The sequence below is a fragment of the Solanum lycopersicum genome, chromosome 2, assembly GCF_036512215.1.
Source record: "Solanum lycopersicum chromosome 2, SLM_r2.1".
Lineage (NCBI taxonomy): Eukaryota > Viridiplantae > Streptophyta > Magnoliopsida > Solanales > Solanaceae > Solanum > Solanum lycopersicum.
Genome location: NC_090801.1, coordinates 71,093,295 through 71,150,024, shown reverse-complemented (window position 1 = coordinate 71,150,024; position 56,730 = coordinate 71,093,295). Strand labels below are relative to the sequence as shown.

Genomic DNA, 56,730 nt, shown 5'->3' with positions numbered 1-56,730 from the left:
TGATCCATAAGAAATTAATTCTAAATATTTTAAGAAAAAAAATTTTCTTTATAATTCATAGAGATAACATAAGGGGAAGAAATGTTATATTATGTACCATCAAACTTCAAATTTAATATTTGATCGAACTAAATGAGTTGGATTATATTATGACTTTTAGTTTATCTCTATCCAACTCAATTAAATTTAAACAATCAATCTTTAGGTGGGTCAATGATCCACACATTATGTACCATCAAAGTTCAAATTTATAATTTTGATACAAACTAAATGAGTTGGATTATTATGATTTTTAGTTTATCTCTGTCAAACTCAATTCAATTTAAACAATCTTTAGGTGGGTCTATGATCCACACATTTTAACATTTTCTAACTCAATGCAACTTGTCAATTTGACAGCTACCTTTAAGCTTAATAAATAGCCAATATTTTAAACATGTTAATTTTTTTTTGTTTTAATTAAGCACCTAAATACATCATATATAGTGTATTAATTAAATTATTTTAATTCATAATATTTGCATATGCTCTCAAAATATATTAGATAGTAAAATTAATCATATAATATCTCATATAATTTAATGACACACATTAGATTTTTTAATCATATGCATTAAGCTCATTTAGAAAACATCTAGTAGATTAATTTAACTACCTTATAGAATATAGTCTCTTGCCAATACACGCCAACGATTTTCATATCTTGAATTGTATTCCTTTTGCATTTAGTTAAATTCAATGTAAATTTAAGGATAAAAATCCAAATAAAGAAGCGTTGCTCTTTTTTTTTTCTTTTTTTTAAAATCTATTTTGCAATATCAATCACGTACCAATCTTTTTTTCCATATTCCAAATAAAAATAAATTAGATCTCAAAGTCTGTGAAAGAAAATGATTTAAAATTTTTATATTGTCTTTATAATATATTTTAATTATGATATATAAGAAAGAAGAAGAAATTATCGAGGTTAATAATTCTAATGAAGTTGATGAAGTATCTACTACGATATATATCAACGCTTTCAATATTTAATGGATGTCTGCATACAATTATTGAAAATACCATTCAACGTACTACCAATTTAAATCAAATCATCTCTTTTTCTCGAATTAGAAGCAATTTCCAATCAAACTGACAAGGACCCAAAATATAGAATATGGCAGTCTTATCCTATCCAGCTAAGGCACAAAGCCGCACATAAGTATTAAAAATTTGATAACAAATTTAATAAGGTGAAGAAATAATATTCTCGTGAATCTCATTGGTCAGGTGGCAGTATATTCTTTTATTTATTTTTCTGTAACAGCTGAAGACAGATAAAAACATACTACTATTAAAGAATGACAGGTAGGAAAATCTGGGAAAAGAGTATATTAATTTTATGTACTGTTTAATAACTTTTTAAATGATTTGATTTTGTTTAAGTGATATGCAGAATTAAAACTCCAAGTATTCGATCATAAGTTGTGAAACAGAAAGTAAGTGAAGAGCCGTAAAGAATTTGTTTTTACAATTGACATTTCTGAATTTGTGTATACGTTGATTTTTCAAGGATGATAGTTTGACGGGGGAACGAGACTTTGCCATCAAATCAATGCATCCATCATTTTCTGCTGGAATTATTATTAATTTAAACTTTGGTACCAATCGCTTTAAAGTAAACAACATAAATTATTATTTATAGAAAAAACGAACAAGTCTTGACACGTCTACAAGCACTTTTATTGCATGATTCAGGAAAACAAACAACATCTCATTTTATCTGCTTGATATTATCTAAAATGATATATTAGAAATGTAGTTTCACGATTTATTTTTAAATTATTATTTTTAGTCTCTATCCTTTCGTTTATTTTGGTCAAAGAAAATCAAGCCCGTTATGAAATTATATAATTAAGAAGAAGAAAATAGGAAGAAGAGAAAATACTTCTTATTCATTTTGAAGTATATTCAGAATTCATAAATCTTATTTACAATGAAGAAAACCCCTTTATTTATAAGAGAAACCTAACTTTGTCTCTAAGTAGGATTCCTAACCATATTCTAAAAAGACTCCACATAATTAGATATTCACTATAATACAAATATGTTTATAACACTCCCCTTTGAATGTCAGTAGATTATGTGCCTCGTTAAATCTTACTAGATAAAACCTAGTGGGAAAAAAATCTAGTGAAAGAAAAAGAGTATACATCACGTATTAACTCCTCCTAATAAAAACATCAATCCACAGAATTGAATCTTCGTTTTTCAAGCTTGAGCATCATCTTCTTAAAAATTTTAGTTGGTAGAGACTTGATGGATAAATCAACTATAGTGTTACTTGAACAAACCTGTTGCATGTTGATATTACCATTCTTGAAAGCTCATGTGTGCAGAAAAGTTTTGACAAAATATGTTTCCTTTTATCTCCTTATATGAATCTTCCCTTCAAAATCAAAGATTTGTGCAAGTTCCTTACTTCAATCATGCAAAAGTAAGACAATATTGGAATTAGTATTAGAATGTGTCTCAATTGCACTAATTACTATCCAATAAAAGTCAAAAGATAAAGTATGAAACTTTTTTATAACATATGTCTGCCCAAATACAATCTTGGTGATGCCACATCTACAATCAAAGATTGCGATCTTTTTCACGCCTAGCATGATGACTTACACCTTATTCACTTTAAAGAATGGATCTATACTTTTACCATTTGTCAAAAGCTCTTGTTCTTCATGAATAGAACACAATCATCTAAGTATATCTTTGATAACTTAGTACCCATTCCATATTCATGTGCATCACTTAATCAATTGTCTTGTTTTAGACATTTATGCACTGTACATTCACTTCGGGAAATGGATCTGCTTCAACGAGATATATTTCATGACTTATTTATATCAAAAACTCATTATTTACCTTAGCCATCATTTTATAATTAATATGGTGCATTGAGACTCAAACCCAACGTCTTATGTCATAAACCAATAGGGGACTTGAACTCAACATCTTTCATCACAGAGCATCAAGACTCATAAAACAATTGTAATTTTATCACTTTGATGATCATTAACATTATCGTACATTATAATTACACACGAAATTGAGATTATTGATTTATTATAATCAACATTAGTGTTTAATAGATATAGCTTAATAGATCATATACCTCATATAAAGGTTGAAAACATAGCTTTCACTAAATTATGTTCATTTAATTATTAAAATAAACTAAGAAATTCCCTTCTCAATCGATTAAAATAAAAGGTATAAAAAGTCGACCGGTCTTTTTAAAAGTTTACTCCAGATCTGTCACATAAACAATTATAACTAACAAAGTAAAGATAAATCATACCTTACAAATATGAGAACCTTATTGCATAACTTACGTAAGATCTCTTTTATACTTTTCCCGTCTTCTATCATAATTCTTTAAGAATAGAACAATCGTGTTGATAACATGTTACGAAACTATATAATTAAGAAGAAGAATAAAGTAGGGAGAAGAGAAAATACTTCTTATTTATCTTGAAGTATATTCAGGATTCATAGATTTTATTTATAATGAAGGAAAACCCCTTTCTTTATAGGAAATCCTAAAATGACTCCATACAATTAGATATTCACTATAATACAAATATATTTATAATAGAGCCATAATTATATATCATTATTTTTTGGGTGTGCATTCTATTTTTAACTTAAAAACTAAAATATTAGAGAAATAAATTTCGCTTCAGTGTAATTATTTGTAATTAAAAAAAAAGAGATAAAACTGTACGAAATAAAACTCAATACAACAAACTCAATCAAAAAACATGTGCAAAAGATTTAGAGAAAGAAATTTCTCATTTAAGAGATTATCTGTTTAATTCGCTCATTAAGTGTAACATTTTTAGAAAAACAAAGTTTAATTAAGGATTCCAAAAGTGTTCGTGGGACAGGTTGGATCCAAGTGGATAGCTGTGGGGTATGGCATCATCAATCTCATATGCCAATAATAATAGCATATGAGATTAAATAAGTTTGTTCCTCTATTTTCTTTAGAGCCTGTCGGCTGCAAGTGGCCTTCTTCCAATTAATTATTCCTTTAACATTTTTTTTGAATGAAAAATATGCATCGGATCCACTTGAACCTTGTTTTTTTTGGGAAACAACAAAAGTTAATTTTGATTATTACAAATTAAGAAATACATGTTCAACCATTTTTGTAAAGGAAGCAGAATTATGACTCTCTAATAAACATGTCCCTGCCTTGGAAGTAAACTCCAAATAAGTTATCAGTCAATTTTTGTTTAGTAATATTAGGTAAAGTTGGGAGGTATTTACGCTACAGATTAAAATTTCAATATTGATAAAATTAATATATCTTTTAGATGAATAATTTTGATCGTTTTTTAGTTAATTGTTAATGTTGACTAATGCTGAAGCAATTCTACGTATATTAACACTAATTTTTATAATAATAATATATACACAAGGAGAAAAGTTTATTATAGGCAAATAAAGTAATCATTGCCGAAGTTGGCAAAGTATATCTATCTGTTGGTGAAATAGACATTTTTAAGAAGCCAACAAAATCCACCTCTCCCGCCGTCACCACTAGTCTTGCCAATGCAATAGTGCCTCTGTGTTTTGTTTCTTTCTCCAACATAGGGAACTGTTTTATGTAAATATTTTGAAAGGTCACCAAAATGATAAAAAATGAGCGACGTTTCAATATTGTCTTCCGTGCTATATTTGCCTTTTATTTTGTGGGCGACCCTTTTCTCTTGATCAAGTTGTTTACTCATTTATTATTTATTACGTACATACATCACGGAATCAAAATATATAGAGAGTAGTTTTTAATATTCATTACGGATGAAAAGGGACAGACAGGTCCTTTGACTTCCCCCAAGAAAGATTTAGAATCTGAATTCCCAAGGCAATTTTGATCTAACAATGGTTCGTTTGAAAGAGAGATTTAGTTTGTTCTTCAATAACAGATGGCTTGTATTCGTAGCTGCAATGTGGATTCAGAGTTTTGCTGGCATTGGGTATTTATTCGGCAGTATTTCTCCCATCATTAAGAGCTCTTTGAATTACAATCAGAGGCAAGTAGCTAGATTGGGTGTTGCTAAGGACTTGGGCGATAGTGTTGGATTTCTGGCTGGGACTTTATCCGAAATCTTGCCTTTATGGGCTGCTCTTCTTGTGGGTGCTGTTCAGAACTTTATTGGTTATGGCTGGGTTTGGCTCATCGTCACCGGCCGATCTCCTACTCTTCCTTTATGGCTTGTGAGTACCTATCTCTTACCCACACCCAATTTCTTTACTGCTGATTCTCAAATCTCTTTGTGTATTAATTTTTAATTACAAATGCTCTGATTTATTATTGGATCAACTACACTTCTTACTTTATTGATTTATCCTCTACATTGGGATTTATAAGTCTATTGATATCTCATTTTATGCCCCTTTCCGAACTACTAATTATATCAATAGTTTTAGTCAAATTTGGTTGTGGTGCTTCTGAATTTTGCAATGTGATCGATCCATTCATAATTATGTATTCAATTTGAACACACGAAGCTCTCATGTATCTGATATTTCTAGTTTGAAGAACTTCGAATATAATTAAATCACTCCAAATTAAGGTTGAAGAGCAAGGGGTCTTAATTGTGCACCTAATAATTATCAACTTGCCTTCTCTTCCTGAGTTTGTCAGCATAAAACCCCATCATCTATCATTTCCAATTAGAGTTTGTCAGCATTAAACCCGATTTTCACCATTTTCCTAGTGTGCAGGAAGGGGGGGAGAAAAATGCTTGTTAACTATTTTGAAATTGAATGCCCTTCTTGCAGTACGTCTTGTCTGACGTTATTTACTACTATTATGTTTTGACGGATCAAAATCGCTTGTTTACTGGGATGATTTGGCGTATACTTCTAATTTGTCCTAGAATTGACTCATTTCATCTATTTCTCTGCAGATGTGCTTTCTTATATTTATAGGAACAAATGGAGAAACCTACTTTAATACAGCCGCACTTGTCTCAGGTGTGCAAAATTTCCCTAAAAGCCGTGGCCCTGTGGTGGGAATACTTAAGGGATTTGCTGGGTTGGGTGGTGCAATTATGACTCAAATATATGCACTGATCCATTCCCCTGATCATGCTTCACTTATATTTATGATTGCTGTGGGACCGGCAATGGTGGCTATCGCCCTCATGTTTATAATTAGGCCTGTTGGTGGCCATAGACAAGTCAGACCATCTGATAGTTTCAGTTTTTCATTAATTTACAGCATTTGCCTCATTTTAGCTTCTTACCTGATGGGCGTCATGCTTGTTCAAGACCTCGTTGATGTTAGCCACACAGTCACTACAATCTTCACTGGGATTTTGTTTGTTTTATTGCTTATTCCTGTGGTGATTCCCATCTCATTGACTTTCTCGCAAGAAACTAGAGTACCATCAGAAGAGGCTCTTTTATCTGAGTCACAAAAACAAGATCCTGGAGTATCTGGACATGATCAGGAAATTATATTTAGTGAGGTTGAAGATGAGAAGCCTAAGGATGTAGACTTGCTTCCAGCATTAGAAAGGCAAAAAAGAATTGCCCAACTGCAAGCAAAACTAGCCCAAGCAGCTGCAGAAGGAGCAGTGAGGGTCAAAAGAAGACGGACCCCTCATAGAGGGGAGGACTTTACCCTAATGCAGGCTTTGATAAAGGCAGACTTTTGGATTATATTCTTCTCACTACTTTTTGGTTCTGGATCTGGTTTAACCGTAATTGATAACTTGGGACAGATGAGCCAATCTTTAGGATATGATAACACACATGTATTTGTTTCCATGATCAGCATATGGAACTTCCTCGGTCGTGTTGGGGGTGGATACTTTTCTGAAATAATTGTGAGGTACATGACATTCACTTCTTACATATTTTGACAATATTAACTGCACATTACTATATCCTTCGTTTCAATGAATATATTTCTCATGCAAGCTTGTCCTATTGACATACAGAGATCATGCCTACCCAAGACATGCAGCCATGGCTATTGCCCAAGTTGTAATGGCTTTCGGGCATTTCTTCTTTGCCATGGGCTGGCCAGGGGCTATGTACATTGGTACTCTTCTGGTAGGGCTCGGTTATGGGGCTCATTGGGCTATTGTGCCAGCTGCTGCTTCCGAATTGTTTGGCTTAAAGAATTTTGGGGCTTTGTACAATTTCCTCACTATTGCAAACCCAGCTGGTTCACTAGTATTCTCAGGTGTTATTGCTAGTAGTATATATGATAGTGAAGCTGAAAAGCAAGCTCAACAGCGTCATCCCGGCCAATGGAATGGGACATCTTTTTTGTCAAGCTTTCTAGCTGTGGATGAACCTTTAAAGTGTGAAGGTGCCATATGCTTCTTCTGGACTTCCTTAATACTTTGTGGACTCTGCATCGTTGCTTCTATTCTAAGCATGATTCTGGTTTACCGAACAAAGACTGTATACACTAGTCTTTACGGAAAATCTCGTACATAATTCATCCGGCAAGTGAAAGCTTGGTTAGAAGTTTTGAGTGATTTGCGCAGATACTCTCAACCAGCTCATGGATCCAAGAGCATTTCGTTGAGGTGATTGTTAGCCATAACCAGAACTTCCTCCAGGATGTGAGCAAGACAATGGAGATGGCGAAGCTGCCTTTTTTTTGCTGTTAGAAGCTTTTCCTATTTATGTGAGATAAATGTTCGTGTTGCGATTGTTGATTGGTGTATATTTCCATTGTCATTCAAACTTGAAATTGTGACATTTTGATTGTCAACCATTTCATTTATTGATTGTTCATTATTTTTTCTTATAATCGTAAATGGCTTTACGCTGCACAATGCAGAGGTTCCAGTCCAGTGACATTGACAACTTGCTATATTTGGAAGATCATAAATTATGATATCTAATGTTATAGGATGGCATCTACCTAAATACAATTACCAGAAAACCCAAGTAGATTTACATGCATAAAAATGACTAAAGTTCATGCTTGTTGATGATGTAAATTATTGCACCAGATGCAACCATGTTGAAGTCAAAACTGAATTCAGTAACACAGGGATTGGATTCATGCAAGTGTCCAATACAAGAATGATCGCAAAATTCGAAAGAAATCCAAGCTCTAGACCTTATACACGTGATTTATTTAAGCCAATTACATCAAATATTGCCAAAAACAAAAATAAACTATTGTAACAGGGATTTACAAAATAGCATCTTTTTTCCTTTTGTTGAAGGTAGAACATGGACCTCATGAGTTAAACCTGGTGCAGTCCAGTCTTATTTCACCTTGGCCACCAGTTTTGACCCCAACCCTTCCGAGTTTTCTCATTGCAGTGACAAAAGCTCCATTGAAGTCGAAAGCATTATTAGCAAAATCACTAACAGTGCCTTGAGAAGATTCATCAGTGAAGAGCACCTGATCTGAGGTGAACAAACCCTTTCCTTTAACCAGATTCTTGTAATACTCATTGTCAAAGGTTCGTGGAGTTGCAGGGTCCATGTTTATAGCGATAGTTGGATCTACATTTTGAGGGCACATATCCTTAAGTTCTTTAGCATATTCTGGATCCAAAGAAGGGTCAACAGGGTTGGATGGGGTAAATGAGTAGAGACGGTTTGCAAAACGGTCACAATGAGAGAAGCCAAGTGTGTGAGCCCCTGAAAGAGCTATCATGTCAAACTGGCTGAGATTGTGTCTGGCAAACATAGTGTTCAGTTGAATGAGATTGAAGTCAGGTTCTGGCAATTTTCCAGCAACCCGAGATGCCTGGGAGATGAGCCCATCACGACGTCCCAATTCTACATTGTATGAAGGGCCTCCTGCCTGAATGTTTTCACCAAAGGAAATGAACTAGTGTCAGTCTACATATTATGGTAAATGAAGAAAAAGCCAAAAAAAAGGGGTATATGGTTTCTGTGTCCTCGATTACCAGCACCACAACATCTCTAGTGGCGATAGCTAAGATATCTGCACATGATACTACTCCAGGGCACTGAGCCTCTACTGCTTGTTTTGCCTTTACCACAGTGTCAAAGCCATCTCCTGCAAGGGAAAGGTTATCCTTGGAATCCTTTTCCGCGTCTCCATTTGGTGAAGCTATCATAACAGACGCGTCACACCCCTGAGGAAATGTGCAAAAGAGAATAAGAGATGAACAATTTTAATTTGGGAAGACGAAGAATGCCAATTTTTTGCTGCCAACCAGAACAGGACCCAGAATATTGGTGGTAGCAGCTATTTTTAAAGTATAGAGTTAGAAGTCTCTTGATCTCTTTTATGTTAACAAAAATGGAGTAATTATTCTTGCTTGTTCTAAAACTTATACCATAATTCAACGAACTAATGTGGGACACTGCGATATGAGTAACAGCTTAATTCTAGAGAGAAATTGTAGCAGAAGATTACCTCAACAAAGCAATCATGGAAAAAGAGACGCAAAGTCGCTGGAATAGTGACAAAAGTCTGGCTGAACTTTAGAGACACAGCTTGCTGAACTATAAATTCCACATTAGGACAAGTAAAACCATAGAAGTTCTCTACTAGCTCCCCTTCAGCTCCGCCGAGGATCAATATGATTGCCAAGATCAACACATACAAGCCCCTCAATCTCTCCATTTTTTACTTTGTCGATGAAAAGTATTGATCCTTCTTTTCTCTCTCTTCTACTTTTCTCCCTCTACCATCCAATGACTTGTAGTAGCAGAATAAATAAACATATATATACTAAAAGTAATCAGGAAGGTAAATGAAGGCTGATACTTTTTTCACTGATTTGTTACAGGTCGTTATACTTGTTCCAAGTCCCAAAGGTTGTACTAGCTGGATGAGTGGAAAAACTTCCCAAGTAGAGTGTTTTTATCGAATAAATTAATATAGTTTGATGTGAACACTGAGTAATGAATAATTTGTTTTTTATTTGATGAGCTTGGTGGGTGGACGGTGCACCATCTATTATATTGCAGCTTACCCAATTAACTACTTCCACGTGACTATTTTCCTCTTCATACTTCATGTACGTTGCCTTAGTCTCTCAAGTATAAGAGATATAATTCTAATTTTCTTATCATTTATATTAAACCTGTGTACTGATGGAAAACGTAAAGCAATTATGGATGGTCGAACACACAAAAGAATGCGTCCAGGTCAGATCTGACGGCTGAGGGAAAAGTAAATTTCAACTACATATTAAATCAAATTCTAAATCTTAAAAAATTGGAGAATTTTAGAATTAATTGTTGAATAATTGTTTACGTGATTGCGTGTTAATACTGTGTTTAAAATATAATCACTCTTATTAGCAATATTCAACGCTGTTGTTTGGTGTTGTATTCTTCTAGTTGCAATCCAATTTGATCTACTCCCACCTAGCAAGTTATTGAGACTTACAGAAAATGACACATTAACTAATCAAATTAAAATAATTTAAAATGATCCATATTTGGAAAAAGACAATTACGAGATAAAATAACAAGCTAGATATGTATAAATACTAGTAGTATATTTTTCTTCTGTATCTAAATCACTAAATGCATACGTAATTAAATTGACTTGGGCATCTCCAACATAACAAATCAACTAATTTATCCAACCTCAAGCCACACTGTTTCAAGTAAATGACTTTTGTTTTTCAAATAAACAATTGTGCAGCGTAGCTGGGGGCCGGGAGAGACAAAAATGTGGGAGCTATTAATTTATCCTCCCTTCGCCATAGCAACTCATATAATATTAAAAAATATATGGGGTTGTTTGTATCGATTGACAAAATCTTGAGAACCCAGCTGCCATGCACCTTCGTTGTGTACTTTGTCATGCTATACACATTGACGATATATTATCACGCAAATTTTAACTCAAACTTGAAAAAACAAAATGAAATTAAATTGTGTTAATAATGTAAAAACTTGTTAGGCGCTATATATGATTATCAATGGCTTGTTAGAGTGGAAAAATGTTGATTAGTTGCATCTTCTTGCAATTTCACTTGCCAATTATATTTCCCCTTATCCAGCAACTCTATTTATAGATATAACTTAGATTTCCTTTTATTACGTGTATCAGGCTGTCAAATTAGTGTCCATAATATTAACACTTTATTTGTATTATTGTTACTCATTATTTCACAATGTATTGTACTATTTTATATGGTAGATATAATATTTGGGCAGACTGTATTGTTTGTTATTTAATAACATTTTAATTGTTTGGTTTGATCATATTATACTCTATTGTAATTTGTAAATTTACTAAAATATTCTTTATTATTTGACTAGATTTAAAAAATTAAGGTAAATGATAAAATTATAATTTGAAATATTATATAAAAATATAATTGAAAAAAGAAATTAAATAACAATGGGAACACACCAAATTGGTTATTCCATAAAATAAAAATTTTTATTGTTAGATAACAATTAAATTTAACAATATAATATAATATATTTTAAATAGCAATTAAAATAAATATTATGACATAATAATAATATAATATAATAAATAATAATAATCCAAACATAGCGTAATGGAACAATTATTTTGCTTATTGTATATGGGTTTAGACAGGATCCCCTATACGTGAATTAATATCCCAGTCCAAACGGAGAAAAAAATGAAGAGAAGGGACATAACAAAAGATCACATACTTTGCAAAATCAACTTTACATTATTTTTTATTTTTTAAATTTTAGGACTTTCGAGAAAGGAAAAAACGTCGCAAAACGGCAAAAGCATAGGTAGGGAATGAAATTCAAAATTAATGGCGATGGAGTTTGATAGGCAAATCGAATTAGGGTTTCCGTTCTGGAGCCCAACTCGTCGACGTTTTGGTCCTGATGATCCCTTCTTCGCTTACGGTAACATTCAAAGAGAGCTTCTCGCTAAGCAGGTTCGTTCCTTTTCCCTCCTCTCTATCCTCTCCATAATTTGAACTAGCGATCTATCTGTTCACTCCCTTTTTCTTCATTTCCAGGTTGCATTGGATTTGACTGAAGAAGAGAACCAGTTAGTTCAAAATAGTATCACAGATGACGAAATCAGGTATACCTATTGAAGCTCTTCCATAGTTTATCGGATTTATATACTGAGAAACATCAGAAGACAGTGACATTAAACTATAATTTTGAAGGATATTTTAACAGAATTCAGGTTCACGTTCTTAATCAGCTGCTCTTCCCTTTTTGTTGAGATTGAGGAAATATGCACTTATCTATGTGTCTGCTAGTAGCCTCAAGTACAAAAGAGAAGTTGGAATAGTTAGGATATACGTTAGGACGTGGTTGCAAAATTCTAATTAAATATGTTTTGCTGTTTTTTGTGTTGCAAAGTCGAGTGAAAGATCAGAGCCTTGATTATAGATTAAGAATAGGTGAGAATCGTGAGATGTTGATCCTTAGATACTAATATCTTCATGATGTCAGCTGTCTTTACATGCTTTTTAATGCAGTAACCTGCGAAGGTTGCTGCAGTGACGAGTTTAATACTGGGCATTTCTTTATAGTTGAATGTTGTTGGCTTTTTATCAAACACCCTTACATACTCAAGCGAAGGGTATTAAACACTTCTTGGTATACAGATAAGTTGAGAGCTGCATCCGCACAAGGAAGGTTAGGTGCACAAGCAAAAGGAAGATGGTGACAGAACTGAAAGGGAAGAAAAATTCCCCAAAAGAGTGCTTAATGTCAGTATACTGATGAATTTTCTAATAAAAATAAGCTTAGGAAAGCGGGCAACGGCTACCTCTTTTTTTTCAGTTCTGTGGTCAGCCCAAAATCGAGAACGCAGAAGTTAAGGGCTGGATTAAATTGTATCTTTATGTCTAGATATTTACAGGAGCTGAGATAATAAAGAAGAAACTAGAGGCTAACTTTACCATATATCGGTTTCCACTTTCTGGTACTAGTCAGAATATTGATCTGCAGGAAGTTTTGCATAGATTGAATAATGACCTAGTTTTGTGTTTACTATGTGATACAATCACTGTATCACTTTCTCAGATCTTCTTGGCCTAGCCACAATATGCTATAGTGCTCATTTGCACCTGCATTTACTGGTGCTGAGGTCCATTTTTCTTCTTTATTACTGTAAATTATCAAGATCCTAATTATGTATTGTTTAACTTGTTTTTTTTTTTTTTAAATGGATGTCATGTTCTTAACTTGTTATTTTTCTGTCAATCTTGAGGTGATTTCTGGGTTTGTTTACTATAACAAATTTTAGGGGGATGTATTTATACATAACTAATTTCTGATAAAATTGATTAAATGCTTGACAGCAATCTCTTCTGTCCAATCATTGGTTGTGGTGCACAGATGAAAAATCTGGATGACTTTGAAGACCACTATGTTACACGACATACTGCATCTTGTTCTGTATGCTCTCGAGTTTACCCAACATCACGCCTGCTCAGCATACATGTGTCAGAGGCTCATGATTCCTTTTTTCAGGCAAAAGCTGCTCGAGGCTTTCCCATGGTAACATTTTATCTCATAGTTTTCTTTAGGGTGTCCCATAGAAAATGAGGCAAACCCCCTTACACTGTTTAAACGTATTAGGAATATATCTGAGAAGGAAGAAAGTTGAATCAGCAAAATCACACGATTAAACAACTGATGAATTGTTTGTTGTATCATCCAATTCGCGCTCGCTCTAAAAAATGGACTATCCATGCTATAAATAGATAATCATGAAGAACTGTCATTTTCTAGAAAACACTTCTTTCGGTAATAAATCAATCCTTGCACTAAAAAGAGATTTCTAAAACAAACAATGGCTGGAGAATTAAGACTGTACCGACTTTAAATCTGGTATAATTTTTTTCTTCTCTCTATTTCAAAGTAAAGTATAGTCTGAATTCTCCAGCCATTGTCTATTTCCGAAATCATTTTGAGGTAAGGAATTGATTTATTATTGAAAGAAGAGTTCTCTGGTAAATGACAGTTCTTGTTGATTCTCTATTTATATTGCGAATGACTTTTTAAGAGTGAGCATGAATTGGATGATTCAACAAACAGATTTTCAGTTGGTGAATCATGCCTTTTTGTTGATTCAACTTTCTTCCTTCTCATGCATATTCTAAATGTAGCATGCAGTTCCTGTTTGTTAAGGTAATAGCTGAAGGGATTGTGCAGGCACATACGTGAACAGTTTAGGTGCATCGTCTGGGTTAATGTGGGGGTTATACATAACCCATCCTGAATTTGCATCATCTTGCCCTGTCCCTTCCCAAGGAGATAGATGTTTGCATGTCTTTCCAAGTTTATAAGCTGCATGTTATCGGCTTTCTTGATCTTAGTGGTTTACTGGTTGAGGAGTTAACTTCTGACCACTAGGTCAAGTGTCAAGTCTGATAAACAGAACAAAACCAACAGGATAGGTGTTCTAAAATAAAATACTTTTAAAGCTTCTGTAAAATTGTAAATACATAAATAAATTATAAGCTGCATGAATCTTTGTTGCAGAATTGGCTCTCTGATTGTGGTTGGTCATGTATCTTGTATGTGTTTAGTCTGTTCAAAGAGAGTTATGTATGAGTAACAGTCTGTTTCAATCTTTTTTTAAAATGTCTGGATGTAGCTGTTTACTGGAATTCTTGTTGTCCTGTAGTATGAGTGCCTTGTGGAAGGCTGTGATATCAAGTTGAAAAGCTACAAAAGCAGGCAGCAACATCTTGTTGACAAGCATAAATTTCCAGCATCTTATGAGTTCTTCAGAAAAGCTCGTCCATCAAAAAAACAGAGGCTGAAGCCGCATCATAAACAAGCATCTAATAAGACTCAGGAGAAGTCAAGTGCAATGCAAGTTGAGGAAGAAACAATAGACAATCTCGTTTCAGCGGTATCGAAATTAACCACTTCGGATTCTCCTTCAGCAATCAGCTTTGGCCGCAGTAGGGCTCGTGGATTGTCATTTGTGCCTCGTGCAGTTAATCGGCAGAGAGGACCAGTCACCTCAACCGGTGGAACAAAAAACTAGTGGCATGCCAATGGAATCTTGAAGCATCTGAAAATGTCAGGCTCATGTTAAGAAAGATATGATCTGAAGCTGATTGGCTACAACACAATGTGGTGATGGTTCCAACGTGTTAAACCACTGCTCTTTATGGCATGCTCAAATTTTTTTGGATGTCTTGTCAAAGGTTGTCACACCTCTGGTGGCTGCAATTAAGAGAACTAAGTTTTTCTCCTATCATGCCCAAACATGTCTAATTTTTCTTGTTAATGAATTATAGAAAAGATTGTGGTTTTCATACTAAAGCAATTAGCAGATATCAATCCAATTAGTTGGTTATATCTCATTTAAGTTTCTCGTGAAAATATATGCACTCCTGCCAATGGGTGCAGCATTAGCATTTCAATTTGAATTTGATGAATTCGTGTTGCACAGTCAAAGTGCCCAATGACCCATGGATGGGGCATAAATTATACCCCATTTAGTGAAAAGATTCAACATTAGACTGTTTCATGAAAATATTTCAGGGAACATTGGGTAACATGAGCCCAATCATTCACCTCAGAATTTAGCAAACCCAATTTTCTAGGTAGATTTGTTACTTGGTGTGCTGGAACAAAATGAACTTGATTGATTGATTGGTGGGTTTGTTCCTGGAATATTAAATCTGAAATTCAGTTAATAGGAAATGGGTCGGTTTCAACATATCAATTCAGAAAAATTTAACATCCAAAGAAATAAAAAAGTTGGTGGAAGTGCTGTAAAAGCACATTTCATACTGGGACAATGAACAAATATCATAACTAATTATTACAATACTTCTACTGATATATATTATTAAGTACTTATATAACGGAACCTTAAAAGAAGAACATAAAACTAATTTCAAAAAATACAAAAAAGGAGCTAGAGTACTAAATTTAAAAGTCCTCATCCAGCTTGAATTCATGGGTATCACCATTACCATTCAAACTGGACATAACTGAGGCTTTCTGATACTCCCCAACTCTCTTCTCAAAGAAATTAGTCTTCCCTTGTAAACTAATCAGCTCCATCCAATCGAATGGATTCTGAGCATTGTACATCTTGTCATAACCCAAAGCATCCAACAATCTGTCAGCTACAAACTCTATGTATTTACTCATCAAATCTCCATTCATTCCCACCAGAGCACAAGGAAGAGCATCACACACGAACTCCCTTTCTATCTCCACAGCATCTGCAACAATTCCCCTGACTCGCTCCTCAGTTAGCTTCGTCCTTAGCAAACTGTAAAGCAAACACGCAAAATCACAGTGCAAACCTTCGTCTCTTGAAATTAACTCATTTGAGAAGGTTAATCCAGGCATTAACCCCCGTTTTTTCAACCAAAATATCGAACAGAAGCTTCCGCTGAAGAAAATCCCTTCAACACAAGCAAAAGCCACCAAACGCTCCGCGAAAGTTTCGGACCCATCGATCCAACGAAGGGCCCATTTCGCCTTCTTTTCAACACAAGGGATTGTCTCAATTGCACGGAACAATTTGCTCTTTTCGTCAGAATCCTTGATGTACGACTCCAACAGCAAACTGTACATCTCGGAATGGATATTCTCAATGGCGATTTGGAACCCATAGAAAGCACGAGCCTCGGCAACCTGGACATCTTTCATGAACCTTCCAGCGAGGTTCTCTAAAACGATGCCGTCTGAGGCGGCAAAAAAGGCAAGAACATGAGTGATGAAATGCCTTTCACCGGATGTTAGGTTTTCCCAGTGACGAGTATCGGTGGAGAGATCGACTTCTTCTGCCGTCCAGAAAGATGCCATGGCTTTCTTGTACATTTCCCAAATCTGTGGATACTGAATTGGGAACATACAGAATCGATCTGGGTTAGAGGCGAGCAAAGGCTCTTCTGGGATAAGAGGCATATTTTGTTTTGGATAAGAAATTCTAGGGTTTAGTGAGAAGAGATGGCTGCTTGAGAAAAATGATGGGGAATGTGAAGATATTTAAAGACGGCAAAGGCAAAAGGTGTTAGGTTTGAATTAAAAGCAGTAAGCGCGGTATTTGAATTTTTTAGGAGAAGCTTGCGGGAGAATGAATATAATCCAATTGGCTGGGGGACTAAACCACAAAATTTCGACTTTCAAATTTTGCCGCCATTATTAAATATTTCACTTTTACATTTCTCCAAAGCGTGCACCGTACGCATTTGCATTTCGTGCGCTAAATTTTGATGCAATTCATTTGACCAAACAGAAGTAATTCTATTTCTGGGGTTTGATTGAAAAGAAAAATCTTCAAATACTTCTGAAAAAAAAAGCCATTTCAAGTCTATTTGTATCTCAATTGTTATATTACAGTTTAATTGTAACTATTGGCCGTCATTTATCAGCTATGTGTTTCGTTACTCAAACGGATAAAAGATTATTCTATTATATATACAACATATAAACCAATCAAGCTTCCTTCTCCACTTGAAATATACAGGAGTAGTGCCCAAAGTAGGAAAAAGAAGACAGTATATTACTGTTACCTGTAAGAATTACTTTAGGAAAATATTAAATTAATTCCTTTAATCACAACCAACTTGATTGTTAGAAAACATCAAACATGAGTTATTTCAACCTTTGAATTGATCAGGAAGAGTTAAAATAATTGAAACCAATTGATCAGAGACTTCTCTCTTCACTACGGACGAGAAAGAAAATAGAGGCATGGCGCTCTGGCAGGACAAGGCTTCCACGGTTTTCATGAAGGAGCTTGCAGGAGAAACGCAATAGAAATTACCATAGGGCAAGAATAAGAGAGAGTGATCATAACATGCTTTAAAGTTTACACAAGCAAAATATTACATGTGATTCTTGATTTACCACGTTAAGTATTTACAGCAATCTACACTAATGAAGACTAAAAGACTGTTCAAGATCAAGCGAGGGATTCACCATCTTATCTGTGCGCTGTACAAGAGCTCTGGCTTGAGGAAGTGTACATTTTAAGCAGTACTTCTTACTTAAACAGCGGCAACAACGGATTCTATTCATCTACAGGAGAATCATCATCTTCCGCTATCATCCAAGGCTGCTTAGGACCCTGAACAAATGTAAACAAGCAAAACAAAAGAGGATCATCATATAAATGCAGACATTCTAATTCAGAGAATTGACAGGAGAGAAGAGAGAAAAAGTTGATCCATGGTTATTAACTTATTCACCTTACCAGTAAACAAATCAATCATAGATTTATTATAAATACAAAAATGGATCAAAGACAGAAACCAGTCGGCCATGTTCTATTTTCTGATCATTATTTTTAAGCAAATCCCTTTTTAAAGAGCAATATGCCATAAATTTCCAGTCATGTTATTTCTCCTACAATGCATAAACTGGTATCTGGAATCTCCACTTAAGCTTGTCGCAATTGCGTCTATATGATATGTTTCCTAACTGCATTTTAACCGTTTCATGAACCTTGCATCCTTCTGACACAGCAACTCAGTACTAATGCTTGCTGGTACATACTTAAGCAGTTTTCTCCTTTCAACATGATGTATCTCAGGTATTGGGACGCTCTTCTACAATCCAGTTTAATTATTTCTTCACCACACATACCAGTTTAGTATTTAATTTACTTTGAAAATTTTGATGTGGTTGCTTAAGCAAGTCTCTGCATCTGGGAAACAAAATCATGTACAGCAAAAGTCAGCAGCATTCTTCTATTGTCATCTCTTTGGCAACTTTTGTCTAAATTACAGTTTTTACGTACTGCCAGACTCTTATACAATACAGAAAACCAACCCGAGTGCAATTGTCGCTGATGAAGGTGCTTATGCAGCTATAAGAGGCAGCAAGGATTTTTTCATTATAAAGAGCTATCAGGCTATGTGTATTAGACTCTAATTTGACACATAATTCATTGGATATTATGCGTATGCACTCTGAATCAGCTATCAGTCACCATACTTACCTAATTGGAATACCGAATACATAGAAAATTGTTAGCCCGCTTTCACTAATTTAAAACATATGCAATCATGTAGGCAAACAGAATGCTAGACATTAGGTCCCAAAAACACACTACTGATTTACCTTTCCCTGCCGTATAATTCTAGGAGCACTTTCAGTCATATCAACTACAGTAGACGGATCAGCCACTCGAACACCCGCATCAACAACAAAATCAAGTCCCTAACATAACCAAAGAAGAAAAGAGAGAGAAATTCAATCCACCATAATAGGACAGGGCACTGACCAAGCAAAACATGTAGGACACCAAATATACACATATAGATCTGAGACAAAAGAAAAACATGTACAAGAAATGGAGCTGAATTAAAAGAATTAAGCATATCCAATTTACGAGTTGCAGCAATAAGAGATCCATATGTAAGAGACATATAACACAAAGAAAATTACAAAAATTTGTTGATCTCTAAATGCAAAAAACAAGGGGATGGAGTTGCTTGCAAATTGCAAGTGCCAAAAGATCTCTAAAGCAGCCAAACCTTTAGTGGAATAGTACCTCTGGACCATATACATCAGCAATAATGACGGGATCCAGTATCCACTCATCCTCCTTTGGTGACTTGACGCTGAACCAAAGCAAAAACTATCATTAGGTATGTAAGCCCAAAACAGAAGTAAAACTGTGGAAGAATCAGTTTACTCATTTTCCCTATGCTAGGATGTCAGAATACCTTGTGGATATTAGAGGTCTATCCAACTTTTCTAGAATTGCTTGACAGACAGGATCATCAGGTATACGAACACCAACATTTTTCCTTGAAGCATATTTGGAAGTTGCAGACCCGTATCTCGTGCATTGTTTTGGTAGCTGTTTGCTAGCAGTTAAGATGAAAGTGTACTGCCACACAGGTGATTAATAGTTTAGGTACATTATCAGTATCAAGATATCTACAGGACTACTCAGACCTGGGTACCCAAAATGTCAAAGATTTAATGAGTCAAACAATCTTAAAGTCACCTCATGCACCCCCACCCCACCCACCCACCCCGCACGTAAAGAATAAAGGAAAAAATAAGCATGAAGTAAGTCGACAACCAACAAGGAATTTAAGTAGCAAAAGAAACTATCATACCACATAGCGCAAAACCTGATGAAGAAATTCGACTCTAGGGTATCACTAGACTTCCTACACTCCCGACATACGTATACCAGATTTATTAAAAATCTAAATCGGAAAATTTGTTAACAATTTTCAGCACAATAATCGTCTATAGAACACGTTACACATACTTACAGGACCAGGTAGACAGTGCTTGACTGCTCGAAAAATGTCTGTAAGACCTTGGGCATTACCACGGGGAAATCCAGTTGTATATGTATCTATGTCGCGGAAAGATCGACAAATGATACTTAGGGGCTGTAAAATCGTAGAAGATCGTAAAGAAGACAGCATAAAGGACAGTACAAGTGACAAATATGGAGGTACATAGGCAGGGAAGGAAACAAAAAATAAAGGCATTGAATCAGATCCAGCATCAACTGGGTTGCTTTATCTGATGCAATGGTTCAGTTCAGCAACATAAATGCAACTTGCCTTTGAAGGTTCTATCTCTTTTATTCTGGCCAAAAGAACAAACAAAAAAGAAATGGACATTGTCATCAAGGGACCCGAGAAAGAAATGTAAAGCATTAATTTACGCTACCAGAGAGGTTTAGTAGAACTAACCTACGAAGACGTTCAATGGCTGAATGACTGCTCAGATCACAAACTATTGCATACCTGTTTGAAAGATGTCAAATATCAGAATTCAGGCTATAAAAGATTCTGATCGAGGCTTAAAGTACACTTCTTAACCAAATTGATACTCCTCCAATTCATTTTTATATAACACAACTTCATATTGCAAAGAATTAAGATGCTTTATACTTGCAGTGATTGGAACGTGATGATTATCATCCAAATGTCACTGTTTGGGAATGGCTTCCAGCAGTATGTCCATTTTACTATCCATCTGATTGAAAAAATGATGATCACTCATATTCCCTAGCGGACTAAAGTCAACCTCACTCTATCTAATCTCAAAACAACATTGCATTATCGGATGACCATGTTGCAACACTTCCAGCGAAGCTTAAATCCATTAAGTGAAGTAGGTTTGATGCTTAAAGTCTATAATATTTAAAAGCCTAAAATTCAGGCTTTATTGTTGAGGAAAGGAATGAAAAGGTAAAATATGATTACCTAGTTTGACTAATGGAGGTATGAAGGAAAAAAGGGAGTAAGTCCTAACACAAGATATTGATATGCAAGTCCTAGTATCAAGTAATACCGAAATGATTGAATAGTAGAACAGAAAATAAACTTGGAGATACATGGAAGGTTATATTAGCATTTTCATTTTTACATGACTCAATCAGAAGTTGAACCAAAATTGTTAATATGGATAGAGTAATAAGTATAATTAACCATCAAGAGAAGCCGTTCAGGTATAAACACAAACTAATTGATAAAAAAAGAAGAGAAATAAAACATACAGAGTGTCAGTGGGAATGACTCCAACAGCTCCTCCTTTAAGAAGTTCAACAACTGGATCCAACTTCCAAGAATCCGAGCCAAATTGATCAACTTGAACATAGAGCAATCCATCTTCCTACCACGTTTCGAGTATTAGTACATAAGAAAGAGAATAGTAATAAGTCATGCGTAGTTGGAGTACTTGCTAACTATAAGCAAGGAACAGGGCATATTAAAATTGAGAGATTCAAACCTTAGTTAAGCGAGGAGCCGAGTATTTGAGGCGTTTAGGACTTCTCTTAATAACCGCCAAGGATTGGAATCGGCGGGTTTGGGGAGGAACGGCAGTGTGGAACGACAAACGAGTGGGGAATGAAGAAAAAGAGCGACGGAATGAGAGAGGCACTGCTCCGGCAATTCCAGAGTGTCCCAATGCTTTAGCTTCCAATGACATCTCTTCCACACCTACAATCATCTTGACAGAAGACTGGAGAAAGTGGGTTGGTTAGTTTGCTGGGCAACTTAAGAAATTCATTTCACGACGCCGTTTCCCTAAAAACGAAATTTGGATTCCACAAATGGTTTTATTGGGAGTACTTTTTATTTGAGCTTAAAATATGTAAAACAAACTAATGTGGTCATTTTAGAATAGTCACAATCCCGTTCACATGAATAAACTATCAGAAAAATCAACCACACATATGCCACATGATTTAGTTCAATATCGGAATAAAAAATAATATTCCTTAGGTGAACAAAAAGATCCACTCAAAATGAGATGAAGGAAATGGAATCGCTTTTTGGCCTGACTAACTTGGTCCGAACTTAATTGAATTTCATGTCTTCGTTACCGAACATGCACAGTACTTAAAACCAATTCAATCTGGCTTAATCCTGAATCAGAAAAATGGAAAATAGTACAATAGATCATATCCCACCTAATCAATCTTGGCAAACATCCACAAGTTAACTGCAAAATTATTTCTGAATTTGATAAGCCAAACAGATCATAGATGTGTCACAACCACCAATTAATGACCGGTAAAAGAGGGAGGGGCGAAAATGCCAGAAGTTAACTAGGAGAGCAGACACCATATTCTAAAACAGCTTCATAAAATCGTTTTATGACTAGTATCAATCAAAGGACAAAAGAGTGTCTTAATTCAAACTATGTTACATCAGTAAATCCTATCTATATGGCAAAAGCTTGAATCGCCAAAAGCCATTTTTATGCAGGAAAAAATTACATCATGTATTTTGGCCTAGAAGATTGTATTTTGGCCCTTATCTTGGAAGAGGATGTGCAGGTGGCGGCATATTAGATTTCGCAAAGCCAATCCATGCAACAAGTCCAACAGCAAGTATTACCCATCCAAAAACGTCATACTTCAGATCACTGCTCTTCTTCTTCGCACCCTGAATGCATGAGCAAACAAAGAATGAAAGGTTAAGCAAGTCCTCCGACTCTGTGAAACTTGGTTCAATGAAACCAGCCCACTTGATTTTGGAATTTCATTACTTCAAAGGAACAGAACAAGAATGGAAAAAACTTCCTTTTGGAATTTTGTTACTTCAAAGGAACAGAACAAGAATGGAAAAAAATGTGAACAATCAAAAAAAAAAAAGAAACATTACCACCAAACTATGTTGAAGGCAATTTCCACACAACGTATTTAATTTTTTTTTTAAAAAAAAAGTGGTGTCCTTGCCAGGTTGCAGGCACCTGACTAATTTCATGGGATACATGTCACCTCCCATCAACAACAGGGGTGACTCTATCCATCCATGCTTGTCCACCAAGGTTGGACAGATGTGAAGAAATTCACTCAAGCGTTTGTCCCCGAGACCTCATGGTTCTCAACCCACTTCATTGACCATTAAATTAACATCCTTGGGTGCATAAAGTTTTTAATTTTGTAGGCCACAGATGGAATTGTGTAGTGCACTCAGTATGCACTTTGTAAAACAACCGCACCGCAGAGAAAATGAAAAGAGTAAGATTTACAAAAAACAAACTAAGTAGCATGAATCAATAGAAATATATATCAGGGTGGGGGGAATTAAAATGTATAATACCTTTGTACTTGATGTTGTTGTAGATGGTCCTGGTCCCATGGCTTGTTGAAGGGGACCTTGTTTGTGAATCTGGGCATGCAACTCTGAAGTCTAAAATAATGTACAACATAAGTAACAAACAGAAATGACATACATACATAATAAAATAATTAATAAGGACAATTGGTTCTCATAAATGATAAACAAAATCCCAAGAGCAGTATGAATCACCTAGAAGGACATTTACAAACATATAAATTATATCAATAAACATCCAACACGTCATTATTCCACAAAAGGATGCAATGAAATCTCAGATCAAACTTCTTTCAATCCTTCGCCACCTAAGAAATATGAACATATGAACTATCTGAAGAATCTTACAGAATGTAAAAATAGAGAAGAAAAGAACAAACGTTCTGATACTCAAACTCATTGGTTAAAAAAGTATACAAATCATAATTCATTGGTTAAAAAAGTATCTACTGAATGTGAAGACAATGCGTAGTAGCTAAATCATACTTAAGGTGGATATTTCTCTTTATAAGATACTTAGGGCAGACAATTTAGCATGCCTAATCAGTATGATGTAACTGCACGACGTACCAGAGTTCAATGAATTGGTCAAGTAATGTGCACTGCATAGGATGAAATGGCAAATCCAAACTAGGCCAAGGACTTTTTAAAAAAGATAACATTGAAAGACCAACTTCATAGATTTCTCTTCAACGTGCATCGATTAGTTTGATGTTTTCTGCTAATATTATGTGAGCCTACGGCCTAGCTAACATCTAAAATTAGGATATGCTTCATTAAGAATACAACATGTTACTCTGAGCAGAATGAATTATGTGTTGTTAGCTGATTGGAAGAGAAAAGCCTCAAAACACTACATTTTGAGCAATCATGTGGTGAATCATATATACATAGAACTTCCTTTGATAGATGAAATTATTTATTGTGAAGGAAAATAATAGGAAAATTGAAGGCATACTGTGCCAAACAATCAACAAAAAAGAGGAAAGCTCCTCAAAGTATACATGGAAATCACTTGTGAAGGCACTTCTTCCAGGGAAGACTTAAACATGTGACAAGAATTCAACACACTAAACATACTAAAGGCCAACTAAAAAACAACACTAACTTTACCTTAGAAGAAACTTCAAATGATTTCTGATAAAGCTCGTTTTCTGGATCCTACAGTTAACAAAAACAAAGCGTTGAAAGTAAGCCCCAAAACTGCGTTAAAAATATCAAAATGAGCATAGAGAAAAAATATACCGCATCAACAGCCTGCTGGAAGCACTGGGCTGCTTTGTCGAAAAAAATCTTTGCTTCATCTTCGTCGGGATTTAGAAAGCCATGGGATGTATATGCATTCCCCAAACACCAAATGGCGTCATGCTTCTGTGGATTAACCTCCAAAGCCTCTTCTAACTTTGAGATAGCATCTAGAGAGTGTATATTTCCCAATTAGAAGACAAGAACAGATAATACTATCACTATCTTCAGTTCCATCAACTTATTACAAAAAAAAGGCCCAGGATTTCAACCCACCCTTCAAACATTTCCTTCTACAAAATGAGTATGCCTTAATAGTATGGTCTTAAAGCTATTAGTGCGGAACTTTAACATCTGTAATACATGCCAGTTCAAAAATTGTAACGATTCAAAAAAAATTTTTTATATAAATAAGAATAAATAAGTATTTAAAGGGCGTAATTGTCCTTTCACGTTTTAAATGAATAAATAAATAAATAAATCAAAAACAGATTTGTATTTATTTATTATTTGACTGATTTTTGAATTAGTCTCCTAATCCAAATAGTCCTCTCTCTCTCACGCTCCTTAACTCTCTTTCTCACGTTCTCCATCTTCATCACATTATTTCTGCCAAAAATATCAACAGTTTTCATGCTTGAAAAACTCACAAAAAATTTTCAAGTAAAAGAAAATAAGTAATCAAAACGTCAAGGCTAAGAGAGGTTCGTCGAGAGAGGTGTGCGTTGAAGTGAATTGGGAGTGGTTTGGAGGAGTTTTCCGGGCAGCAACATTAAAGTTTGAACATCGATTAAGGTATGGGTTTCTTCTCTCTTGGCTCCTTTCCCAAGAGGCCCCTTACGATTCAAGTTATTCATCTCGAAACTAAGGCTGTTTCCCGTTGCATGCCCCTGTCACTAGCTCCCAATGAATTTTAGGTTGGGTATGATTGCTGGTAGATTTAGGTGTATATTATGTTTTCGCGATGAATATGATTATGTTTGTGTACTTGGAATCGTATGAAAGGCAACCATGTTTTTCTTGAAATTATGTGTAAGTATGTTACAGTGAATGAGGTTCTTTATGTAATGCTCCAAAAGTTTAATGTAATATGATTGTATATTTTTCGTGAATAAAATGGGGTAAGACGTGAAGTTCATATGAAATGTTAGGTGGCTTGATTGAGGGAGTAATTCTTGGTTAGACGAATCTATAAAAAAAAAAATATAATGTGTAATTAAAACATTATGAATGAACCATGAAATTTCCCTAAGAATTAATGTTAAACTTGATGAAAAAGTGAAGAAAAATCGTAGAATAAATTTCCAGAACTTGAAAACAGACTTTAAAAGAATCTGGAAATTTTTTGAACATCAAAAGAATTAAAAAAAAAAGTTTTGAGGCCTGCAGGGATCGAACCCAGGACCTCCCTGCAGCATGCCTTAATTAAAAAAAAAAAATGGGGCTGGCAGGGATCGAACTCGCGACCCCAGCCACGCGCAAAAAAAAAAAAAAAAAAAAGATTTAAAAGGGAATGCTGGGGGCGGGGATCGAACCCACGACCCCCAGTTCGCGAAAAAAAAAAAAGGAATAAAAAGGGATGTGAGGCGTGGGGATCGAACCCACGACCTCAGAGTTGAAGGGAGGGGTACAAATATTAAGGAAATAAAGGTGAGGCTGTGGGGGTTCGAACCCACCACCTCACAGCCTCCATTTCCAGCGAAAATAAGAGAAAAATAAAGGGGGCTGTGGGGGTTCGAACCCACAACCTCCCTATTCAAGCGAATGTAATTAAAAATAATAATAATAATAAATTAAAATTCTAATTAAAGTTAAAAAAATTAATTCTCTTATGTAAATATTGAGATTTAATTTAGAATTTTAATTAAAAATAGAATATTAATTCTTTTATGTAAATATTGAGATTTAAATTGGAATTCTAATTAAATTAGAAAATTATTCTTTCATCTAAATGATTGAAATTTAATTTAGAATTCTAATTAAAATAAAACAATTTATTATTTCACGAAAATGTTGAGACTTAACTTAGAGTTCTAAATTTATGAATATTAGAACAAAAATCAATGAAAAATATAAATGATATCCAAATAATTCAAAATTTGGGTTCTCGTGCCCAAACCTCCGTATTGATACATAAGTCATACGTGAGTAAAATATTCAAGAATAATGTAATCTACTTTGATCAAAAATCAAGATCTTGGTATATATACAAGATACATAAGTCTTGTAATACATAATCTTAGGAAAATAAGAATCACTTAACGAACTATAAACGAAGCCCCATGGCTTGTATGTATAGACACACAAGTTTAACATACGTTCAAAAAAATAAGTGAACCTAAGATGTACGTAATGAAATGAAGAATGTGGTGACAATCATGATGTGAGGCTAATGTATATGGAGAGAGCAATCTCAAACGAGCCTAAGTAAATGTTACCAATACGTATTCATCAATGAGGGTGTAAGATAATGAAGAGACCAGTCTCTATAAATACTTTAATGAAAAATATTGAGTTTAAAACACTTAATACTAATAATGAGATGAGAAATCATCTATTGAGCTATGATGCCCTCATACTAGAAGACAACTTCCATGATGTATGAGTTGGATGTAATGGAACTTTATACTGAGCACCGATAGGCTAGCTATGAGCGGTGATGCCTTCTTTCGGGAAGGGCGGAGGTTCACGTAACTCTCATGAGATGAGACTGTCCGGCTTGCCGGGTATGGGTCTCCATACATCTCCTAGTCTTTGAACCTATATTGCCACTATAGGGATCTGGCGGGGTTAAATTCCCATATACGCTAGCATGTTATTGAATCGCTTTGGCCGGTGATTCCACCTCTTTTCGGTGTGGGGAAGACACTGGATTTCATGATGCTCACATGATCTATGTCGGTTAAAGTTAAAGTTCCCAATGAATGAATGAGGCCAGCCTCAAATGAATCATATAAAGAAATGAATGATACCGAAGGTGTTAGGATAGGATAATCAAGAGGTGAGCTAGATTTAGGTAATGACATTAGGTCATTCCTGATCATTGCACAGCAAACCCAATGGAAGTCTTAAACTACATCCTAGGTATAGCTGGTGTTCGCACTGGCCTATGAATGAATTGAAATGAAATACGAACGAATGAATGAAGCAGGCTCTGTGTTTGCTGAAGAAGGCTCCCTAGTTGAGGTCCCATATGTTGAGCCCTCATTTTGGGAAGTCTTAAGGTTAAGTCTATGATAGTAAGGTCTCATGGTATATGAATGAACAATATGAAAGAAACTATGTGCTATATGTTATGTGTTATATGAAGATATTATGTGTTGTGTGCCATACAATAACTATAATGATGCATGTCACTCTCGTGGCATAACCTTCCTAATCTCATTTTAGCAAGTCCACCGACTTGACTTCCAAAAATCATGTTGTTAGGAAAGAGCTATTCTTTCTCATGCATGTCCCTGGTGTGTGCTTGCATATACCCATACTTAGTACAAGTGTGTACTAATTCCATACAAACATCTACTTTTAGGTGCAGGCACAGGTGTACGGTAGAGCTACAAGTTCTTTGTTGCAGCTATCTGGACGTCAGCATTCATCCGGAGTTTGGTAGGTCCTTATGCCTTCGAGGATGCTACTGTTTTACATTCTAGCGTAGTTTTAGAGTTGAGCTAGTGGGGCATGTTCCACTAGCGTTTCTTTCCTGTTTTGGTTCAGACTTTGTATTGGTGCTATTTTGGCCGATATACAATTAATATTTAATGAATTATTTCTTTCAGTTGCTTATCTCTTAAAGGTTAGATGGTTGATGATGAACGATTACGAAATGTTAAGAATGTTCAGCAAGTATGATTAAAGAATCAAAAATTCCAAATTTTCCGCTAAAATTAATCTATGTAAAGTAAGAATGACGTAAGTAGGCTTGTCTGCGACCTCTGAGAGGTCAACGACGCCGGTCTCGTCTGGGGTCTAGATTCCGGTCGTGACAAAAATAATATATGGTCTTTCAGTGATATAACAAAATTGTTTGATTACTAACCATGAAAGACAACATCCCTACTATGCTATGAAACATGCCTTTGGTTAGTTACATATAAGGGCATCGAAAGTGTTTAATATGTCTCATCCCTCTGCTCCTTTTCTTAGGTTTTCCGTTAAATTCTTACATATAAGCTCAGTGCCAGGTCATTTCTCACACTCGCAAATCCATATGGAAATTTATACGAGAACCCAAATTTGGTAAATTGTTGGGAGAGTGTTGAAATAAATAGGTCATTCAAAATGTTACACTTGTGGTGTCACCTGTCAGTTGACTGTAGATGCAGTTAGAATGAATATCATAGGAGACCAAGGCAAAAAAAAGTTAAGTGATCCCTTCAAATCTAACTACGCCTAACTTGGAGGATAGAGTTGGTCAATAGCTATACTAGTGGTTCTAAAAACTACTGAGACCACTTCACATTCATTGCCCTGATTCCTTGACAAGAATTAATTAAATTAACAATCCAATAACTCTGATAGATACTAGAAAGAGAAAGAAATACCAGATATCATTTTCTTTGATTCGCTGACCGACTGGAATTGTGATAATTCCAGTAATGCACCTGCCCATCTTGTCAAATTCTGCACGAATCAGTGAGAAACAAATGTCACGATTAATTAGTCAATACGCACACAACAATCAATTAAATAACAAGTTAGAGCATGAGAATGCATATGTTGTCTATGAGTAATAGAAGAAAATGAAAAAAAATATATGTGCCTCGGCATCAAGAGGATCTGTAGCATATGTAGTTTCGGCAGTCTTGCGAGCGTGCTCGAAAAAGAGGAGTCGGTCGAAATCACTTTGCATATCCATGATGAACGGTATCGAAACGGACGTTCCTTTGCACTTACTGCGATAACTAGGGTTCTAAATTTCAACTTGAAGCGGATGAGACCTCGTCCGCTTATCTTGTAAAACACCAGCGGACGTGTCGATGAGATTGGGCCTGTTCCTCACCATGCGAAGATGGGCCTCTTCCAGATTAAATAGGCTGGACAAAATTCACAAATGGCCACAATTTACAAGAATGGCCGGAGGTAGTAGTATGATATTGAACTTTTGACCTCATTTATAGCATCATCAAAATTTCAAAGTGAAGTAATTTTGAACTTTTTGACCTTTGAAGATCTTTTTGCTAGAGTGAGGATTCAAAATTTAAGTTGCCTATCGTCAATATCATGTTGTATAAGTTAAAATAAGGATCTATTGAATGCAGAATAACAATGAAAAGTTATTTTACTTTTGAATAATATGACAATGAAATACTTGTGATCAGTTAATATAAGTCTCTTGTTAATATCAAACAAGGTGCTACTAAATTTTAGATTTCAAATTTGAGTTCTACTTATTTTGCTTATTAATTTAAAATAATATTTATGAGCTATTGTTTATTATTTCAATTATTCTTGATAGTAAGAAATTAAATATTAGGAATCTAATTTTATCATTATTGACGTGTTACTAAATTTTAAATACATATTTAACTGATATTTTAAAAACAATTTTAAAGATAAATAAATAGATCAAAGATATCATCCATAGCCTATTTACAATTTTATGCCGATCAAAATGATGTTTCCATAGATACATATGATACAATACAAATAAAGCTAGTAAGATTATTCAAAAAGATTTAAATACTAATTCGCAATGAATATTTATATCAAAAGCTGTAATAAAATCTAAGATATCAATGTGATTGTAGTATAATTCAAAATGCAAACAGTTTCTAACTAATAAAATATTCACACCTGTAAATTATGTATGTTGATTGAATTTATTAAAATTAAATTTTAAATACGATAAATAATGGACGCAGTTTAAATATTACAAAATTCATTATAGAAAGATGTCCGGATTATTTAGGCCATTATCTTTTCAAAAACTAGATTAAAATCATAAGGAAGTATAACAAAAAGAAATTCACTCGTTCTCTTTCCAAAATCAAAAGCAAACCAAGATATTGAGTTCAGAGTCTAAAGGTTATAAAATATTAACAAAAATTTTAAAATAGTATATAAAATTTTATACTAACCAAAACGGTAAAATCGCTGGAATAACAACGATTTACTCACCGGAAAAAGTAAAATCGCTGCTACTGCAGCGATTCTGCAAAATATGGTTTTTTTTTTAAAAAAAAATAAATCGCTACCATGGCAGCGATTATTTTTTTTTTTGAGGCAGCGATTTTCAAAATTTTTTGTTTGAAAAACGCTACCAAAGGCAGCGACTTACATTATTTTTTTGAAAACAAATTTTTTTTGTTTGAAAATCGCTGCCTTTGGCAGCGACTTACATTTAAAAAATAAATAAATAAAATTGAAAATCGCTTCCTAGCAGCGATTTACATTAAAAAAATTAAAGAAAATCGCTGCCTAGGCAACGATTTTTAATTTTTTTTAAAAAAATATGTAAGTCGATTTTCAAAAAAAAAAAATAATAATGTAAGTCGCTGGCATTCAAACAAAAAAAATTATTTAAAAAAAATAAAAATCGCTGCCATGGTAGCGATTTGAATTTTTTTTTTAAAAAAATCACATTTTGCAAAATCACTGCAGTAGCAGCGATTTTGTTTTTTCCGATAGAGTAAATCATTGTTGTTCCAGCGATTTTACCGTTTTGATTAATATAAAGTTTTATATATCGTGTTAGAATTTTTATTAATATTTTATACACTTTAGGCTTCGGAATCCCAAAATATTCATAAAAAATATAAATTAAATTAAAAGATATTTGCACAATTGTGATTTAAGAAATAAGTAATTTTGTTTTTTTACTTAACAATAATAATATCAAATTTAAATTCTTAAATATGAAGCAATTTTAATTTTGTTATATTTTAATACACATACTAAGGGCCCATTTGGTCATACAATATGAAATAAAGTTAAAGTTTTGTTTCGACATGAAATTTGAACTTATTCTGTAGTATATATGTTTTCTCATAAACATAAAAGCGTATGAAGTTATAAAACTATTAAAATTGTCTCAAATTTTTATACAATATTACCAAATAAGTATATATTTATAAAATCGTATAATACATTATCACAGAAATATCATTTAAAAATATAACATTTGTAGATCTAACTTTAATGCAATAAAAAAGAAACACAAGTTGTAGGGTACAATACTCCAGCATAGTACGTACATTGAACTTGTATTTCTCATTCATGTGACTGAAAAGATGAATCAACATTGTTATTCTGAGCCATTTATTGATCAATTTAGTTGGTAATTATATTTGATAAAAAATAATGAATTTGGTGGATATAAATGGTACTAAAACTGAATTGATTTGAAGTAACAATAAATTCTATATTAGTGAAAATATTTATTCTATGAGATGTAAACTATTTAAAAAGCAATGATATGAATTATAAATTTTATTTACATGTGAAAAAATAAATAGTAAATATAAATGTAACGTCGTTTTTACAAAAATATGAACTCATGCATCAATTATTATATTTAAAAAATCTTAAATTATAACCTTAAGATGGATATAAAATTAATAAAAATTACACATAGTAATTTTATTTCATAATTTCATATTATAATTCGAAATTAGAGGTCCAAATGATTATTTGATAAAAATAATCGTAAGATTCAAACTAATTAAAAAGTAGTTCATTTTCTAGTCCAACTCGAGTGGCCCATTACTCGACCGACAGCACTAACTTTCACCGCATGTCACGCGTGACTAAATTCACCGAGCCGACTGGTCATCAGGAATTTGAAACGGATATGCCGGTCACACTAATTTATAGAGCACCATACAATTTTTCAAAAAAAAATCATGGCATTTATGTAATTAACTGAAGAGATAAGGGCATTTAAGATGAAATCGGATTCATAAATATCCAAAAATCTGTACTTCCTTCTTCTCCTCGCATCTTCCGGGTCTTCGCAGCCGAAGTGATAAAGGGGTATGTCTTATCTATTTATTATTACTCTATTCACTCTCACTCTTTCTACAGTTCTACATTCATAGATTTGGTAAATCCCAAAATATAGGGTTTCTCTACTTTTTTTTTTTCGTAAGCTTTAATTTCGGCCTATATTTCTGCATTTTTGCGTAATCTCGGATTCTTCGGTTCAAGATTGTTTGATATTGTAAATCTCTTTTTAAGTTATTTTCCATGATTATATCCATTTTGTTTCTTTGATCTATTCTTTTCCTTTTAGTGAATTTAGCAAGATGAGTTATTCATTGACTTTTGAATGCACATATTATTAGCACGGTATACTTGTACGTTTTTTCAGGCTTTTGTTTATGTCAATGGCCAACAAACCATAATCTCTAGGTATACTTTTTCTATGCACTTAGCTGATTTATGATTCAGGTTGCAATTACCTTGATGTTGATTGTTGAGAGGAGTAACTGATCTATATCGAAAAGAGGGTTACTTAGATAATAAGCACCCCCAACCTCCAACCTAAATTTGTGGGTTCGAGTTAGCAAGAGAGCAAAAAAAGGTGGGAGCTCTAGTAAGGGGTAAAAAGAAATAAAAATCTGTATCAAGTACAACTAATGCTGCTAGTTGAGTTAGAAAGTTCTATGTTTTGTAGTTTTTTTTCTATCATATGTCCCTATAGATTGAATTGCTATGGTTGACTCACTTTTCATGATTGACAAGTTGTTGTGAACTTATTTATGATGCTTAAAAATAATTGCATTCAGATACTGCAACATGGAGAATATGCAGAGCTATTGGCAATTTGGCGACGAGCTTCGAGGACAATCAAAAGCCTCAGAGGATCATAAATGGTCAACAGCTGCTATAAAATTATCTGAACAGATGAAGTACAAAGGTGAACGTAGGAATAACCTTGACCTTTCAAAGAGCTCTGCTGAAATTAGGCCCAGGGGTAATCATATGTTTCAGGAAGATAACAAGTGGGAAAGCCTTAACTTCAATATGTTAAATTTGGAAAGCAAGATGACTGAAAATATGAGCAAGAATCGCATTATGGATAGCATTTTCAATGCAAATCCAGTTTATCTTAAGCCCAATTTTAACAGCTTGGGAAATTCATCTTTAAGCAAGTTCAATGCTAGCAACTATACCAAGGAACCTAGCAAGAATAACAATAACAACGTTGAGAGCACAAATGGAAATAACTCCGTTGACAAAAGGTTTAAGACTCTGCCTGCTGCTGAAACACTGCCGAAGAATGAGGTTCTTGGTGGATATATATTTGTTTGTAACAATGACACAATGCAGGAAGACCTAAAGCGCCTGCTCTTTGGTAATTACCTTTTCCCTATCATGTTAAGCATTGTCTATTCAAGTGTGATATTGCATTTGGTATTCGGTAGCCAGGGATTTTATGTTGTGTTACTGGTTGGATAAACTGCATGTTGAACCTACTTAGTTAACGACCAGTGGTTTTACGCTATTTTATTATAGAAGCTCAAAGAGCATCTAGCCAACAATTGAAGAAAATGGATTTTGACTTTGTTACTAGCTCTGAGTGCTCTTCTTCAGAATTGCTATCACCAATCCTCAACTCCTATCACAGCATAGCCTAGTATCGACAAAAGTTTAAATCATTGATAAATAGATGATGACTAGAGAATAGTTCTTCCCAATTGTTATCCCCTCTGCTCAACTCCAATCATTTACTTGCAGGCCTTCCTCCTAGATACAGAGATTCCGTGAGGGCAATAACACCAGGGTTGCCCTTGTTCCTATATAATTACACTACTCACCAGTTGCATGGTATCTTTGAGGTTAGTTGCAGAAACTTTTTGCTATATTGTGATTGTGTGAGTTCATATGATGATAAATCAACTGTTTTATATTTCTAAAGCTTAAGTGTAAATCAACACCAAGTATCATGTTGGATGTCGCATTCGCTTTCACATCGTTGTATATGATTGCGTGCAGTGTAAAGCATAAGTTTTATATTCGTACAAAAGATTGGCTGCTTCTTCTCCTTTCAGATTTTCTTAATTCTGTGGTTAGAAATTTTTTTGCCTTGTGTTAAGCCTGGTGCCTTGGTGTGCTTGTGTAACTTTATGGGGAACCTTATAATTTTGCGGTTTTTGGCCTGAACATTAACATGTTTTTAAATATGGCACCATAAGCTTCTTTTTTAAATAGCTTCAGTTTCATTACTTCTCTGGCTCTATCTTAATTTATGCAATGAGCATAGATATTAAAGATAAATTGGATTCAATCAAATCAAGTATCCGGCATGGGCCATGACTTTTTCTTTGAACTATCTGGGCAGGCATCGAGTTTTGGAGGTTCCAACATTGATCCAACTGCCTGGGAGGATAAAAAGTGTAAAGGAGAGTCAAGGTTCCCTGCTCAGGTAAGTTTATGAATTACAGCTCATTTTCTATTGAGGCTTTTGAAGGATCTGTGTAGATTTTCTTAGTTTCACGTACTTAATGCTTAGGTGAGGATCCGTGTCCGGAAAGTCTGTAATCCTTTGGAGGAAGATGCTTTCAGACCAGTTTTACATCATTATGATGGCCCCAAGTTCCGTCTGGAGCTCTCCATTCCTGAGGTAAGATGATCATTCACATGTAAGTTCCATGCACCTGTTATGGGTAGACTACAGGTTTTTAACTCCTAAAACCTTATCGGATTTGCAGACTTTGGACTTACTAGATCTCTGTGAAAAAGCCGGTGTGTAGGTGCTATGTGCTCGTGCTGGCGTCCTGTAATAGTAAGCATAAAAGAACTGTAGCCTATGTGAATGTTATAGATTTGTGGTGCATGTCAGCAGTGTGCTGTCCGTAGATTTTCCTTAGCGTAAGCTTTGGGGTGCAAGTCTAGTTAAGAGGTTGTAAGTTTAGGATTGGCTTGTATTAGCCAAATAAGTGTAATGCTTATCTCTGAAGATATTTGCTGAGTGGCTTCACAAATTTAGCTATGTAATCTTGCAGTAAACTAGAAACAAGTAAGACAGTTATGTAATGGGTCAAGATCGAATGTGTTTCTGTATCTGCAGAGGAACTCTGCTTCATGTGATTTGTAAGGTTTGAATTCTTAACATTTCTTTACATTTAGGGAATGCCAGTGCGTGTCCACCAAGGTATTTGGTGACTTTGTCATAAAAATATTTGTGTTTGATGGTTAAAGTCTATCCAGCAACAAGTTTTTGCAGAAACTATGTGGCTCTCTTGGCTCATTATGGAACAATGATTAAGTAATGTGTCTCCAAACTTGGCTGTCCTTCAGCTGAAGTTTTGGTACCTTTAATTTCCCCAAGCTATGTTTTTCATCATATGAGATAACAATCTAGATACATTTAACAAAATTATCATGCTAACATTACATTCTGAACATTTTGATGTTGACAACGGCGCAATACACACTTTGGTTTTCCCTGTACTTCCATAATTGAAGGTTGATAAAACGTTCGCTGACCAACTTTGCTAGGTTATATTTCCAATCTGTAAACGATACATGTCATCCTTCAATTCTTACAAATGCGATGGCATTCAGGTCTCAAAATGCAGTAGTCAGTGAATTTTGGAAGGATCCAAAATCACGTAGCTTCATTTACAAGGCTCCAACCGGGTGTTTTCTTTAAACTTCCTTCTTTCATCCGCTTCCTTAGTTTTACCACATCGTCCCATCTTTCAGCTTCTGCATACATATTAGATAAGACGACATATACTCCATGACTATTTGGATTCACAAGCAGAATTTCTTTCACAGCTCGTTCTGCAATATCTATGTTTCCATGGCTCTGACATGCATGTAACAAGGAACCCCAGATAACCACATCAGCCTTCCAAATCATTCCTCTTATAAGCTGCTCAGCTTCTAGTAGTTTCCCATTCCGCCCAAGAATGTCAACCATGCATCCGTAATGCTCAATCTTGGGATCTATACGGTATAACTCTTTCATGGAGTGAAATATTCCTTCACCATAGTCAAATAACCCTGCATGGCAGCACGCTGACAGAACCCCAACAAATGTAATGTCATTTGGCTTTACTTTTTCTTGTTCTAGTTCCTTAAAGAAGTTAATTGCTTCTTTTCCATGTCCATGGGCAGCTAACCCGCAAATCATTGCATTCCAAGTTGCAATGTTCCTTTCTCTCATACTACTAAAGCACTTCTTTGCTTTTACTATGGCACCGTTCTTTGCATACATGTTCACTAATGCTGTTCCAAGAATCACTCCTAATTCTATCCCGTTTTCTTCCACATAGGCGTGAATCTGTTCTCCTAGCTGCAAACTACCTGACTCGGCACAAGCTGACAACACAGAAACCAATGTAGCTCCGTTGGGCGCCATTCCATCCTCAAGCATACACTCAAACAACTGAATAGCATCAGCGTACCTGTCATTCTGAGCAAACCCACAAATCATCGTCGTCCAAATACTCAAATTTCTCTCAGGAACTTCATCGAACACTTCCCGCGCATCCCTCAATACACGAGAAACAGAATATGCCCTGATCAAGCCATTAACAACATGCAAATCTAAATCTAACCCAAATTTAATAGAATGACAATGCACTTGTCTACTAACATAAATACACATCACGTTGGAACAAGCTTTTAGTACAAAAGGGAATGTATGTTTACCGGGAGCGACGCAACGTCTTCGCATCTTTACATAAAAAAGCAAGGCTTGTCGGGGATTTGAGCTACCAGCTTGAGCTCTTATGAGAGTGTTCCACATGAATGAATTGGGTTCGTTGATACTGTCGAAAAGTCTTACGGCATAAGAAAGGCTGCCTGATTGTGAGAGAGCAGAGAAGGACAGTAAACGGCTGGCAGCAAAATTGTCGTGGATGCGGGCTCTGACGATCATTTGGGCATGTATTTGCTTGAGTTGGTGCAGTGAGGTACATTGGTCGGCTAGGAGGGAGAGGTGAGGAGGATTGCGTGATGGTGGAGCAGGAGGACCATAGGTGATACTACAGAGGTGTCTGTAATGGAGTCCCCTCATCTTGAAGGGAACCATATTTCACAACCACCTTTGAAATAAAAACTCTACTGTGTCTAATCAACGATTAGATAAATATTTACCGATCTCAAATCAATTTATCGGAAAAGCGCTTTTATAACTAGTAAAAGAGATAATATAATATCTAATCAACAAATTTAAAATTTAAAATCACTAAGAAAAATAATTCTTTTTGGAGGATTAACATGTGGGAAGATGATTGTTGGTGAACGGTAACTGTGTCTCCATTTTTTCAAAATATTATTTCGGAAATTGAATTTTAAAATAAAATACTATATTAAAAAGAAAAAGAAAAACAGAAACATACAGAAAAAAATAAATATATACGTTTCTTAAATATCAAATTATTTAATCAAATCTAATTTTGAATCCAGCGACCACCACAATAATAATCTGAAACCTTTACACTAATCTCTCTAAGTACTAAAAAGAACATACTTCTCTTTACAAAAAACACACAAAATTCGCTAGTAAAAACAACTAAAATTATTTCTTTTTTTTTCTTCTAAATTCTAAGAATTCTTCCTAAGAAGACCCTTAGAAAACTCTTTAATGTTGGTCATGTTAAAATTATTTTTAATGTTGTTCATGCTAAAATTCCTTATTACAAATTGCTATTGATAATGATCATTTAATTTTACAATTTAAGCATATCACGTGATACATTAAATTTATAGAATCATTAAAGACATTTTTAAAAAAATAACCAAGCCTAAAAATGTAACAATAACAAATTAAAATTAGGGAAAATTGTATATAATAGACAAATTATTAATTCAAATTAAATAGTATAATCATAGTTTGATTTAATTGCAGAGCAAATTATTGTTATTTCGCCTCTCTCCTAATGAATCTTGCTCGTTACTTTCGTTCTCTCCCTCACCTCTCTCACTTTCATACAAACGCAAATGTATAAAATGTGTTTGTGTTTGTATAAAGCGAAAGAAGATTGTATATATGTATATATTTTTGTTCCCAGATGTCTCTCTCTCTCGCTCACTCGACTCTCTCACTTTATACAAAACGCAAATGTATAATGTGCTTGTGTTTGTACAAAGCGAGAGAAAAATGTATATATACATATATTTTCATTTCCCTTTCTCCCCTCTCCCAGATCTCGCTCGACATTCTCGTTTTCTCTCTCGCTCTCTCGCTTTTATACCAACGCAAATGTATAAAATCTGTTTGTGTTTGTATAAAGCGAGAGAAGGTTGTATATATGCATATATTTTCGTTTCAGATCTCGCTCGCTACCCTCCCAGATCTTGCTTGCTGACTCGACTCTCAAACTTTATACAAAAAATGTATAACATGTGTTTGTATCTGTACAAAACGAGAGAAAATGTATACATAAATATAATTTCATTCCCCTTTCTCCCCTCTCCCAGATCTCGCTTGCCACTCTCACTCTCTCGCTTTTATACAAACACAAATGTATAAAATCTGTTTGTGTTTGTATGAAGCTAGAGAAGGTTGTATATATGCATATATTTTCTTTCCAGATCTCGCTTGCGACTCTCCCAGATCTCGCTCGCTCACTCGGCTCTTTCACTTTATACAAAAAATGTATAAAATGTGTTTGTGTTTTTACAAAGCGAGAGAAAATGTGTGTGTGTATATACACACACACACACAATATATATATATATATATATATATATATATATATATATATATATATATATATATATATATATATAAGCGAGAGAAAATGTGTGTGCGAAATATAAATATTTATGTTTATCATGACACGCAATTATACAAACTATAGATATAACATATAAATATAATTTTTATGTTTGTTATAAGCGAAAGTTACTTCTAAAACTAACTTAATTCACCTTGGTATGTCTAATCCGAAATATTTTGTTCCATATAAGATTTTTAATAATACATTATAAAATTTAAAAATAATTAATTTGTTAGAGTAGATTGGGATTATGACCTGTTTCAACCTTATTTCATTTGACACTGCTTATTAAAGCCAAAAAATGAGCTGGCCTGAGGACATGTACACACGGTGAAATGAAATAAACAATAATCCACTGTGGCAATCGAGGCGACCTCGACAAATTATCCACATCACAAGTCACACAGCACCGTTTAATTTCCAATTGCATGAAGAGTATAACCTGTCTCCACAGCCTCAAATTCGTCAGGTAGTAGGGCCGCTCCAATATTTGTACAAATCTTCTTCATCTACCTCGCACTCACACCTAGCAGGACTACTGTGAAGCCGGCGGCAAAGGAAACTGAGAAAATGCCTGGGATTAAAGGGCCTTCCGATTATTCGCGAGAACCCCCTCGCCATCCTTCTCTTAAAATTAATGCCAAGGTTACTCTATAAACTTCCCTGTTTCTTCATTCTTTTGCCACTGTATAGATCGCTGCAATTAAGTTTTCCAATTATCTGAATCCTCAATATTTCAGAGTTAAATGGTAGTTATTCCGATGTTTATGAATCAAAAGATATTCATTTTTGGTGGAGTTTCTATTGCGATTTTCTGCTAATTTGTTAAGACTATCTGCTGATCGAATCGTTACGGGAATTGCCGATTATCAAATTTTGTTGTAGGAACCCTTTAATGCTGAGCCAACTCGTTCAGCTCTGATTTCATCTTATGTCACTCCTGTTGATTTCTTTTACAAGAGAAACCACGGACCCATACCAGTAGTGGATGACATAGAGAGGTTTTATACTTTGGTTTGTTTTTGTAAAATCCTTTCATGTTTTTTTTTTCTTAGAGCTTTCTTGCTGATAGTGCTTGGCCCGTTCTTCAGGTATTCCGTTTCTCTGAGTGGTCTTATAAAAAATTCCAAAGACTTGTTTATGAAGGATATTTGGTGAGGATACTGCAGACCTTTACATCAATACTTCAATTTTCATGTAATTCTCTCAAATGATTGATGTTTTTTTGGTTTATAAATAACAGTAAGCTTCCAAAACATACGGTTACTGCCACTTTACAGGTAAATTATCATGCTCTGACTCCAGATTGTTGTGTTTGTTGCTGGGACAGAATTGTGGATTGGGATATGATAAATTTTGAAAAAGAAATTTTTGGGCCATATCTTATAAAATTCTCACGAGGGGAATGTGCACTGCTGTTGATCATTCAGCTATTTTGCAAAACTAATTTGGTTAATTCTTGTCTAGTGTGCTGGTAACAGAAGAACTGCTATGAGTAAGAGTCGAACAGTGAAAGGAGTTGGTTGGGATATTGCTGCTTTAGGAAATGGTAAGTTGATTAAACCTGCAGTGCATTCATCATTTAAATGCTTGGTCTGATATCTAATTCTCATATACTACTGTAGAGAACTTGAGAAATAAACTAGATTGGATGGAGAAGTCGCAAGTTCAACATGTTTATGCTAGAAAGTTTCCATTTCCGTTCATTATCTGCATGTGATCACGTATACACGCTCTTCTCTAAGTAGCCAAAGATAATTTGGAGATTATTAGAGTGCGCTAAATTCTGCTAATGCATTTCTGTTCAAGTCTAGAAGAGTTAGTACTACACTACCATACGCATAGAGTAGTCTTTTTTTTCTCTGTTTCGTTGCATCCTTGGATTGACAAGGAGACTACCAGTTTAAGTAGCCAAAGACAATTTTAAGATTATTAGAGTGCGCCAGATTTCTGCTAATGCAATTCTATTTAAGTCGAGAACAGTTAGTACTGACATTATAGAATTAAAGGGCCTTTGCTTGGTAAACTTACTACACTACCGTACACATGCTGTAGTTTTTTTCTCTGTTTTATTCCATCCTTGGATTGAAAAGGAAACCACCATCAAGCCCCTTTGTAGCTCCCCAACATTACTTTTGACTTGGTAAATGTGATTGCTTTAACTGATTTGTATGTGTCGTTCCCTTTTTCTTCTACTTCTGAGAGGTTTCACAATATATCTACATGTCTCGCTGCTGGTATGTTTATAATTTAATTGACTTACTAGTTTGTTTGTTTGTCACTCGCTTATTTGGTAAGTTCTCCTTTGAGTATGTAGAGTCTCAACTCTCATGTGAGTATGACTTTACTAATGTAATTGTAATGTTACTGACCCATGAAATCAATTTTTGAAAGAATTCATTTGAAAAAGAGTTCATTAGAAGAACTTTAATCATGTCCTACCTTTCTACTCATGTGTATTACAAATGAGGGGTTTGTTTTTTACTAGCATTTAATGAGATTCCTCTAAAAAAAAATTCATGGGCCTGTATAATACTCCCTCCGTCCTTATTTATGTGGCAACGTTTGACTTGACACAACAACTATTTAACATAGGAACCAAAGCTTGTTCCAAGGTAATCAAGTTCACTCTACTCCAGTAATGTGTGATGTTCCTGCTTGTGGTCTTCATATTTATTTTTTTCCGAAAATTTTTGACTGATTATTTCAATGTTCACCCATTACTTGTATAATAAATGAGTCAAATTAACATTTTATGCTTAATTTGACATAGGTAAAAGAAAAAAAATCTATACATACTCAAAATATAACACATGTATTGAGACAGATGGAGTAATAAGTTGTGGAACTTGTAATGATTGAGTGAAAAGAGTATATGAATTCATTATATTGTGAATTTGGTAAAGAATTAAATAAACCATTTGCATCTATCTGACAGAAAATATATATAGGATATAATGTTTCCTAGCCACGGATTCATCTGTTTCGCATTCTGCACCTGGTATGATTATTTGCTTTGGTAATGAAAAGAACAATGGTTTCGGTCATGTATCTAATTCTACGGTGGAAGAGAAGGTTCCATTGGAACAATATTTGTTCAGTCAAGGGCTCCTCTCTCTTTTTTTAAAAAAAATTAATAAAGAAAAGAAGTTAGGGTATGAGAAGAAATGACAAGAAGGCGTTGGAATATAAATTTGGAAGAGATGACGAAGGCAGGAGTTAATACTTGGTTATGGTAACTGCCAAATGATTGGTATGAATTTTAAGTTATACTGATGCATTGCTCCCTCCACCAAAATCACTTTTTCCAGTTGATCTCTGTTAGGAGTTTTTTTGAGAAAAATGTCAAGTATAAAATGCTTCTTGATGCCTCAATTTATTAAAAATAAATTAATTTACATTTAACTTGTTACATCATTGTGCATTTCAGCTGTTTGGGGTGGAGCCAAATTGGCAGATGTTCTAGAATTAGTTGGAATACCTTATTTGGCAAGTATCACACAATCTGGAGGAAAACATGTGGAATTTGTGAGCATTGACAAGTGTAAGGTGATTATGTACGATATCTTATTCCTAGATAAAAAAAATGTTGTTTCTTTTTTCTCTTTTCTTCTTTACTTTTCTTTATTAGATATGTATACCTTGCTGTAAACTTCCTGTCTCAGCAATATATATATGAATCTAGGAGGAAAATGGAGGTCCTTATAAGGCATCAATTCCATTGAGTCAGGCTACAAACCCTGAAGCTGATGTTCTGCTCGCTTATGAGATGAATGGAGAGGTAATACAAATCTCTCTCTTCTATCTTTAATATAAATGTGTTTGTTTTCTCAGTTTGACCTATTTCCCTTATTCAGCTTTCCTAATAATGTAGTTTCTTTTACAACAACTACTAATCTCTGTATAATTTTCCTATTGTACACTTAAAAAGACTAAGTTTCTTGTGGGTCTGTATTTTCCCTTGTTAAATATCAAATAGTGCAGTTTATAAGTTTCTATACAGTTTGTTCAAAGTCAAACCAAGGAATCCAATTTGAAACTGTTGGAGAATTTTTTGTTATTTTTGGGTCTTGATGTGACATAAAATACCGCATTTTGTCACTTTTAAATCCAATATAACAAACTATTCAAAATGTTTGTCCTTCAATTCTAACTTTTTGGAGTTGTCTGGTTCACTGAGGGATGAGAATTGTGTTAAATTTGACTGTTTGACTTGAGTTAATAGTCATGTTCAGTGTGTCAATCAATTGTAATCGCGTGTATTGAATGCTGTGCCTATTATAATATCAAATGGCATCGTTGGTCAATTCTGTGTTTCAGATTTGTTGAGTGGAATTTTGTTAGTTTTGCTTCAGCTGGTTCTGAATTTATTTCCTCTTAAAATTATTGTCATGTATTTGGTCAAGTAGTCCATTAGACAGCAATCAATGGGAACAAAGAGGGTGATATCTGATTGGCAGAGAACTATACTTCTAATTGCATGTTGAGCCATCTTAACAAAAAGTGTTCTTTTTTAGCATAACGACAACAACATTCCCAGTATAATCCCAGAAGCGATGTGAGGTCTGGGGGTATTTTAAGCATGCTATTCTAAAATTATCTTTTGTATTTTTGTTTCTACACTGGATATCTTGGTAATGAGAAGATTAGTATTTTGAGTGTCAGCTTGGAAACTTCTGCTACACCCTTAACCCTTGCAATTTCCTTTTAAAACCTGATAAATTGATAGCTCAACTCGCAATATGCTATACTAACGTTCCTGGATTCACGTGTGAAGCCACTTAATAGGGATCATGGCTATCCACTGCGTGTGGTTGTCCCTGGTGTGATAGGTGCCCGTTCAGTTAAGTGGCTTGATTCCATCAATATCATTGCCGAAGAATGCAAGGTTGCTATTTATGTATTAGTACTTCAGATGATTTAACATTTTCTTTTAAACTTTTTTAACACAATATCTGCTGGACAGGGATTCTTTATGCAAAAAGACTACAAGATGTTTCCACCAACAGTGAATTGGGATAACATCAACTGGTCTACTAGGAGACCGCAGATGGACTTTCCTGTTCAGGTAATTGGTTAAATTTCTCCCCATCAGTAGGTTTTCATTGGGGGGTTCTTTTAGTGTTTTTTTAATATAGAATTGTCTTTCCTGTAAATAGGTAGATAGGTAGACTAGGAATTCAAGATTACAGGTTTGGGTGGCGTTTGCTTCAAAAATTTGGAAGCTTGTACTCAGAAAATCTTTTCAGATTTTTTGCTAAACCTTCTTTCGATTTTTGTGAAGCAAGCACCACCTTGGTCATTTTATTAATGAAATTTGTGAGATACCTGTGGATTGTGTTACCCCAATTTTCCAAGTTATGTGGTGTCTTTGTACTTGTGTGGAACTTTATTAATATCCGTTAATTTGGATGATGAAGAATTCATTATGTTTCCACAAAATACTGAAGCAGCTGTCCATTATGCTTCATGCTTTTCATGATTTTGCAACTGGCTAAAGGACTACCTCCCCTGGTTATTCCCAGGTTCTGAACTTGGAGATGATTAGGACCCACTTGGCCCATAGCTTCACTTGCAAATACTGAAGCAGCATTTGCAAGTTGAAGTTTGGCCATGAAGTTTTGAGTTCTAGTTGATGTTGATATTCAAGTGAAGTTTCTCAAATCTTCAACTTCCACTTATAAATATCAACTTTGCAAACTTTATTTTCCAACTTCCAACTTCAAATACATTTTTTTTTCAGTTTCAACTCATATTGTCCGAAAGAATGCTTAGTTTCTCTCTCTCTCTCTCTCTCTCTATATATATATATATATATATATACACGGTTGGAGTAAAACGGTTGATGCATGTGTCCTAATTTGTTTGATAGAATATTGTAACCGGGTTTACGATTTGCAATAACACTATGTCAAAACTTCTCTTATCCTGTGTAATAAGTATTGATGTCCCTGCTATATGATATTATTGGAATTCTTTACATGATGGTTCTAGAAAGTAGAAAGCCTAGTGATTACTTTTAGAAGTGTCTATTTCCAGATCTGAGATGGTCCAACCAGCTAACTGCCTGTTGATCAAATGATTGATTGATCTGGCATGACTTTAGCATTTATATCTGGCTGGTAACCAACATGGCTTCACAACTTTTTAAATTTGTCAATTGCTGACAGTTACTTTATTCCCTTTCTGGTTACAGAGCGCAATATGTTCCCTGGAGGATGTGAGTGTTGTAAAGCATGGAAAGGTCAGTTTTAATATGATGAACATTTTGTGTTCAAGCATTTCTTGACATTTATCTTAATTCTTAAATGGACAGTTTTACATATACTTGTGTAAAGGAGTTTGCACGGTCTGGAAAAAAAAAAGAGTTTGCATGATTCAATTTAGTAGCCTTATTTTGTACTGTTGTAAGTAGAGAATCATGGGTACTTCATTAGGTTATTCTAGCGTCTGGTATTTGTTTTCAGATAAACATCAAGGGGTACGCATTATCAGGAGGTGGGCGTGGCATAGAAAGGGTAGACGTGTCTATAGATGGTGGTAAAACTTGGGAGGAAGCCACCAGATACCAGAGAACTGGTGTTCCATATATTGCTGATGATTCAAGCAGTGACAGATGGGCATGGGTCTTTTTTGAAGCTGAGGCAAATATTCCCCAGAGTGCGGAAATAGTTGCTAAAGCGGTAAGTTTTGAGTTAAAATTTGTCTGTTTTCTTAATTCTAATAGAAAAAAAAGGTTCAACTGTTAACTGCCACATTTTCTGACAACCCCATGATTTGCGCTATATGCATTAAGACGCTGCTTTCTCTGTTATCTTACACTGGAAGACACCAGTCTGCCGAATTTCTTGCTCCGTTCTGAGCTGATATTCTATGTTTAATAGGTGGATATATCTGCAAATGTCCAACCTGAAAGTATAGATTCTGTCTGGAATCTGAGAGGAATCCTGAACACCTCATGGCATCGGGTTCATGTCCGAGTTGGTCAAGCAAATCTTTAGGCTGTGTTTGGTGTGTTGAAGCGGATGACAGTAATCAGCATATCAGGCCATGGTTGTTTGTATCCTTCTTAGCTTAAAATGAAAATAGCATGGTGGTTTGCGTCTTCCTAGCTTAAAATGAAAATAAAATGTTCTCTTGATGTTGTCTCGAAATACTTACGGAAATAATAATAATTTGGAAGTGATTGCATCTTGACAATTAATTGTGTTAGTTTCTTCTCCAGTTTCTATTTTTCTATATTCCTTGGTAGTTTGATTTGGAGAAGCTCCTAATTACTTGTTGAGTTTTGGATGACGGAACCAATGAAGTGAAAGCAAGAGAGGTTCCAATCACGGGTATTTAGGAACTGGTTAGTAGGTTCTGCTTTACTTTCTATTAATTTGGTCCCTTATTTTGTCCTCTTCCCCAACTTGTTTTGGGATAGAGACGTAGTTGTAATATTTCTTCCTCGCCAGCTGATGATGGTATCTTCTCGCCTCCTCAAACACCTTGTGGAAGTGAAACGGTGGAAGTCCTATTCTGTGACCACAGGTAGCCTGTTTTCTTCATTTTGAGCAACAGAAAGACAAAATGAGGTTCCAAAATCTGTATTTGTGTTTGTTTTATTTAATGGAAGTAGATGTAGTAGTGCCAACGAAAGTGAAGTGGGATGAGATGAGACGATCAGAGGTGCGTGCATTCATACGTATGTAGAAAACAAGTTGAGAAATGATTATATTCGAAAACAAGGTTCAAAGAAAGGATTGGGAAAAGAGAGGAGAACGTCAAAATCATTTTGCATTAGAAAAGTCTTCATGACCATATAAACAAAGCTCTAAACAAGTCAAACTTCTTATAAGACAATTATAACTCTCTGACAAGGACCAACTCAGATTAACAGATAAGATATTATATCCAAATAAAAAAAAAGATGAGATTTCCCTGATATTCGGTACTCTTTTCATTTTGATCTCCTTTTATTTTAGTCTATTTCAAAAAGAATAATCTTCTAAGTAAAATTTTAATTTCAGTTTTTTACGTGATATATTTGAGGCTACAAGATTAAATGTTATATAACTTTAATTTAAAATTACAAAATTCAATTTTTTTTGGATTAAATTTTGTGGCAAGTTAAATTAGTTTTTTTTAAAAAAAATAAAATAAAATGGAGGGAGTAATACTTTATTGTCTAACTGAAAGATTAAAAGAACGTTACTGTTAAACAAAAGATAAAGATGGAGATTAAATTCAAACCTAGCAATTTATTTTCTCATACCACTAAATATTTTTTTCGTACGTTTTCGTGAATGGTACGAGAGTTATGATTCGTAGTTAAGTTGGGAGTATATACACGAATAATCGGAAAGTTGAAAGAAGCGTTCTCTCTCTTGGAATCAACGCAAATTTAGCATAAGCAATGGAAGTAAATGTTTCATACACACTTGAGTCACATTTTCAACGAGTGCTAACACATGAGTTTTGATTATTGATTATGAGAGGCAATTAAATATATCATCATTTCTTACACTATCTGTACTATACATATATATTTTTTTTTTTAAAAAAAGTTAGGGTCCGATCTCTGGTTCTAGTTAGGGTCCGATCTCTGGAAGTCGAAAATGTTAATACTTAAGTGACGAGAAATAGTTTTTGAGTAGTAATAGATTCTCTCGGGAAGTAGTTGATTGAAAATCTCGAGAGCAAGCGAAGAAGTAGCTGTAGACAGCAACAAGATGATGTGGAGTCCGATCGACATCACTATTTTGTCTTTCTCTATTTCACATGTCTATTCAAAGGATAAGTTAATAGCCTAAAAAATTGTTTTCGTCAATCTCCCTAACCGTTGGATTGAAGTCCTCATTTAATACTTCATCGTTATATACTACTTTTGGCTTAACCCCTCTGTGTGGAAGTGGGGTAGTCAGTGATATTGCCATAACAGGCAGCCTGTATCAATTAATGAGTCGTGACAAATGTTAAAGTTGTAGAGCATTAGTCTCTCTATCTATAAAGTACAAAACCAAATAAATAGGGCAAGGTACTGTCGTGGTGCTGAATGAGATTGAGAATATCAACTAATTCTGAATCCGTGACAATTGTTACGTTGTTCAATGTGGTGTTTTGAGTTGACACGTCATAAAGTACAATAGTATGTGAAAGTGGAGTAATTATATTGTTAGCCTTCTGCCCCGTTGTTGATGAATAATGAACTAGTCTTCTTTGCTTTTCTCCACTTATATGACAAACTTTTATTATATACTACAAACGTTAAGCCTTGACCAAATATTAGAAAGTTAACTTTCTCCGTTCAAAATTATCACCTTTAAAGATGCAAGATTAAGATTGGCACTTTAGGCTAGCGTTTAGCCGTAAATTTTTAAATATTTTTGGAAAATATTATTTGGATAAAATTTCACCATGTGTTTGACCGTAGTATTTAAAAAATATATTTCACCTTTTTAGAAAAAATATTAAATTATACCCATAAGATTCAAAAACTATCAAAACTGACTATAAGTTTGTACAACAAATCAATAAGATGTTCGTTCCATGGCATGGAAGCAATATGGTAAGTCTGGAGTGAGTGCAACAAGCTCTCCCAACTGATTGTTCATCATTTTCATCAACCTTATTATTACTATTTAGTGTTCACGTAAAAATTATGTAATACAATGCAAATAACTACTGCAGATGGTGATTTTGTAAAAAATAAAAAAATTGATATAAAATTTAAATTTTTAAAAGATCTCAAGCCCAATTATTATTATTTTTTTGGTATTTGGGTTATTTACTAAATTTGTCAAATAATAACAAATTGTATAAACAAATATTATGTGAAATTTTTCCCCCTAAATTAGGACAAATGGGTCCTCAGTTTTAAATTGTATTCTCAATATTAAAGCATATTTATTATTTTCTTAATGAGTTTGAGAAAAAGTTAAAAAATGATACAATTAATTATGGTTGAGTGTGCGGAATACTTTGGAATTACTTGGTGTGAAGGATTTGAGTTAGAGGGCCGGCATTAGAATATTATGATTTAATTTATAAGAGGAGAGTAATGTAGAAATTAATAGTACTTAATTATTCGCCATCCATCCCTCGACATTCCAGTTTCCCTTCCTTTTAATTCCTTTCCTCCACAAACAAGATAGTATCAATTTGGACATAATTAAAATATACTAGATTATATGTGTCCCAGAAGACGCTATTTTGTTGCCTCCTTCTTTATTAATTAAACTCAGAAAATTACAGAGTAAGAAAATGCGGTAATAAAGAAAAGATCTATTCTCTCTAATCAACTATTGACTCCATGAAAATAATACAATTCATTGTTTACTAGAGTAGTAAAAACCGCCATTATATATATTATGGACATATATATTCCGAGTCTACACAATTACACAATATCTATAGTAGTATAATAATGCTTTAAAGAAAAGCATACAGATGAAAACTTGGAACCACTTACTCGTCTTCCTAATATTCCAAAAGACAGATCAATCACAGCTATTGATTGTATATTATACATGTGCCAATAAACATACCAATTTTATATATAGACTGGTCGATGTAGTTTATTAATTACCTATATATATATACGTCCAGACGTCTTTGTTTAAAATATATTGGAAGACATGGTCATGGTCACCTTCCTCACCACATACCCCTTCTTCATTCTACCATTCTTTTGTCTAACACTAATTCTATATGTATCGTATGTCATTGTTGAACATTACCAGCAAGGCGGTAGAGGGTTTGAAGGACCTCCAACTTACCCCGTCATAGGTTGCTTGATTCCATTTTACAAGAACCGTTATCGTCTACTAGATTGGTACACTCATCTTCTCTCTCACTCACAAACAAAAACAATCGTGATAGACAGATTAGGTGCGCGGAGGACCATAGTAACAGCTAATCCACACAATGTAGAGTACATGCTCAAAACAAACTTTGACAATTTTCCTAAAGGCAAGCCGTTCAACGAAATTCTTGGTGATTTTCTTGGAAATGGTATATTCAACGTGGATGGAGAAATGTGGTACAAACAGCGCAAGATGGTTAGCCATGAGTTCACCGGAAGGTGTTTGAGAGAGTGTGTTATGAATGCGCTCAAAGAAGAGGTGGAGAACAAGCTGTTGCCTATGTTAGACTTAATGGAGGCTGAAAATAGAGCTTTTGACTTGCAAGACTTGTTGAGAAGACTCGGATTTGATGTGGTTTGCAAAGTTTCCTTGGGGTTTGATCCATGTTGCCTCAATGACGATTCTCTTCCATTTTCGCCTCTGCTAGATGCCTTTGAAAGGGCTTCACAAATATGTGCTGGTAGAGGAGCTGCTCCTGTATCTGCCATATGGAAGGTGAAAAGATTGTTAAACATTGGATCTGAAAGACAGCTTAGACTAGCCATTGATCAAATCCATTCATCCGTTGGTAATATGATCCGCGAGAGAAAGATTCAGATGAGAGGAGAAACGGAGCAAGATATTAATATCAGTAAAGTCGATCTTCTTTCAAAACTGCTATTGGCTGCAAATTTTGATGATGAGGAAGTGAGGGACATGGTGATAAGTTTCATTATAGCAGGGAGAGACACAACCTCTGCGGCAATGACTTGGTTGTTTTATCTCCTTACTCTCCATCCTGAGGTAGAAAATGAATTGGTTTCCAAGGAGCTAAGATTTATAGAAGCTGAAACACTAACAAAGCATGAGATATTGAGAGATATGAAATTCTTGAAAGCTTGCCTCTGTGAGACAATGAGACTCTATCCACCAGTTGCATGGGATTCAAAGCATGCAATTGTTGATGATATTTTGCCAGATGGTACTCGTATCAAAGCTGGAAATAGAGTGACCTACTTCCCCTATGGTATGGGGAGGATGGAGAACTTGTGGGGTAAGGACAGGTTGGAGTTTAAACCAGAGAGATGGATGCACAATACAGAAGAAGATGAAGGGGCATCAAATTTGTACAAGTTTCCAGTCTTCCAAGCAGGTCCAAGAGTTTGCCTTGGGAAAGAATTGGCCTTTATTCAAATGAAGTATGTTGTATCTTCAATATTGAAGCGCTTCCATATCACACCAGCTTCTTCCGATCCTCCTCTGTTTTTGCCACTCCTAACCGCTCATATGGCGGGTGGGTTTAATATTTTTGTCCATAAAACAAAAAACATTTAATTACATGATCCACCCTTCCAACACCTCTAAACAAATTTTCAATTCAACTTTGTTTAGCCAAGACAAAAATTTACCATCCTCATGTTATTTTATTTTTTTAAATTACTTGGGCTGGAACAAAGAATTAACTAGAGGAGAAAGAAACTGAAATCTTCATATTATACGATAAAATGGTTTGTGGCATATTTCTACTCTTCAATCCCTTCTTGAAACGTATGTTATCCGAGTAATCAAATAAATAAGCTATATATATTTGCACGAGTATAGACTACAATACCAAAAAGAAATAAGGTACAGATTTCTAACTTTGGCACCAATTGGAAGGAAAGAAAAAAATATAGCTAGTCTATAAGGTTTTAAGTACCAACTAGGGGAGAGAGTCCATTCCACTTAAGTTGTTCAATAAATTTGTTTCTATGCTTTATAATATACACTTATATATATTACAGCTTGCATGCTTTTCTTTTTTAATTTGGAAGACACATCCGTTATCTTCACGCTATAAAACTATATTCGAGATTTGAGTCAGATGCCATAAACAATTAGTCTTTTTTTTGACGCGACGTACTTCTTTATTGACTAATTTAAACACATAGAACTTGTTTAATTAATCCAGATCAGCAGAATGCAGGGGCGCTGACCTTGTCAATCTCGAAGCAGATTCCCGGCGGGCAGCTAGCAGCATAACTACATATTTATTCATATATGTACTGAATGTTACAAATATGATCATTCCACACCCATTGTTTTTTTATACAACAAACTATTCTCATTCATTCTTATCGCAAAAGGTCTTTTTAAGTTTCTTTTATAACTTCAAAGTTATAATTAGTTCACCCTTTAACCAATTAATTTAAATAATTTTTACTTAAATTTTATTGAAATACAATTTTTATTCTAAATTACTTTTATTAAAAAAACTAGATAATTTATCCATATATAATAAATGCATTAAACTTGCAAATAATTTTTTTACTAATATAGATACATTAAAAACAAAGGGAAAATAGGCTATTAAAAAAATATTAGCAATATTTCAAAATGAATTTGATTATTTGTCATTATCACATAACCCAAGAACCTCTAATGAATGAATTATTTACGAAATAATAAATCATTGGTTCTTTAATCAACATTAAAAAGAAAATAAAGAAGATAATAAGAATATATATACAAAGATATTTTGTAATAAAAAGAAACAATTAAGCTGCATATATTATACAATTGTGATATACGTTTCAGAAGAAAATTCAAAAATTTTCTTAACACATTCAAAATAAAGAAATTACGCTTGAACATGAAAGCAATTATAACTTATGCACTAGCATAATGAATTTCTTCAATTGATAAGTGAAAAATTTCGTATCTAAGTTCAATATGTAAGCTTATATATATAGTATTTTTAAGTTATAGAATTTAATATATAATATCAAAATATGAATTTTTGAAATTGAGTATAATAATTTTTTTTTTGTACAATGAATATACGCATTGTATGTGTATAAGTTCAATATAACCGAAGACAATAACTTTGCAGAAACATAAACAACATAGTTTAAAGCATGCACTCAAAAACAAAAATTAATATCATATGCATAAATAATGAGTGTAAAAAAATATCAGGATATGTTAAAATAAAATGAAATAGAAAGGAAAAAATCGAGTCCACTGAATGCACAATATCCCGTTAAGGAAACTATTCCCCTCCAATACAAGAGGTTTAACGAATTACATCCTCTCATGATATATGGAACGATTTTATTAACCAACTTATTGATACAAAAACAGTGGTGTTAGTAAGTCACTCAACACGAGCAAAACACACAAATATTAATTTTGTGTAAGTAGAAGAAGAATTTTTTTTTATATTTTAAAATGAGAAGTAATTCCTCTATTAATAAACAACAAAGGATAGTGTGAACAAATGTTTATTGTGTCATCAGAAAGGTTACAACTATTTGAAAAAGTTGCAATTCTTCGAAAAGTTTACAACTTTTCATAAAAGTAGTAATTTTTCATAAAGTCGCAACTTTTCATCAAAGTCATAACTTTTGAAATAAGTCACAACTTTTCATAAAAGTCACAACTTTTGATTAAAAATCGCAATTTTTCATTAAAGTCATAACTTCTCATAAAAGTCATAATTTTTTATTAAAAAATGCAACTCTTCATTAAAGTTTCGTCTTTTCATAAAAGTCATATATTTTTATAAAAGAAGAAGGCTCTTTTTGAAAATAAATAAATTTGAAAAAAATTATTGCTTGTGGTGGAGCCACACAGGCGGACTTAGGGTTCTCTTTCATATAAATATATGATAATAAGATGATCATTTTGATTATTTTATTAAGGGGAAAGGGTTCAACATATATTCAAACTTTGATCGAAATTATTGTAACAATATCGAACTTTGAAAATGACCTTTTACCCCTACACTATTTAATAGTTTATTTAAAGGTATATATGTACTCATATGAAAACATATTTATAATGATACAATATTTATTATGTCCACAGGAGAGGCGCTAATACTTGTGATGAACCAATTTAATATATATATCTTCGTTCTAAAATCAATATCTACTTCAATCCTACACTCAATTTTTATTTAAATATAGAGTTTCTATTTTTCTTAGGATATCAACTTCAACCTAATTTTTTATTTTACTTTCTAAAAAAATCCTTTTCGCCCTCCTCAATATCATATTATTATTTATATTTCTATTTCATTTTTTTATTTCATAGTATTAATACATTTTTTCTTTTTTCAAAATAATCACTCGATATAATTTTCATGTTATATAAAAAATTATTGTTTTTTTCAAATTCCTTATTTAATATAAAATTATATTTTGTTCTAAAGTTTTAAAGAACAACTACGAATAATTGAAAAAGAGAAATCAACAAGCACAAGCACAATAATTCTCTAGATCATACATTTTTTTCCGAATATTGTTAAATCTGAAAATGACCAATTGGATTACTAAATTATGTTGTGATTTTTAAAAATTATTATGTTATATATTGTATCGTTGTCTTGTATTTAAATAATTATATAGTGTATTGTATTTTAAATTAAATTTTTCATCTTATCATTAAATTTGTGAATTCTTCATAATGAAAATCAATAATAACATCAAATTATCTTTCAAAGTGGCGAAAATTAAAAAATTAATTGAAATATTGTTAATTCGAGATGAAAGTAGTATATTAAATAATATATTTTTTTAAAATTGTTGTATTATATTTAAAAAGAATTACGAATATTAGTAATTTAATTTTAATTAATAGTTTTATATGAAAAAAAAATATGTTAGTTACAAATAATAGAAATAATATTAATTAATAAAAAAGTGAAATAGAGAGAATGAATAATTGGAGAACTACGGTTCACCACTACCACGAATAGAGAAATCAGGAGCCAAAAAGATAAAACAAATTGTCAAAAATTTCTAAAGTGCACATCAATCTTTGACAAAATTGACGCATCACTCTGCATAAAATTGTTGCTCCAGTGATTTCATAAAAAAAAAATCTTTATTCTTTAATACTTTGCCGTCAAAAAAAGAATTAATTAAAATAGATGCTACAGCGATTCTTTTAAAAGTTTAAAACAAAAATCACTTGTCGTTCAGTGATTTCATTAAACTCCAAAATGAAAAGAAAAATATTAAACAAATTAAGCTAAAACCAAGCATGTGCAATCACTATTAATTATTTAAGCAAATGGCAGTACAAAACACTTCAAGGCAGCAATATATTTAAAAATGCAAAAATTGAGTGAAATTAATGTCTTGCAAGCGATATAAAAAAAAAAAAATTAAGAAAATCGTTGCTATTTCAAGTTTAAAAAGTTTTTTTTTTCTTTTCTAAATGCTGCAGGAGCATTGATGTTAAAAACAAAAAATTAACACTACCAATTTTGTCAAAAGAAAATCACTCTATCAAAAGTGATTTTGCTATTTTAATTAAAAAAAAATTGTACGATCTTTTAAAATTTTTGACAATATTTTTTACCCTTTCAACTTTAGACTAATGAATAAAAAACTAAAAAACTTTTTACAGAATGATTGAACACATAATTTTCTTATTTTAATCTGTAAATATAGAAAATACACAGTAAAATAGAGTTGGTTGGAGATGTCTTATGCTGATATCACTTTTATTTATGATCTATTTCCTTCTCCCGCCCCTCGACAAAACACACAGGATGCTGCACAAAAAAACTCAATTTTCAGTTGAAGTGATTTTAAATTTGCAACGATAGAAGAGAAATATGTATTGCTCGTGCAAACAATTTTTGTGTTCTTTTCAAAGGATTCCCTCGTCATTTTTCTACCTAAAGTTTTTTTAAAAAAAAGGTTAAATCTCTTTAACAATGTTCCAGTAGGTTAACAACTATTTTGACAATGATTTAGCTATTGGAAAACAGAAAGTGAACAATTGACATCAACTATGCTGCAAAATACCTAAATTGTTTGGCATATGGAAGATTCGTCTTGATCTGGATGGGTTATTTAGGTAGCAGACGAATTTACATATCCCTCGTGTAGCTGAACATGAAATGAGAATCCATGGATCATCTGCTAGCACTCGCGCAAGGAATGTAAAAGTTTTGCAACTTACATTATTTTCTCTGATGTAATCATTCCTCTAGCTCTTAAAGTGCTAAGCTTCCAAACTGTTTGTTCCAGTCCTCGTATGCACCTAGTTCATTCAAAGACACAGAAGGCCTTACCTCTTGTAATGCACTCTCAAAGTCCTGCGCAAAACAACATATTGAAAATGCTGTGATGAGAAAATTACGGACTAGATGCAACTGAGTAGTTCTTTCATTTGTTTCCTTAACAGCATCTAACTATTGCTGTTTTTGCGTGCCTGCAAATTACCTGAAGAGTTACTGGCCTCATATCCTCCTTCTTTAGCTTTGTAATTTCAATACCGTGCCTTAGAGCTTCCCTCAATGGACCCATGGAAGCATCCTTCACTAAATTCTTCATGTCAGACCCAGAATACCCTGAAAATTTAAGCAAAACATGATAAATAAGAATTTCACAAATAAAAGGAAGAAAGAGAAATAGGAACGATGGACAAAACTACGACTTCATCAGATGAGTCTTGAGGTTTTTGAATGTT

General features: G+C 33.9%; 11 protein-coding genes across 20 annotated transcripts in view; 5 read left to right on the top strand and 6 right to left on the bottom strand.

Annotated features, from left to right (window-relative positions):
• The first annotated feature begins 4,505 nt into the window (after positions 1 to 4,505).
• On the top strand, positions 4,506 to 7,850 carry LOC101267176 (protein NUCLEAR FUSION DEFECTIVE 4). Its single transcript, XM_004231727.5, has 3 exons — positions 4,506 to 5,265; positions 5,961 to 6,889; positions 6,999 to 7,850. The coding sequence occupies exons 1-3, from the start codon at positions 4,930 to 4,932 to the stop codon at positions 7,504 to 7,506; spliced, it is 1,773 nt and encodes a 590-aa protein (XP_004231775.1). The 5' UTR covers positions 4,506 to 4,929; the 3' UTR covers positions 7,507 to 7,850.
• Positions 7,851 to 8,058: 208 nt separating this feature from the next.
• Positions 8,059 to 10,355, bottom strand: LOC101267754 (peroxidase 51). The gene is made up of 3 exons (XM_010317608.3): positions 9,422 to 10,355; positions 8,946 to 9,137; positions 8,059 to 8,839 (listed from the first exon to the last, which is right to left on the bottom strand). The coding sequence occupies exons 1-3, from the start codon at positions 9,629 to 9,631 to the stop codon at positions 8,264 to 8,266; spliced, it is 978 nt and encodes a 325-aa protein (XP_010315910.1). The 5' UTR covers positions 9,632 to 10,355; the 3' UTR covers positions 8,059 to 8,263.
• A 318-nt stretch (positions 10,356 to 10,673) lies between these two features.
• On the top strand, positions 10,674 to 15,305 carry LOC101268333 (uncharacterized). Its single transcript, XM_004231731.4, has 4 exons — positions 10,674 to 11,897; positions 11,982 to 12,049; positions 13,284 to 13,482; positions 14,615 to 15,305. Exons 1-4 carry the CDS (start codon positions 11,769 to 11,771, stop codon positions 14,981 to 14,983), a joined length of 765 nt encoding a protein of 254 aa, XP_004231779.1. The 5' UTR covers positions 10,674 to 11,768; the 3' UTR covers positions 14,984 to 15,305.
• Positions 15,306 to 15,705: 400 nt separating this feature from the next.
• On the bottom strand, positions 15,706 to 17,081 carry LOC101268630 (ribonucleoside-diphosphate reductase small chain). The gene has a single exon (XM_004231732.5). It carries the CDS (start codon positions 16,867 to 16,869, stop codon positions 15,880 to 15,882), a length of 990 nt encoding a protein of 329 aa, XP_004231780.1. The 5' UTR covers positions 16,870 to 17,081; the 3' UTR covers positions 15,706 to 15,879.
• A 646-nt stretch (positions 17,082 to 17,727) lies between these two features.
• Positions 17,728 to 22,074, bottom strand: LOC101267463 (uncharacterized). 3 transcript variants are annotated; one of them, XR_003245793.2, is made up of 9 exons: positions 21,676 to 22,074; positions 21,443 to 21,558; positions 20,634 to 20,687; positions 20,502 to 20,526; positions 20,202 to 20,324; positions 19,638 to 19,804; positions 19,446 to 19,532; positions 19,030 to 19,128; positions 17,728 to 18,034 (listed from the first exon to the last, which is right to left on the bottom strand). XR_003245793.2 is itself a non-coding variant. In XM_004231728.4 (9 exons), exons 1-9 carry the CDS (start codon positions 21,895 to 21,897, stop codon positions 17,978 to 17,980), a joined length of 933 nt encoding a protein of 310 aa, XP_004231776.1. In that variant the 5' UTR covers positions 21,898 to 22,074; the 3' UTR covers positions 17,728 to 17,977. The 3 variants fall into 3 exon arrangements, 2 of the variants coding, with proteins under 2 accessions (XP_004231776.1, XP_010315911.1); XM_004231728.4 differs by having other exon boundaries at positions 19,463 to 19,532; XM_010317609.3 differs by lacking the exon at positions 20,202 to 20,324 and having other exon boundaries at positions 19,463 to 19,532.
• A 444-nt stretch (positions 22,075 to 22,518) lies between these two features.
• On the bottom strand, positions 22,519 to 29,839 carry LOC101268045 (mitochondrial import receptor subunit TOM20). Of its 2 annotated transcripts, none has more exons than XM_004231730.4 (6): positions 29,518 to 29,839; positions 29,300 to 29,378; positions 24,759 to 24,928; positions 24,627 to 24,674; positions 23,499 to 23,588; positions 22,519 to 22,838 (listed from the first exon to the last, which is right to left on the bottom strand). In XM_004231730.4, the coding sequence occupies exons 1-6, from the start codon at positions 29,611 to 29,613 to the stop codon at positions 22,707 to 22,709; spliced, it is 615 nt and encodes a 204-aa protein (XP_004231778.1). In that variant the 5' UTR covers positions 29,614 to 29,839; the 3' UTR covers positions 22,519 to 22,706. The 2 variants fall into 2 exon arrangements, with proteins under 2 accessions (XP_004231778.1, XP_025885508.1); XM_026029723.2 differs by having other exon boundaries at positions 23,499 to 23,581; positions 29,518 to 29,759.
• A 2,699-nt stretch (positions 29,840 to 32,538) lies between these two features.
• LOC101243655 (B2 protein) lies at positions 32,539 to 35,878 on the top strand. 4 transcript variants are annotated; one of them, XM_004231733.5, is made up of 6 exons: positions 32,539 to 32,729; positions 33,485 to 34,053; positions 34,437 to 34,537; positions 35,041 to 35,124; positions 35,212 to 35,322; positions 35,411 to 35,878. In XM_004231733.5, exons 2-6 carry the CDS (start codon positions 33,495 to 33,497, stop codon positions 35,450 to 35,452), a joined length of 897 nt encoding a protein of 298 aa, XP_004231781.1. In that variant the 5' UTR covers positions 32,539 to 32,729; positions 33,485 to 33,494; the 3' UTR covers positions 35,453 to 35,878. The 4 variants fall into 4 exon arrangements, with proteins under 4 accessions (XP_004231781.1, XP_010315916.1, XP_004231782.1 ...); XM_010317614.4 differs by having other exon boundaries at positions 32,714 to 32,799; XM_004231734.5 differs by having other exon boundaries at positions 32,716 to 32,916.
• An 85-nt stretch (positions 35,879 to 35,963) lies between these two features.
• LOC101262280 (pentatricopeptide repeat-containing protein At5g56310-like) lies at positions 35,964 to 37,731 on the bottom strand. Its single transcript, XM_010317611.4, has 2 exons — positions 37,362 to 37,731; positions 35,964 to 37,228 (listed from the first exon to the last, which is right to left on the bottom strand). The coding sequence occupies exon 2, from the start codon at positions 37,141 to 37,143 to the stop codon at positions 36,310 to 36,312; it is 834 nt and encodes a 277-aa protein (XP_010315913.1). The 5' UTR covers positions 37,144 to 37,228; positions 37,362 to 37,731; the 3' UTR covers positions 35,964 to 36,309.
• A 2,024-nt stretch (positions 37,732 to 39,755) lies between these two features.
• Positions 39,756 to 46,636, top strand: SO (sulfite oxidase). Its single transcript, NM_001247752.2, has 12 exons — positions 39,756 to 40,081; positions 40,322 to 40,437; positions 40,528 to 40,590; positions 40,680 to 40,716; positions 40,904 to 40,985; positions 42,867 to 42,985; positions 43,122 to 43,217; positions 44,214 to 44,324; positions 44,403 to 44,504; positions 45,633 to 45,680; positions 45,904 to 46,119; positions 46,321 to 46,636. The coding sequence occupies exons 1-12, from the start codon at positions 40,007 to 40,009 to the stop codon at positions 46,435 to 46,437; spliced, it is 1,182 nt and encodes a 393-aa protein (NP_001234681.2). The 5' UTR covers positions 39,756 to 40,006; the 3' UTR covers positions 46,438 to 46,636.
• A 2,787-nt stretch (positions 46,637 to 49,423) lies between these two features.
• On the top strand, positions 49,424 to 51,796 carry LOC101262587 (cytochrome P450 94B3). Its single transcript, XM_004233539.5, has one exon. It carries the CDS (start codon positions 50,056 to 50,058, stop codon positions 51,595 to 51,597), a length of 1,542 nt encoding a protein of 513 aa, XP_004233587.1. The 5' UTR covers positions 49,424 to 50,055; the 3' UTR covers positions 51,598 to 51,796.
• A 3,854-nt stretch (positions 51,797 to 55,650) lies between these two features.
• Positions 55,651 to 56,730, bottom strand: part of LOC101262887 (ATPase family AAA domain-containing protein FIGL1) — a 6,893-nt gene continuing 5,813 nt past the window's right edge. For 2 of the 4 annotated variants that reach the window (XR_739491.4, XR_011215012.1), the window contains exons 11-14: positions 56,484 to 56,611; positions 56,221 to 56,356; positions 56,064 to 56,147; positions 55,651 to 55,807 (exon numbers count right to left, since the gene is read on the bottom strand). Coding sequence is in view for 2 of the 4 variants with exons in the window: in XM_004233540.5 (XP_004233588.1) it covers positions 56,255 to 56,356; positions 56,484 to 56,611 (230 nt within the window). In the remaining 2 variants the exon portion in view is untranslated. Of the gene's footprint in view, positions 55,808 to 55,921; positions 56,148 to 56,220; positions 56,357 to 56,483; positions 56,612 to 56,730 lie in introns of those variants that run through there. The other 2 variants (XM_004233540.5, XM_019212565.3) reach the window with 2 other exon arrangements.

Bases quoted from the DNA above. Each gene is read 5' to 3' on its own strand.
- LOC101267463 (XM_004231728.4), bottom strand. From the start codon at position 21,897: ATGATTGTAGGTGTGGAAGAGATGTCATTGGAAGCTAAAGCATTGGGA. The intron at 21,559-21,675 runs GTTTGAATCTCT...GAAACGTGGTAG, and splicing joins CGGCTCCTCGCTTAACTAAG to GAAGATGGATTGCTCTATGT. The intron at 20,688-21,442 runs GTATGTTTTATT...TCTTTCAAACAG, and splicing joins GTCATTCCCACTGACACTCT to GTATGCAATAGTTTGTGATC.
- LOC101268630 (XM_004231732.5), bottom strand. From the start codon at position 16,869: ATGCCTCTTATCCCAGAAGAGCCTTTGCTCGCCTCTAACCCAGATCGA.
- LOC101262280 (XM_010317611.4), bottom strand. From the start codon at position 37,143: ATGATTTGTGGGTTTGCTCAGAATGACAGGTACGCTGATGCTATTCAG.
- SO (NM_001247752.2), top strand. From the start codon at position 40,007: ATGCCTGGGATTAAAGGGCCTTCCGATTATTCGCGAGAACCCCCTCGC. The intron at 40,438-40,527 runs GTTTTATACTTT...CCCGTTCTTCAG, and splicing joins GTAGTGGATGACATAGAGAG to GTATTCCGTTTCTCTGAGTG. The intron at 44,325-44,402 runs GTTGCTATTTAT...TCTGCTGGACAG, and splicing joins TCATTGCCGAAGAATGCAAG to GGATTCTTTATGCAAAAAGA.
- LOC101262587 (XM_004233539.5), top strand. From the start codon at position 50,056: ATGGTCATGGTCACCTTCCTCACCACATACCCCTTCTTCATTCTACCA.
- LOC101267754 (XM_010317608.3), bottom strand. From the start codon at position 9,631: ATGGAGAGATTGAGGGGCTTGTATGTGTTGATCTTGGCAATCATATTG. The intron at 9,138-9,421 runs GTAATCTTCTGC...ACATTTCCTCAG, and splicing joins TCCATGATTGCTTTGTTGAG to GGGTGTGACGCGTCTGTTAT. The intron at 8,840-8,945 runs GTAATCGAGGAC...GAAAACATTCAG, and splicing joins CTAGAGATGTTGTGGTGCTG to GCAGGAGGCCCTTCATACAA.
- LOC101267176 (XM_004231727.5), top strand. From the start codon at position 4,930: ATGGTTCGTTTGAAAGAGAGATTTAGTTTGTTCTTCAATAACAGATGG. The intron at 5,266-5,960 runs GTGAGTACCTAT...ATTTCTCTGCAG, and splicing joins CTACTCTTCCTTTATGGCTT to ATGTGCTTTCTTATATTTAT. The intron at 6,890-6,998 runs GTACATGACATT...ATTGACATACAG, and splicing joins TTTTCTGAAATAATTGTGAG to AGATCATGCCTACCCAAGAC.
- LOC101243655 (XM_010317612.3), top strand. From the start codon at position 33,025: ATGCACATATTATTAGCACGGTATACTTGTACGTTTTTTCAGGCTTTT. The intron at 33,108-33,484 runs GTATACTTTTTC...AATTGCATTCAG, and splicing joins CAACAAACCATAATCTCTAG to ATACTGCAACATGGAGAATA. The intron at 34,054-34,436 runs GTAATTACCTTT...ATTTACTTGCAG, and splicing joins CCTAAAGCGCCTGCTCTTTG to GCCTTCCTCCTAGATACAGA.
- LOC101268333 (XM_004231731.4), top strand. From the start codon at position 11,769: ATGGCGATGGAGTTTGATAGGCAAATCGAATTAGGGTTTCCGTTCTGG. The intron at 11,898-11,981 runs GTTCGTTCCTTT...CTTCATTTCCAG, and splicing joins GAGAGCTTCTCGCTAAGCAG to GTTGCATTGGATTTGACTGA. The intron at 12,050-13,283 runs GTATACCTATTG...AATGCTTGACAG, and splicing joins ATCACAGATGACGAAATCAG to CAATCTCTTCTGTCCAATCA.
- LOC101268045 (XM_004231730.4), bottom strand. From the start codon at position 29,613: ATGGATATGCAAAGTGATTTCGACCGACTCCTCTTTTTCGAGCACGCT. The intron at 24,929-29,299 runs GTATTTCTTTCT...TACACTCTCTAG, and splicing joins ATCAAAGAAAATGATATCTG to ATGCTATCTCAAAGTTAGAA. The intron at 24,675-24,758 runs GTATATTTTTTC...TGTTAACTGTAG, and splicing joins TCCAGCAGGCTGTTGATGCG to GATCCAGAAAACGAGCTTTA.